This window comes from Glycine soja, chromosome 3, assembly GCF_004193775.1.
Source record: "Glycine soja cultivar W05 chromosome 3, ASM419377v2, whole genome shotgun sequence".
Taxonomy (NCBI): domain Eukaryota; kingdom Viridiplantae; phylum Streptophyta; class Magnoliopsida; order Fabales; family Fabaceae; genus Glycine; species Glycine soja.
The window spans coordinates 35861959-35934047 of record NC_041004.1 but is presented as its reverse complement, the minus strand read 5'-3'; the positions used below and the strand labels follow the sequence as shown (position 1 = coordinate 35934047).

Genomic DNA, 72089 nt, shown 5'->3' with positions numbered 1-72089 from the left:
TATATAATTGTTTTTTTGTACAGGAATTTATATAATTTTAGAGCTTAGACGTTTGTCATGCCAAAATCTTGAAATATTATTAAATATTAAGACTTAAATGAATTTTTTTATGAAAAAATAATGTATGTGTATTTTTTGGTGAATAAAAAATAATATATGTGTAATCATCTTAAAATAAATAAAGCGTCGATCTAGTAGATAAGTATAAAATTTACACATCTTATAGCGTCTTAATCGATATGAATAGTTTGCTTACCCTAAGCGTCTAACGAATATTCTATGACTATTCAAGAATATTAATAAATTATAAAAAAGAAGACAAATTGTATAAGAAATAATTGAAGACTAATTTTAATCCTATGAAAGAAATGTGATTAGTTAGACTTTACCTAAAACGCTACTACCATATAGGAAGAAAAAACCTTTTTCATGAGGTTATGAAAGCAACTTATCTTTGCATTTCAACATTAATTAAGCAACGTATTCTCTGAAGAAGAACAATCTTCATCTCCAATGGTTAGGGAATGTCTTGCGCTAATACCAGAACTTGGAATTTCAAGAAATTCACATACCTCGAACATTAATTCCTTCAAAACTTCGTTTCTTTGCTTTTTGCGCATAAAATACTATTTGTATTTTTCAGCTATCATCTAGTTTTATTCTACGTTTTCCAAATAGCATTGAATTTTACCTTCGGGGTTTTTAGAAGTGAGAAGCCTAAAAATATTGCTTGTACAAGAATACTGAAGTTAAAAGCTTAATTGAAGAGACCCTTTACAAAAATACTTGAGAAATAATGAAAATTTTTTGTCTTTATAAGAAAGAAGTTGTCAATAAAAATCTTAATTTTTTTGCCAAGAATTAAACGTTAGCTTATATTGATAATACGAATCAATATAAATCCTTATAGAGCTTGCATACATCAAATTAAAAAAAAAGTGTATAAAAATTTATTTTACTCTTTATAGTGAGAATATTTTAATTATATGGATGTTTTATTCGATTGCTTGAAGCAGTAAGCAATTCTGATCGAACATGTACACACTACACGCTGTCTGAAGATTAAAAAAAATTGTACTTAATTAAATCCTTTATGCTGATGAACTGGCCATAGATATGAAAATTCATGCTTAAGTACAATAAATCATTAAATTATGTGAAATTATTATTTATTTCTTTATTTTCTTAAAAATTTATAAAAAAAATAGTATCTTTTTTATTAATTTATTAAGATAATTCAACCTATTAGAATCGGTTTAGTAATAGGAGTTTAGATAATATGTATGTGCAAATATGACTAATATATATATATATATATATAAGGGTTAATTCAAATATGAATGAATCATATATCTTCAAGGTTTTTTTCTGAATAAATATTCTTTACAAAATCTTCCTACCAAATTAAGGAATCTTTTTCTAACGATTCAATGACAAAGTTCTTTCATAAGCAGGCTTATGAAACAGTTTCCAAAACAGTAGATTTAAAAACATGAAAGGAATAAGAACAATTTCAAGTCAAACCAGTCACAGTTTTCAAAAAAGAGATGCTTGGGAATTTAATTCTTGACAAGAAGTATGGCACAAATGCTGGTTGAAAGTAATAGAAAGCGCATACACATGGAAACGTGGGTTCCATTTGCATATATTGAGTCAAATAATAGTAGAACAACAATAGACAAATAAATAAATAACTTTTTCTTCCATTACCTTTAAAATTGGTGGTGCTAGGCTGCTAGCCATTTCCAACATGTAGTCCCTTCTCAAAAATTAATATCAACTGGATTCAAGTGTGACATTGAATGTGACTAGAATGTCTTGTCATTTCCAAATCCAATAAAGTTGACCTAATTGATAAGAAACATATTTATATGTGAAAATGATATAAGTTTAGTTTTTATTAAGATATAGTTGATAAATAATATGTAAATATATTTGTAAATATTCAGTGAGTCTTAAAATTTATTTTAACCCTGGTGAGTTTTTAAGATCTAATTTATATCTAAATTTTTAATAATGAAAAAATAATGTCTTCTCATGTGGATATCAGTTGGAAGATTAGAAAAAACTAGTTAAAATAGGGTAAGGAAGCACTAAACAGGTGGCCATTCACAAACTACAAAATGTTACTCATCAAGCAACACATCACATGCACACATTAATTATTCATGTAGTCTTATGAAGGGTAATGGATTTTGATTAGCAAGTGTCAATACAAATCAAAATCTGCCACTTTATGCAGTTGTCGAGATCAATAAGTGCGTAAGTAATGCCCTGAATAGATGATTAGTCCCATTGCTTGATGAAAATTAATTAAGGGAAACATGTTACATGCATATGCAAAAAAAATTCTAATTAAATATACTTATTAGGCAGATAAGGTTGGAAAAAGGTGGTGTGCGCTGACAAGGCGTGACCTCCATGGAACAGTGACACTACACTCCTCTCAACCCTTATCCCCTCATCCTTTCACATCCCTTTATTCTGTTGAATTTATTTTAATTTAAACAAATTTGTAGTGTTCATATAATTTGTTGACCATTTTAATAAAAGTGTGTTTAGTGTTATGATTATTAAGCCTTAAGGAATAATGGAGACCGTGGAGATTTTATTTTAAATCTTGCGTATCTTTTTGCTTCTCTTTAAAACTGTCAATAGGTTTACCATAAAAAAATAAACCAAAAGTGGAAAAGAAAACTTACGTGTTTTTTCACCATTAATGAAAATATAAAAATATCATCCAGTATTAGGATAAAATGATAATTATTACAATTTAACTAGTAATATAGAATTTGAATTTTGAACATGAATAATTAAGTTAAATATTTAAAAGAAGAAATTTATTATCCATTATAATCTTATAATTTAAGTATGATTGTCTCATGTAGAAAATATTTGTAATTCCTATGAAAAAAGTAAAAGCAAAAAAGAGGAAAGAAACATTAAAGAGATCAAAATTTTATCAACATTCTAATAAATAAAAAAACTCATAAACACCAATCCATATGTCTTTAGTAATACTCTTAGTGTGAAAACCATAGAATTCAAAATCCTTAAAGGTTTTAGAATTATGAACTTGTATAAAATTCTATCTTACAATTATTGATGACTTCTCATGGTATTGTTATTTATGTTGCACGAAAAAATTTAATCATAGATATCTTTTTAGGTGATCATTAATTAGGTGTAAACACAATTATTCAAAAGAAAAAGTGCTGAGATTTTAATAAAAGTGATTAATATTATGGTAATTTTGACGAAACATATAAATAACAATACCATATGTACATAAATTGTAACGTACATATATATAACATGATATATTGTACATATTCCTTGAAATTCAGCATTTTTTTCCTGCCTGAAAATCACAACATATGCACACAATATATAATGTTTGGCACACCCAACAAAATGTTTAAATGAGAGGCAAAATTGCAATTTTATACATATAGTTGAGTGTAGGTACAATGTATATTTATCATTATGGATAAAATACATTAGAGACTGCTGCATAGCGAGCTAGCATGATTGTTATTAAAACTGTTCCTAAGACTTAATGAATCATGTGGAGATCAAAGAAATCCAATTCGAGGCAACTTTACGTATGGAGTTGCACAACAAAAGTAAATGGTATATATACATTAAATCTTCATCGTACATGTTTCATTATAGGGTCTAAATTTAATTATTTCATTTTTATATAAGATAATTTCATCTCATGATATAACCAAATATATACGATCAAAATTATATATATACATAGGCGGTTTCAAGGTCCGGCTACCCTGGGCAATTGCCCAGGCTCTGGCCCAAATTCATTTGGTAAAAAAAAAGAAAAATATTAAAGAAAGGGCAAGAAATTGAAAGGGCAAAACAATTGTAAGAGTTAAAAATTAAAAGGGCAAAAATATAGGTAACAGAAACAAAAGAAGTAAAGCTTCGTCACCGCAGCAACACTGTAGAAACCTTAAAGCTTCCGCCATCGACACCTACTGGTTCTTTTCCGACTACCGCCTTCCCCTTTTTTTTCGGTTAGTAATTGTTTAATTTCAACTGATTGTGGTTTTAAATTGAAACAATTAACACAAAGGTAGCAGAGAAGAAGAAGAAGAAAAATTTGGGTTTATTTGCACCGCCTAGTAGTAGCAGACACAGAGAAGAAGAAAAATTTGGGTTTGTCTTTGAAAGGTTAAATATTTTATGTTATATAGAAGTACTAACATTGTGAAAATGGGTCCCATATTTTTCAAGTTTATCTAAAATCTCATATGGTGAAATTATAATATTGGATCATACTGATAACTTCAATAAATTTCATTATAAAAAATATTTACTTTATAATATATTTTGTCATTTTGTGTGCGTGTCAGATTAAGCTACTACACAGCAAGATTCATTGGTTATAAAAGTTTTATTGATAAGTCAAACTAAAGTGTGTATCTAGTAATATTATAAGCATATAGTATTATTTATAATAGCAGTAAAAAGATCTTTTACAGTGGAATCATACCACTTGTAAATTTGTTTATTGATAGATAAATTATCTACAATAAAGGTTTCTTTTGGTTATCTAATTTTATTAGTTTCTATAATGGTGTTTAATTGAATATAATATAATGCTTGTTCCTACTCTTTATAAATCATAAGAGATTACTTTTATTTTGAAAAACTATTCTTATTTAAATTTTGATTCTTATGATTTTAATTGTTAATTGAGTATTAACTTAAGATCATTTAATTTCAGAGATGAGGAGATTTTTGGTTGATAGAGCAAGTATTGAGAATGTGAATATTGTACAACAAGAAGCCGAATTAGAACCGCCACCTAATGTGGTTAATGAGTTTAACCCAAATGAGATTGTGCGTGATCCAGGTCATAGGAAACAAATTAATGAGTATGCTCCGGATATTCAACATCAAGTGAGGAGGGCATATATATTGAAGGGTCCAATGCAACCACATTTGCCAAGCTTTCCTCGTACTCCATTTGGAAGTGTTTCTAGAGCATTTAGTAAATCATGGTATAAGAATTACACATGGTTAGAATACAGTGAGATCAAGGATGCAGCTTATTGTTTTTATTGCTTTCTCTTTAAGCAACCCGGGAGGGCCGAACACTTTGGTTTTGAAGTCTTCACTAAAAGCGGATATAGAGATTGGAAGCATGCATCTCAAGGCTTGAAAGATCATGTTGGTAGTCATAATAGTTTGCACAACTCATGTGTCAAGCACTACGATGATTATAATAATCAAAGACAAAGTGTGACAAGTAAGTTTGCTAAAGCAACCAAGGAATCAGAAGAATTGTATAAGATTCGTTTGACTTGTTCTTTAGATTGTTCAAGATATCTCATAGCACAAGGCATGGCTTTCCGTGGCCATGATGAATCCTCTACTTCGCTAAATAAGGGCAATTTTAGAGAGATGGTAGATTGGGTAAAATCTCAGAATGAACAAGTGAGGGATGCTTTTGACCGTGGTGGAAAAAATTGCACAATGACTTGCGGTGACATTCAAAAGGAGCTTGCAACGTGTTGTGCACATGAAGTTACCAAGGTGATTATGGAAGAGCTTGGTGATAGACAATTCTCCGTGCTTATTGACGAGCCACGTGATATATCCGTCAAAGAGCAAATGGCGGTGATGTTGAGGTTAGTAGTTGTATTTTCCAATTTCCAATTTTCATTACCTATTATTCTCTATGCCGCCAAGTAAACTGGTTGAATTTGTTTTAGGTTTTTGAATGACAAAGGGAATGTTGTGGAACGATTTATTGCTCTACATCATGTCACAGATACTTCATCTAAGTCATTAAAGGATGCTCTTTATGGTATTCTTGATAAGTACACATTATCTATTTCAAGGATACGAGGGCAAGGATATGATGGAGCTTCAAATATGAGAGGTGAATTTAATGGTTTGCAAAGAAAAATTCTAGATGAAAATCCTTATGCTTTCTATGTCCATTGTTATGCTCACCGTTTGCAATTGGTTGTTGTGTCTGTTACTAGTAGTTGCTCATCTATTCATGATTTCTTTGAGTACATCACCTTGATTGTGAATACAACAAGTGCATCTTGTAAGAGGAGGGATGCTTTGACAGAGGCACAACACAAAGATATTTTAAATAAACTTGAGAGTGGTGAGATATCTAGAGGAAGGGGCTTACACCAATCATCTAGTCTCACTAGACCCGGGGATACTAGATGGGGTTCACATCATACTACATTGCTTCGTTTGGATCAAATGTGGTCCTCCGTGTTAAAGGTGCTTAGTATGGTTGATGAAGATGGACGTGGACCATCTCAAGCAGCAGGTTTGATAGAAAAAATGGAGAGCTTTAAATTTGCTTTTATTTTGAGGTTAATGTTAAAGTTGTTTGGTATCACAAACGAGCTTTCAAATATATTGCAAAGAAAAGATCTTAATATTGTGAATGCCATGGAATTAGTTGATGTTGTCAAAGCTCGGTTGGGCACAATGAGAGAGAGTGGCTGGAATAATTTTTTTGCCGATGTCCAAGGATTTTGTGTTGCTAAAAGTATTCTGGTACCAAATATGGATGACGAAATACCAGTTCGGGGTCGTTCAAGAGCAGAAGGGAGGACTATCACTAATCTTCATCATTACCGTGCAGAGATTTTTTATGTTGCTATTGATAAAATATGTGTGGAGATGGATCACCGCTTTAGTGAAGGAAGTAACATTATACTTGATTGCTTCTCATGTCTTGACCCCAAGAACTCTTTCTCCAAGTTTGATGTTGATAAGCTTGCTCGTCTTGCTGATATTTATCATGCAGACTTTTCTGATGATGACCGAGGAACAATTAGGGATCAACTTGAAACTTATGTGCTTCAAGTGAGAAGAAATGCTTCTTTTTCCACTTGTGAAGATGTTCAAAGTTTGGCTATGAAGATGGTTCAAACTGAGAAACATTTGGTATTTCCATTGGTTTATAAACTTATTGAGCTAGCTTTGATATTGCCGGTGTCGACAGCATCCGTTGAAAGAGCTTTTTCAGCAATGAAGATTATCAAGTCTAAATTGCGCAATAAGATCAACGATGTGTGGTTCAATGACTTGATGGTATGTTACACCGAGCGGGAGATATTCAAGTCACTTGATGATATTGATATTATTCGAACATTTACCGCAAAGAAGTCTCGGAAAGGACACTTGCCTCGTAATTTTATTTAACCCGCTATTGTAAGATTATGTTTATCTCTTTTATTTTAAACTATATTTTTGTTGACAAAATGACGAGTCTCTTTTATTTTGATTGATTATTATTTACATATTATATACAATGTGAATTTGCTATCTTTAAATTTTTGCCCAGGCTTTATAATTTTTCTGGCTCCGCCACTATATATATATATATATATATATATATATATATATATATATATATATATATATATATATATAATTATTCACATGAAAAAGAAAGCTTTTGATGAAAGAACAAAAAAGCATGTGATTAATGGTTATTTCATTGAGAATTGATAGTTCAACCCGAGTGAAGAATCACTAAAGGTGAATATTTGTGAGACTTGCACAAAAACTTCTTATACTCAATTTTTTTATTTAGATTGGTTGTTCTTAGGACTCGTTTAGATACTAGCTAGTTAGAAGTGATTTTAAAGGCTTCTTTATTAGAAATATAGAATTTTTTTTTTCAGTAGAGAAGTTCTCAATAATACTTTTAGCCTTATATCCAAACACGCTCTTATTGTTGTATCATAATTACACAACATGTAGAGATAACAATAAAGTGTTAGATATTTGGAATAGAAAATGTTCTTTAGGAATAGTTTTAATTTAAATATGAGTGTAGTGTAATGTCCCAAAAATAATTTGGAACACAAGGTAATGGAATTTATTTCTTGGGCATCTATAGTAGAGAGTTAGATGTATATTGAGATATGCACTTGGCTAGATATTTAGCCAAATATGAATTTTGTTGGAATGTTTGGTAGGTGTCAAGGTAATCTGTGCAAAAATAGTCCTTAAGTATTTTACAAGGCATCAAGGATTACATGCTTGTGTATAAAAAAAAAGAAATTACTTTGAAATGGTTAGTTACTCATGTTTAGCCTATGTTGGATTTAGATTTAAGGAAATTCACATTTGATTACATCTTCCTATTTGAGGAAATAGTTTTAATTTCTCATATATAAATAAAAGTTTTGATGTATTAGAGATCCAATGCAATCTAAAATTTATTAAGGATCTAAAATATAAATTGATCATTTATGAGGGACCTAAAAGTCTAAAACATATTTTAGTATATATATATATATATATATATATATATATATATATATATATATATATATATATATATATATGAGAAATTGATGCTTGAGGCATGACAATAAAAATAGAATCTATAGATACCCATCCGACCTGACTTGAATTTGATGGGGGAAAACCACTTGGATCGAGGTCGAAGTTGAGTTTTCCTTAACTTGGGGAAGCAGGGTCGGGGCGGGTATGTCACACAAATTCCTCCACTTTGATGTTTATATTCTTTTTTTCTTTTTTCTTTTTTCTTTTTGACAAATTGATGCTCATATTCTTTTAATATTTTCTTTTATACTTTTCTTGTTTGTCTTGTTCAACACAAATTAGGACATTTCCTATATCCACTAGGGGTGAACACGATCAGTCTGGGGTCAGAAAATCCCAATCTGAGAAAAACCAACCAATGACAAATCTGGCTTGTCACCGACAGTATAAACCTTCAAATCAGATCGTTTCGGGTTCAGATTTGGGTTTGGATTGAAACAACTTCAAGTAAGGCGGGCAGACTATTTCAGATCTAGCACTCCAACACAGATTATTTCTTCCTTGGTGCTCAGTCATTGGTCATGTTTTTGTGCAAGCATCTCTACCAAGAAATTGGAGGGACTTATTCTATTGCACTAGATGAGGTTGGTTTGGCTTTTGTCCCTAGCAAAAAACCAAATAATAAAACCTAACAATGAGTTTTGCTAGGGTTTTTGAGCATAGTGAGTCCTCGAAGGGAAAACCTTCCTTAGAGGAGGAGGAAAACCTCGTAAGAAGCACAAAAAAGTAAAGAATGGTTTTGGTGGCAGATCAAAGACAAAAGGGAAAGGTTCTTATGCCTTGACCTCATACAAGGATAACCTCCAAAGACATAAGAAGGATGTGGTAACTATTGAAGATGGCTCTGATGGAGAAGTTGATGAAGGTTGGAAGATGGAGAAGAGAATGTTTGACAACTTTCCAATTGCAAACAACACTTACAACACAAACGAGTTGGGTTGGAAAGTATCCTTGTCGGATAAGGAGTGGGAGAAATGGTCGAAGCCATGGAGGAAGACCTTGGTTGTAAAAGTGCTTGGAAGATGTGTCAATTTTTGGGTTCTAGAAGCTAAACTCCAACGAAGTTGGACGAAAGGAGGATCTATCAATGACAAGTCTGATGATTTCTACTTAGTCAAGTTTGCTATAGAAGAGGACTACAACTTAGCACTCTTTGAGGGCCCTCGAATGGTGGCGGATCACTACTTAATCGTTCAAAGGTAGAAATCTTTCTTCCTGAAAATATTGAGATGACATAGAAAGTAGTTGTGTGGGTGAGGATTCCCTATCTACCCATAGAGCTTTACAACTCAAAATTCCTTGGGAGGATAGGTAATACTCTAGGCACGATGCTGAAAGTAGATAATTGTTAACTCCTTGAAAGTTGTACCGATTTGTCAAAGTAATATTAAACGATAAGACTGAATGTCGAGTCCACAGGGACTCTGATTGTACTCAACGTTTGTATATACCAAATTTTAAACGAAAGAATGATTGAAACTAAATATTTTTAGAGTGATAATGCAAAAATGTAATTTCAACAATAGTAAAGTTTATAAAAGCAAAGCAAGATGCAAGAGACAAGAAAAACAAACACTTGGATGTGGAGAATGATACTTGGCGCATATTTTTATAGAAGTGTTTGGTGTTTGGCTTACCAAAAATACTCTTGATGCAATTTTAAGGATTTTTCACTATTTTAAGTTATTTTGACTATTACATTCATCAAGTAAACTACTCTAACCATGATCCCTTGTGTGAAAAAGCCTAAATCACTTTCACTCCTAATCTCTTAGAAAGCTAAATCAAGTAACTTGTTTTAACAGTAAAGATGCATAAATAAGGCTAAAAAACACCATTCCATCCCTAGACATGGGTTACCTAAAAGTTCCTTCAAGTTCTTAGAGTAAAAACATTTCCCAATAATTAAAATCCTATAACATACATGTAAATGGGTGATTGAACCATAAACAAGACAATAAACATAGAACGGAAGTAATAATATTGAAATAACATTAAATGGATAATAAAGATCATTGCATCAAAGAGTTTTTGGTATCCAAGCCTCCAAGAATGGGTAATTTAGCCTCTCATAGTCATGATAATGAGAGGCTAAACCCCCTTTGTTGGGAACTTGGTAGTCAACTACTATTGATGTAATTTCTCTTTCTATCTATTTAATAATATTACTTTTGCATTATCCTTTCCTGTGCTTAATATTATTGTTGGTGGCTTGATCACTCATTTGCATGGTAAGTTTTATGGGTAGCGTTGAAAAACGTTATTTTCTAATAGAAGTGGGAAATAATATATAAATAAAATCATCACTAGAGATAGGTTGATATTTGTTTAGTATGTTATATATCGTTATTCTTAATGCAATTTATTATTTTAGCTCTGCAAAGGAATTTAAGAGAGAAAATAGATAAATTAAGCTCTTTCATGAAAAAGATCAAAGTTAGAGTATGCTAGTAAATGCATGTGTAAATTGCAATAATTATAAATAGAAAAAAAATCATTAACATTGCATCAAAGAGTAACTCTAGTGGGCTAAGTTTCTAACATTTTGATCTTCTGAATCTCCTACTACAAGGATATTGGATTTTCTTATCTCTTTTGTCTTTAATTAATTAATTTAAATCTTTGTTTAAATTCACCTCTTGTTTGATTTAACTTATTTAAATTATTATTTTTCTCATAATCTCTTCAAAATAATTTTCTTTAATTTCTTTTATTAATAAAATATTCATCTACCTAAGTACAAATAAAGTGTATATGAATTTGACACTCGAATTTTTGTTTTAACTTTACTATTTAAGTCAAATTAACGTACTTGTCAATCCATTAACAATAGTGATTCACCCATAAAAAGTTTGGTGATTTTGTAAAGGATAATTGGAGGACTAACAATCAATGGAATCAAACTATATGGAATTTTCAACACTCTATTCAAATGGGGAATAAATATGTTTTTGGAAACATTGAGAGACAAAAAAGAAAGCTTTTGCGGAGGCTGAATGGCATTTCGAGATCTTTGGCGCACAATCCACTTAATTCATTCCTCAAAAACTTGCAAAAGGATTTGTGGAGTGAGCTGGATTCTATTCTCCTTAAGGAAGAAATCATGTGTTATCAGAAATCTAGGTGCAAATGGATGCACTTTGGAGACAAAAATACTCGTTATTTCCATTGCACTACGTTATTTCCAAGCTTATTGCACTAAGAATGAAAGCTGTAATGGAGACTTTGATCAGCCCAGTTCAATGTAGCTTCGTGCCTGGACCGTTTTTGTAACAGTTGGGTCATTTTGTTTTGGGAGGAGAAGGAGAAATGAGTTCATCTTCGCAGACAAATGGATTCTTAATTCTGTTTTACTGTTTAAAGAACAAGCCATTGTGTCTGATATTTTACAATCCAACAAGGTAGTTGGGGATCTTTACGCGCCAAACCAGAACTATGTTGTTCCTTGGAAACCTCCTCCTTTGGGCTGGTTAAAGTGAATTGTGATGGAGCTTTCTCATCAAAAGGAGCTGCCTGTGGAGGGTATATATCTAACCATTCTGGAGACTTAGTTATGGTTTTCTTCTCCAAGCTGCTACAAGCTCATTCGATCCTCCAAGTGGAGCTTTGGGCAATCTTTCATGGTCTTAGAGACTGCCTTTAGCTAGGGGATTCGTAAAGATTGCTGTTGAAACTGATTCGGCCTCAACTATGTCCTTGGTTTTAAATGGTTTCTCTCAACACCCGGAAGAAACTGGCTCAACAAGCTCAAGATGTTGCATGCTTCTCTGTTCTTAGGGAGTCAAATGTTGTAGCTGATCTCTTTGCTCAGTTTGGTCTTTCGCTTCGTCAAGAAAAAAAAAAAAGGAGGTTAGTTTGTTGATTTTGATGTAGTACAAATACAAATAATCCTCTATGAAAGTGATTTGAATTTTTATAGTCAAGCAGTACTTAAAATATTGTTAATCACCTTAGAATTTGTTTGCAATTTTCAAATGTTTGTAAATTCATGAATGTATGCATTGTGCAGTCCCATTTTAAATAGTTGATCCTAGAGCATGCACCTCCACCTCCAGCAATAGCAGAGTATGCTACTGCTAATTTAATTAAGATGGGTTTCCCACAACGGTCAGCTGAGGGTTCTGTATGTCATGAAAGAGGTCAAAACCGGAGGGGGATACACTTGTCCAAGATGCAAAGTTCGTGTCTGTGAGCTTCCCACTGGATGTAGTGAGTGTGTGTGGATTCACCCTTATTTCTTCACCCCATTTGGCAAGGTCATATCATCATCTATTTCCTATAGTGATGTTTGATGAGGTCACTCCATCATCTCAAAATGATTGAAGCCGCAGTTTTCACAATACTTGTTTTGGTTGTCAACAAAGTCTTCTTAGTCAGGGTAAGTTTCTTCCTGCATTTCCAATTTTGGTGTTGTTCAATTTTATCATGTTGGTCAACATATATATATATATATATATATCAAATATAGAAATAATCATAAAGATAAAGAGATCTGTAATTTCACAAGTCATTCACTGCGATTTAATCTTCCATATTTTATATAAGTTAGTATATTGGTAATGGAATTTGTTTTAGATCTCTTTCTGTCCAACCTGGTTTGTTTATGTATTATTATATCTTACATTAAAAGGATCTCACCATATTAAAAGAAAGTAGCAATAGACTTTTTGAGATTTGGAATTGGCTTTCAATTCAATCTATGTTACATATCCAAGCTTGAAAATTCAATAGTACTTCCATTGTGCAGCCTAAGCAGACAAAAAGAAAATATCTTATCTGTGATAAACATCCCTATTAACCATCTAGAGAATTGAAAGTAGTAACATATTATGACCTGTAGAGTTTTGACTATGGTGGCTTCAGTTTTTCAAATGGCTGTCCAACTATTTATTCTGCAATATGCTCCTGATACAATGTGTCTTTTTGCTAGTATAATTCTATCAACTATGGTATCATGTTCACGATAATAGGGAAAAATTTTAACCAAAGACTTCTTCTCATCATGATGATGCATCTATGGTTTCAAGCTAGAGTTGATTAAGTTATGCAATAGATCCCTAATTTTAAAAAAGCACCTATGGCTGCATAAGGAAAGTGTAGACAATGTTGGATTGGATTCTAATAACAATGTGTATGCTTAAAGCATGCTAATTACAACTACCAAAGAATTTGAATTTTTTAAAGATGGTTGAGTGGTTGTGGTCATATTTTTTGAATATGACAGAAATTGTTGACTTCTTTTGGTCAAGGGTATTTATGCTCAGTGTGATATTGATTGGTTTACTTATATAAGCTCACTACTAGAAATCTTCAGTTGTACAGTTAATGCTGTAAAATTGCTTGGCATTTATTTCTCTTTTCTTCCAAAATAGTATTGCATATAGAATATGTTGTTGCTCAATTTTCCTAAGCCCCCTCCATTTACTCATGAGAGCTTACATAACTGGCCAGGTTGTGAGAGTTCCAGGCATTCTAAGTCTGTAACTGCTTCTCAATGATTGCCAATCTTCTGCCTGTGACTTAAAATTTCCATCAAAATGGGGTTCTACATTGTTTCCTTCATATTGCTATAATACGTCCACCCACTGGACCCATGAATAAGTTTCGGTTCCAAGTAACTGACTAACATTATCATCTGCTCATTGATCACAATCGTTTGGTGCTTGATCAGTAAATGCTTTGCAGGACAGACAACAGAAGTGATATTACTTATACAAGGGTGACATTAAACCAACAACTTCTGATCATTTTCCTTCTTTCATTCTTTGCTGGAAATTAAGGCTCCTGTAAAATGTCTCCATTGTGTTTTTTTCAATCAGTGGGCTGACACCATTCTTGCTGGCAGATAAATATTGATCATTAAATTATTTGTATGAGATATTTATGCGTGTTTTGGTTTCAGCAATCACAGTTTTGAACTTCTGACTTCAGCTAACATATTTCATTACTGTGGTAGGATCGTATATAATGTGTGTAAAGATACTTCCATGCATTTGTGGTAGGAACTAGGAATAAGTGTTGAGCAGAATATTTGATTTTCAAAGAAAGTTATACATTCTCATTTGGGGGGCCATTTGAAAAAGTTTATCGGGAATTGATTAGCACTCTAGTTTAAGTTTGTTTTTTTTCCGTTTATTTTAACAAGCATTATAGTATAATTTAGGATATAAACTCAATAAGCTCTTATAACACGTTTTCCAAATGCCACACCAAATGTTAAAGTGGCTTCTAAGATAACACCAAATAAGAGGCTTCTAAAATAATTTCAAATGAGGAATTTTGCATAATGCCTGCACTAGGGGTAAGAGAGCAAGTAAGGCTGTACAAATCCATTTGATTTAGGATTCGTTAGGTAGAGTAGAAAGAAATGGAGAGAAAATAAATTGAAATGAAAGTTTTAAATTAGAGTGTAAAAATGTGAGTTTCATATCATTTTACTGTTTATTTATTTATTTTGTTTTCTTTCCCCTCAAACGAACAGATCCTAAAGGGCATTATTTATCTTCTTTTTCGCTTTCTTTCTTTAAGAATTGATGTATCCTTATTTGCTCACTTTAGAAACTGATTTTAGAGATGTCTGACTGTCCATATTTCATTTTAAAGTTAATTTTATACACAGTATCTTCTGTTTCGGATTCAATTAGAAAGAATTTGTTGAGAAGAGAAAGTTGCATTGATGATTATCTTGTGAAATCAGAAGAATGTGAAGGGAATAGGATCATCGAAAGAGTGACCTTGTTTCCTGTTTTCTCTGGTTGGTTTGGGCATTGGAGATAACAGTAAAAAGGCCCATATAGGCAACAAAAACTGGACTGTAGTTGCTGCTACCACACCCCCTTAAAAAAAGAAGTTGCCAATGTCATAACTAGAAGAAGAAAAAAGCATTCACAAGAGAGTATTACCGATGTTAATTTGACCCTAGTCAAGCTAGCATTTTTTTTATGAAAACGTTTTTTTATTATTATTTACACAATTAAAACAGTTTTTTTGTTAAATACCAACACAGTTCTGGTGAATATCAATTTCCACCTAAATATATGATGAGATAAAACTCCTTTCTGTCATAATTGGGTCATGGATTATATAAATTGTGTTCGAATTGATTTGATTTTTATTTCTCACTGTTCACTGTTTTTAAAGTTTTATAAATAATTGGTGAAAATAAGTTTTTTTTCACTTTTAATTTATAGTTAAATTTGAGTAAAAAGTAATTATTTGAGAATTGTTGATGATTATAGTAGAACTACATGTACTACTATGTTTTTAAAAGTATTATGCCTTCCCGTCTGTTTGGTTCTGCGTCTACCCTCACAAACTTGTTGCCAGTTTTTTACGTGACTTTTGGAAGCTATTAGTAAATTTTGTGATAAAAGTGACTTGACACAGCTCTGCACACATTAAAATAAGATTCACATGATTTAATCTTAACACTAGAATCTAAATATACTTATGCGCATTAAAATTATAGAGTAATTGAGTTTTTTTTTATAACAAAATTGACGTTTAAGAATTAAATTTACATTTTTTATAAAATGAAAATTTAATTTTAAACGTAAAAAAAATATAACTCAATTTACTCTATAATTTTACCTAAAAAATTACATTTTAAACATTAAAAATCAAATTAACAAATGGCACTAAATTTCAGAGACTAATTAAATGTTTTCCTCAAATAGTGATGAGTTGATCAAGGGCATTGTTAGAGAAATATAGAATTATAGAGACGCGAGAGAATTCAAGTAGGATTTCTAAATTATAGCCAAATGAACTAAGGAAACAATGGAAAGGCTTCACATGCTAATTTAGGATGGTGCAACTTTTATCTGCAATTTTGCACATATTGAATTTTATGTAGAAGGGTGGGGAAAAGTTAATATATAGTGGCAGGAATGATTGCATTACCATAGGAGGAGCAAGCATATATGTGTGCCTTTGTGAGTGAGATATATATATATATATATATACATGTAGCTTGTGGTTTATGGAGGAAGAGGAATAAGGCACACCACACAACAAGAATGAGAATAGAGGCAATTTAATTAAAAAGGGATAATCACAGTCTGGAACAAAAGAGAAAGTATATGCTAATTATGGACGTCTCCGACAAATCACCCGATGCTCAATGCATTTTGTCTGGACTTTGGGTGAAACTTGTTCATGTTATTTAAAATTTAAACCTCTGTAATATATTATTATTGGTAATAAAAAAGACACTCCGAACTTGAAAGTTATTTATATATATAATTAGGTGTAATTTGTTTTAAAATAAAATGTAATTTATAGTAGTTAAAGGTAAAAACGTTTAAATAAAAGAATGACATCAAATAAGATTATTTCTTTTATAATAATCATGAATTATTATTATTAATATGAGAAGTGATTATAAAAATTTAATCATGGACCCCACTTTAATACATAAAGTAAACCATTGCTCGATTAATAAGAAAAGTTTTATTAAAAATAATATAAGAACATATTTAAGAAATAAGGAGTTTATTTTTTTGCATCTTAATAAAAAAAGATTAGTTTTTAAGATACTGATTAGTATTTATCGTTAGGACACTAGTAAGGATTTGTTATTAAATTATGTTTCATTACTTCAAACTCCTCATACCTACTGCAACTAGCAAAATATATATTTTTTTGTTTCTCATTATATGATTTTTGCTATGTTCCAGTCCCCACTCGTGCTACCTTTTGTCAGCCTCCTTTATGCACACTTCTACCTCGCGTGTTCTTTCTGTGTTAATATATATATATATATATATATATATATATATATATATATATATATATATATATATATATATATATATATATATATATACATATGAGAGAGAGAGAGAGAGAGAGAGAGAGGGATTCTAGGGTACTATAAGAGCAGGAGAAAGTTAATAATTAGTTTTGTATAATTGAATCAATGTATGCCATATAGGTTATAGTATATTAAATATAAAAGTGAGACACAGCACAATAATGATTTACAAAGCCGATATGACACACGCTTGACCTGAAAAATCTGTATCTCTATGACTCTGCATACACACGTGGACGATGGAGAAGGCTAGCTATTGACCTTTTCTGCTTAGTGATTGCTTGGTTTGCATTCATTTCCCACCAGTCAAAGTTCATTCAATTCACTTCAGAGATTGCTAGTCTTCATTCTTTATAATATGAGACAAACTTTTCTTTCTTTCTTTGTTTTTATCTTGTTCTAGTTACAAACATATAATAGATTTATTAAATTTTATAATAATTAACATAAAGTCATAAAATAGTGACCATCGTAATATAAAACTATTTTATATTATATTGAGTGTTAAGAAATAAGGAGTAACCCATCTTATTTTACTCCTTATTTTTTAATAATAAAATTAAAGAACGAGAAGAAAGTTTGGATAAATGCAGGACATTTTTGCTTAATAGCTAATTATGAGATTTAGCAATTATTTTTTTCCATTTTATGTACTGTATGATATTACTTTCTTTTTTTAATCATTCCCTCTACTTGTCTGTTTATAAACCCATTATATTAGAAAAGGAAAAAACAGATAAGGCAATGATCAAGCTAGCTTTACGTATCTGCAGATTTCTAAGTACATGCCGCGAATTTTACATTGCAGCACTACTTTTCACCGCCACAAGACATGGATTTGATATATTGTTATAGATTTAATGGCCGTGCAAGACAGCAAGACAATGCAAGTTTTCCAAAAGGGAATCATTTTTAAATTACACATTTTCATAAGTTTTCTTCACTTGTTTTCAAAAATACATATTAAAAATTGTATTTCTCTTGTAACTTATATTAATTGTGCATTAATAACACCATTCATTTTAAAAATAGGAATATAATTCATCCAACACCTTTTTTATAATATCTTTTCCTCCTTTTATCATATATTATTTCACACCTCTTCTTATCACTCTTTATTATAAATAAATCATATTATAAATTGGTTGCATAGATATAGTTTTTCTTTTAAAGATATAAAAAAGTGAGTTGTAGAATTGTAAAATCTTTTGAATGAGTCAGACTCATATCTACATCAACTTATATTGTTGTTGTTGCGGTGGTGGGGATCATCTCCAGCTAGCTAAAACCATCTCTTAATTAATAATTTAAATTGTAACATTTGTTATGAATTTGAGAAGCATTATTAATAAAATTATAATATATTTTTTCTAACATACTTTTTTATTGATCAAAATTTATTAAGTAAGGAATGAGACCTGCATTTTTTTCCAAAATTTTTTATTTAATAGTAAAAAATTTATTAGAAAGAATTCGTCATGTGTTGCTACCATTTCAATGTCAATTAAATATATACTACTTTAGATTGACCCCAAGTGGCCAAGCAATTTTTTCTTTAAATAAGGTTTTGAGCCGAAAGTACTTTGCCCTTCGTAAATGGACCCATCCATTTTAGATTTAGATATGTTGGCTGAAATTTCAGATTAATTAATTTCACCCATACATTATTCAAAAAAAAATTGATGAAATTTAGTAACCATGTATGTGTAGGAGTTTGGCAATGAATAAAGTACACCTATGGCATAAGGATATATAGTAGATTAGTAAATAGTAGTATCACAAGTCAAAACTCAAACCTTTTAATTAATTAGTTTCTTATTACATTCTCAACTTCTCAAGCCGCGCGTCTTGACCAAACCAACTATTTTTAGATAAATTATCATATAGATAATAAGCTGCACTTGCAAGCGATAAAATATAACATATCAATTAGATATTTATCCATTTATAGAATCATTTGTATGTGTTACAGTAAACAAATTGGCAACAAAATTCAAAACACAGTACAATCTCTACACTGACATATCTGAAGTCCCGGGCAAGACTACAATTTTTTGTCAGTTTTTTGTTTTCTTTTGCTCTGAACAAATATATTCCGCCCTTTAACTGACCAGAGAAATTATGCACTCAAATTAACTAAAAAGCCTTTTTAACATCTATGTATGAATAACTACCTTCTGAGCTCTGATTCTTTGTAATAAGCTTGCTCTCTTTCTCCGACCGTTTACAACACTTTTTTTTTCCTTTTTCTCCCCCCAAAAAGCATGATTTGGGAACACAACACAGCACATTATTCTTCCGGTTCCGGGGACCGAAACCCCTGTCCATTTATAACCCCCTTGTTATTTCATTGTCACACACATAAACAACTATTGTTGTTACTATCTACACTATATGAAATAGTTCACAGATAATTTTATCTCCTAATAAATTATGCATTTGTATTTATTTGAATATAAGATTAAAAGTACTTTTGAGAACTTAAAAAAACTCTATTTTTAATATAGAAGTTTTCAAAAACATTTTTGTGTTATATCCAAACAGGCCCCAAGACAAGAGTTTGATTCTTATATATCAGTTTATAATCAAAATTAAAATATCTATTAAAAAAAGTTAATCTTTTAAAATGAATCTTATTATCTATTTAAAGAATTAGTCCTTTGACATTGGAGTGAGAAATATCATGTTTCACCCAGAGAGCTAGTACTATAACTAAAACTTCAACAACATCTCAATATTACCGGAACAAACCTGAGCAAGAGTCCAACCCAAAAAGACCCACTTCCCAACAACCATATTCCATCTTTTCCCACCCAGTTCCTTCTTTAGACTAAGAGGAAAAACAAACCACATACAATCACAAATACCACACAAACCTCAGAGAAAGAAAGTGCATGAAAGAGAAAACGAATATGCCATTTTCTACATGCTTGGAAACTCACAGAAGCATTGCTTTTACAGAAAAAACAGACTCCTTTCCCTCGCTGTCACAAGCCACAACTTGCACAGCACGTAATTAAACAAAAACTCCATTCCCTTCCCCATTACCCTGCAGCAAGATTCCCACCCCTCTTGTTTCTCCTACTTACATGCAACTCCAAGTTCACATGCAAAGATTCCAAACACATCACACAAACCCTAGCTACCTAACTAACTCACTACCATGCATATAAAATAACAACCTAAACTAATATAAGTAAAAATAAGTTACGCACTAAAAATTTAAATTAGTTTTACACTTTCATTCAATCATAAATTATTAAAAATAATAAATTTATTAATTTTTAAAATAATTATCTTAAAAATCATATACTAATACTAGTTTTTGATTGGTTAATAAAGTAAAACTGATTTCTGACTAAGAGTGTAAAATTGATTACAGAGTCATTAAACTCCTAATCCATCCAACTTAATTTCGCTTTACATTACCAAAACCTGCAAACACATAAACCTATTCGAATTAACCAACATATTGCATGTGTAGCAATGGAAACAGTATCCGGTTTAAGACATTAGTCTTCGGTCTAAGCCACGGCGTCGTTTCGACCTGTCGCCGGAACTGGACCGGTCTAGAAGGGACTTGAGCGAGTTCTGAAGGAAGTGGATGGATTCAATGCTGTGTTCTTTGTCAGCAGCGACGATGAGAACGTTGCGAGTTCTTCCTCCGAGAGTTGCCATTTCGGCTTTGAGGGTTTTGAGGTGAAGCGAGTTGAGGATTTCTATGAGGTCCGGGATGAGGTCAGAGCGGTCCTCGCAGCACAGCGAGGCCTTGAAGATGAGCCTCCCGTCGTCACCACCGGAGGCGTAATCCCCTCCGGTGGTGGCGAGCACCGTGATCTCGTCAGTCTCCGACGGGACGGTTTCGAGCTCGGTGATCTCGGATGTTTGTTGCTTCAACTCCTTCACCCGCTGAACAACCTTCGCCAAAAGCGAAGCCTTGTCTGTCTGAACCAAAATCAAACAACAACAACAACCATGGAAAAATTTAATACACATATCATATAGTACTGTATAATATGATATTAATAGTATAACTTATCATTGTAAAAGCAAACTCACTTTCCCAAACTCAATTATGTGTCAATGTCTTTACGAATCAAGCTGGGGTTTCTTTTTGGAAACATGAAATGAATACGAATCTCTTTTGAAACTTTGGATTTTATGAGTTCTTCCTAGAAATTAATCTAGCTCATCCTGCTGTATGTACATATTCCATGAAATTAAAGTCTAGTCAACTAGAAGACATAGATTTAACTTTGTTGGTCAAAAAGTATGCAACCTTTGAGATCAAAAGAAGGAACAAACCACTCTCTATCTTTCAAAAACAACTGGCTAGCTAGAAAGAAAAGGTGACAATTACACTCATCAAAACCAAAGGAAGAATTAACAATGAAATAAATAAATAATGCACATATACATATGTGTGAGTGTACAACTCTATGTGTGTCTTTTTATTTTTTAATTTCCTAACTGGAAATTAATTGATTTCCAGTTATATATGTTTAAGGGAGAAATTAAAGTTATATATGTAGCAACTAGGTCACACCCACAGCATATTAGTTAGTTAGTTGTGTGTATCGTTAGAGTATAAGTATAAGGTGAAATCTCAGACGTATATATACCTTGGAATTGCAAGGGAGAAGAGTGCGAAGCTGGTCGAGGTGGGAGTTGATTCTCTCCCTCCTTCTCTTCTCAGCTTCCTTGTGGTTCTTCATGGCAGCGAGGGCTCTATCATGGTGGGAGGGTGTTTCGGTAATTTGGGAGAGGTGGAAGGGGTAGGAACTAGTATTATTGGAGGAATTAGTAGAGAAGGTGGAGTGAGTGTGTGGTGGTGCATGGTGGAAGAAGGGGGTGTTGTTGGTGGAAGTGGTGGTGTTGGGAAGGAATTGGAGGAGGTGAGAGTTGTCCATGGCAAAGGCAAAGTGGTGCATGATGATAGGGTAGGTGTGAGGGGGGCTAATAATAAGAAGGGACTGAGTGAGTGTGGTACAGTTTTTCAGTTTTTGTGGTCGTGAACGTGAAGTGATGCTTATGATTGCTCTTTTTGACTGACCCAAAAACCATTCCAATATCACTGCAAATTCAAATCAAATAATCCCCTTCTACTTCCTATTCCTGCCTTTCGGTGCCCATTTCCTTTTTTTTCATTTTTTATACAATTAAATTATTGTTTTCGAAAATTATAATACAGTTATTTGTATATAATTAGTAGTATGTGATTATTGGTTAGGTTCTCTCCATTTTTTAATGAAAAAATTATGCAGAGGAAATATGGACTTAATCCAATGATTAACTATTAATTTTTTTAGTGGAAATAATATAAAATCTTTGATTTTTTTCATTAATTATTAAATTAATCTTATAACTCCTAAAGAAAAAAAATTATTTAATAGTTTAAAATTATATAGTATCAGTAATCTTAACTCATTTTCACATGACATGTATTTAATTTTTTTTATTTATAAAAAAATTAATAACACTTAATTATATGTCATAAAATGATTAATGTTTAATTAGGAACATGAAATTATCCTAATCCATCTACGGATAAAATGATTAATGTTTAATTAGGAACATGAAATTATCCTAATCCATCTACGGATTAATCATTATATGTCATGTAATCATTAATGACTTCTCATAAAATACTTGCAAAAATATTTGATTTTTTATTATTTATAAGAATTAAATTTAGATATAAAAAAGTTATAACTACTCATATGCATTACTCATGAATTAATTAAATTAGATCCCTTATTAGTTTCATTGTTTGATACTCTTTATAGAAAAATATTTATTAAAAAATAATTTTTAAACAAATTTTAGTAACTCGATAAATTTGTCTTTAATCCTGTGCCGAAAATACCTACTCACCCAAAAAAAAAACTTGAAAAACATTTTAATATAAATTGTCTTGTATATAAATGGTAAAATTTGTCCTTCATTATTGATATGGTAATCAATTTACTTCTCTGACTCCCGTCCCACCTCTTCTCCAGTTTACACGTGTATGTGGAATCCACTTTAAATAATAATCCACATTTTTTATCCACACACGATAATAAATATTCTTGTATTCAAATTTAAAACAACAAAATTGTATTTAAATTTTGCATTTGTTTCACTCTCATTTATATTAAATAAGCAAAATTTATATTTCATATTTATATTCATATGGAAATTGCTTGCTGGTACGAAAAAATATTCAAACGAATTACTATTACTGTGTATTTTAACTCTTGCTTTTTATTTTTATTTTTTAATATATTATTTGTATTCAATAGAATTCAAATATTTGTGTTTTGTGCTGTTCGTGTGAATTGTTTCCTACTATTTAGCATTACTCTAATCATATTTATGCAAAATTTTATCTCTATATATAGACCATTTTTCTACCAAAGAATGGCAATGACATAGAAGCATCAAAGATTTCTCAATATGGTAGGAAGAGTTAATTTTCCACATATATCCACAGCTCCACAACCCTACCTAGCTCCTTCTTTATTATTGGATGCCATTAGTTTAACATTGTTGTCCCTTAATCTCTCTATTTAACCTTCAGGATTAATGATTGGTTTCATTTCCCTAAAAAATTGAAACTTTGGATAAAAAAAAGTTTAAAATCAGTTTTGCTTAAAAAAAACTTATTTCAAAACTGGTCAATTAAAAAAGTTTTAAATTTGATTTTGAACAGCTTTAGAATTAAAATTGGACTTCTAAAATTGCTGGATTTAAATCTGATTCTCGTTTAAAAATTGATTATTAATTAAAACTATTTTTTATAAAATCAATGAATCTAGTTTAAACTTGATTTGATTAAAATCGTCTTACTTTAAAAAATATAATGTGATTTGACTTTAAAGTTCAATTCAAATAATTAGCTCTATACAATAGATTTCATTTGCTTTTTCATAAATTCAAATTAGACTCCCATAGTCCCATCCAGTTCATGGTTAATTGCTAACAGTGGCCAAAATCAGAAGTTTGTCTTCTAGGACAATTCTTCTACATTGACTATTATATTTAAATAGAAAAAAATATTTAATCACCCGAACGTTTTTTATACCTTGAGAGAAAAAATAAAAAAATATAAGTACTATAAGTGATATAATATGATAAAAAAAATAATTAAAAATTAAAGATGTTGATAAAATATTTAAAAACAAAAAAATGTTCAAACATATCGTTATTATTTGTTAATATATATATTGGACATTTAAACTACTATTCAAACACCTCGTGATAGAGAGAGAATTTTGTATATGCATTACATCATTTATATGTCATGCAACAAGGGGATGTATGAAAGAGGGTATTCGTGCATCTCTATTGAATTGATCATTTAGTTTTCCACTTTCTTAGGATCCATTCGGTGTATGGAAAAATATTTTAAAAAATCAAATGAATTAAAATAAAAATTTTGGACTAAAATAAAAATTTAAATATATTTTTTATTTCTGATATCTTAATTTTATATTTGATTTCTAATAAATTTTGTCTTTATGATAGATTTCTAATATTTGAAAAGTTTTGCGTGAGATCTTTGTCATTAAAAGAAATTTGTTAGTGACTGATGTGTCTCTTAACTCTACACATAAGTAAGTTATCTATGATATTGCGTCAAATTAGATATGACACGTAAGTTGACAACATGTCATTTGACTTAACATTATATTTGAATTGAATTAAAATTAAATTAAAACAATTAAAAATAAAGATTTCATATAGGGACCTAATACAAGATTTGGAATTTAATAAAAACATGATCCAAAAACTGTCATTACTAAATGTGTTCATACAAACTTGTGTTTATAATAACTAAATACCAATTCCACAACCTTAAATTTGATCACAACATATTTTGAATCAGTACATCTCAAAAAACAACAATTTGTATTATCTACTTAATTGCAAATGCAATGGTGACAACACATAACAAACTCCAAAGGAAGACCACAATGTCTCGTAGGACCTTTACCCTCTTTCTCTCAATGTTTGTCTTTATCTGTTACTTTGCTATTTCTTTCCATAGTTCTTCAACACCATTGGCATATTCCCGAGATTGAGCCTCTTCTTTTGCAAGGATCTTCTTTAACTCTTGAACTAGTTTATCATACAAATGAATTTTTTCCTTATGTGATGCAAGTTTCTTTCAATTGTTATAACCTTATGCTTCAACTCCTCCACTCGTGAAAGATAAGGATTAACTTCCATAATACTTCTAAAAGTTTGGTTTAAATATTTTGGCAAATCATCATCACAGACTCAAAAATTACACCTCTTATCTTCCTACACATTATACAACAGTCACTAGGAACCCTAAAATAGAACACAATGAAAATCAAAACACGGTAGAAACCAACTATGTCAAAAGTAACATTTTCTTACATTTCACTCATCGCATTGCCAAAATATCTTGTTTGGATGCTTCTTGGTTCGAAATGTTAGTTGAATCGCCGGCTTGTTGCACCAACAATGAATGCATAGGGACCCAAGTGATGAAAAAGAAGCTCACATGGATGTCATTCTCTTTTCTGGACTAGAGGACATTTAACTCGCACAAACACCCCTCAATGAAGCCAACCCAATGTTATACGGAGGTGCACTACTACGAATCTTAGACTGTTAAGCTCCTTTTCTCTATCATGATAACCAATGCTAGGGGAAGAAGACACAACCCTCATTCTATTCTCAAACAAAAATTTTCATTATAAAGAAATCTAATCTTCTATTTTTTTTCATTTTAATTTCATTAAAACATGATGTCATGCCAAACGACACATGATCAGCTCACATGTCACATTTAATCCAACATGACATTAGAGATAGCTTGCTAACATGTAGAGTTAACGATCATATTAGCAGCTAATGGATCCCTTCTAATGACAGAGACCTCGTACGAAGCTTTTCAAGTATAAGAGATCTATTGCAAAGAAAAAATTGATTAGAGACTAGATGTAAAATTTGAATATATATTAGAGATAAAAAAAAACATATTTAAGTCTAAAGTAAAATATAAAAGTATGGATCACATGTTATTTAAGTTTTTATTTTTCTTCATTTTCATCCTCTTTCTTTCCAAACCTCTTAAAGTTTGGGTTGGATTTTTCAAAAATAATGTCACTTTTAAAAGTTTCATTTGTTTATTATATGACATTTAAAAGTATTACATGTTTGGCCTACCCTTTTTTACTGAAAATTAAAGCATCTCGCATATTTTTACCATAGAAAATAAATACAAATATTTTCTAAAGTTAATAACTTCAAATAAGCATAAAACGCCTTTTAATTTTTTACTTCAGAGAAATTTAATCCTTCTACAATTAAAAGAGAATAATAGAAAAATGAAAATATTTTCTAAAGTTAATAACTTCAAATTAACAGCAAATACCTTTTAATTTTTCTCTCATTATTATAGGATATTTTCAAAGCCTATAGTCCTTTTTTTCTAGAGTTAATCGTCATCACTCATCAATTTGCTTGACTCCACTCATAAGTCATGATATGTCACTATACCGGCCGGTTATGTTGAGTAGAGGGAAAAACAATATAACGGTTTTTTTTTATAAAAAAAAACTTTTAATTCAAACCAGATAATAGTGTTTTCATCATTGATGCATTTTGATTGATTAATATGTATATACGCAGGTATATATAATAGTGTATGTTCAAAGAAGAAGAAAAAAAAAACTTAAAAGATAATGCTTTTTTCCTCATAATTAGGGCTATTTATCTATTTTTTTAATTACATGTACAAATTATCTAAAGCAAAATCTATAATGAATCAAGATATTTTTGGAGACCCTCCTCCACGTTTTTTTCTTTTTGGTAGAAAGAGACCCTCCACTGACAATGGATAATTGTAATGCCATATTAGCCTTTTAGGGTCCATATTCCCATATTGGCTAGTGGGCTTGTAATCCATTGATAACCTCATAACGCTGTCCTAGTGCCTCAAATTTGGGAAACAGCCATATGTCAAAGACCTTAAAATACAGAAAGAAAAAAAAAAAAGCATTATCATTAGCATTAGAAGTTTATATTACAAATTTACAACTTGAACCTATAATCTGCTTTGTTGAGTCAATTTTTAAGCTACATTAACTGTTATTTTAGTTCAAGTAAATAACTTCATTTTCCTTACATAGATCAAACAAGAAGAGGGGAGAAATGGAGCTGCATATGTAGTTTAAGCTTTTTAATTTGAGTAATCTATATACCATATGCCTTTAAAAAAAAATACCATATAAATAAGTGATTACAAATGAAAATGAAACACTCATACCCAATTAAGTAAAGTGAAACTTTTTTTTTTTAACCAAAACTTGATATAACCATAAATGGAATAAGCAAATTAGTTAAACAATATGGATTAGAAAATTAGTTTTGTCTTTCTAAATTCGGAGCTCTTTTTTCAAACAAAGATATACTTTGAACATTTTTTTTTGTGGAGAGAGAAGACACGAACAAACAAAAGGGCAGGTGTTCAAACTTGCCATCCCAAAATCCCATTCCATCCATCCCCTTACCCTTTGACCAAATTGAAAAAGGGAAAAGGCCTTAAACACCACACCCTTTATGTCCACATGTGAGAGGGACATTTTGTAAAATTGAACTAAAACGATATTAATAATAAAAAAAAAAAAAGTTTAGCCACAGGTATAGTTTTTCTAAAACAAAATATTCTCTAACTCCATAATTCGCAAAGTGAATTGTCTCTTAAAATACAATCAGATAGATGCTACAATGAACATCTTTTGTGACATTTTTTTCATACACGTGAATCTTGAAATCAAACCCAAAATTCAAAACCTAAACATGCCCATAAATGTAGGGTTAATACTTTAATTACTTTATGTAACTACATAAATTTTAGAAAGAAACCAAAATTAAGAAATATATGTTATCTGAAAAAGTCATATTAATACAACTATAATAATTCAAATAAAAACTCTTAAATTCAGTATTAAGCTAATAAAAATATCATATTATATGAAGTAAAGTGAAGTTTAGATTTATTTTTTTTCGTCCAAAGTTGAGTTAATTCAAAATGGGATTTTTTTTTTATTGAATAAGTGTGTAAGTTATTATAAACTTTATAAATCTTGTCTTTAATTTTTATAAATTTTTATCAACAAATATTAATTTTATTAACAGAAACGATAAGATCCGTAATTTTTGTTTAACCTTCTTCCTTAAATACATGTAATTCACTTTGTATCTCTCAAACAAAAATGAGACTTGGAGGTGCAGATCTAATTAATTTCGTGCCACATAGAATCCTGAGCACCACAGACTTAGGTACATTAGTTGCTCAAATCCACGAGATTCGACGGTGCCTCTGTTTTTTTTTTTTATAACTTTTCCCACTGGTTGAGAGAAATAATTTCACACAGTACTAACCAAATTGTGTTCTTTTATAAACTGTTCGTACGTTCAAATTAAAGTTACTCTTAAATTTACAAGAACCTAAAATTTTTCGGTTCTGACCAATCATCAATGCATTTCATTATTATTCATAAATCATAATCCATCTCTCTTTTGTCAACATTGTGAACTTGAGATCTACTCCACTTAAGCTCTAAACCAATTATTTACACTTCGATAGCAACATTTTCATTAGTGCCTGCCTCATTATCGTTTACTTTCATTCTTAATTAATTATTTTAATACCGAAACATGCATCTTCTTTCCACCAGTATATATATGTACTAGTGTATAATTTATTTTATAGAAAGTTATATTATCTTTTATAATTACCTCAACTTCTTTATAATTCTCTCCATACGCCATTTGTTGTATTTTTTCTTTCTTCTCTTCGTAATTGGGAAATTGTATATGCATATGAATTTTGTACAATAAATAAAGAGATAAGGGTTGAGTTTATTTAAATTTATTTCTTAAAAAATATTTTAATAAAATAAACAGTTTTTTTATTTTTGTAATGTGTTTATCTAAATTATTTTTACTTATTTTGATAAAACAAATCTTATCTACTTATTAAAAAAACATTAAAAACATTTATTTTAAAATTGTTTTTTAATTTAAACAAACCAACACAAGATCAAAGAAGAGATTATATGAATTAAAAAGATTGATATGATGAAAAAATTATTATAAAAAAAAATTTGTATGAATTTATTAACTATATGATTCATAAAATTTCTCTTTGGAACCTTTTTTTCTTATCTGTTTTTTCATGGTCTTTACATTATACAAGTTTTCCCCTTTGACTTTACAGCTCCTTCTAAGCATTTTTCTAATCACTAGAATAGCATTGGCTGGTTGTGCTTCATCTAACATGCCAATCAAATAGTTCCACTTATTATTCAACAAAGTAACTTCATTACAAAACAAAAACATTATGAACAGGAGGGAGAAAAAAAAGTGCCTAAGCCTGATGAGTAGTGATTTTAAGTGGCACACGCATGTGCTGCACATTCTTTGAAACATCACTAAAAATATGAGGGAAATGAAACTGGTTTCATCATTATATTCATAAGCTTGTAATAGTTTATTGAACTTTTTCTCACTTGAGCTAATCAAAAGAGAGGGCAAAAAAAGTTTATGGCCCTTTTATATATACCTGCACGACAGACAATACCTGCTTTGAATTTGATTGAGATTGGTTCATACACACATAAAAAGCACTTTTTAGTTTATCACTTTCAGCTATCATTGACTAAATTTGCGGGCGTGGAGAGGAATTACGCAATTGAATATTGCTGTTCTCACTATATATCGCATTCACATTTATTTGTTTATGATCCTTGTTTGTTGGTTCATGAATTCAGCTTTTCTTTAACAGAAAATGCGGCCTTTCAGAAGGATTGAAATGATTCAACATCATGAAAGTGGCTTTAGTGAGATGTAGGTATTATTGCTGAAGAGCAAAGTAGAGACAGTAGCAGAAAACCATAAAGATTTTGGAATATGTAGGTTCATCAAATTAAACGGCACTGCTGATATTATTATTATTATTATTATTATACAGAAAAAGTTGAGCACAAATTTAAAGACTTTTCAGCATAAAGCTTTTTTAAAATTAAATGGGATATTAAACGGATAAGTATATGTTTAAGCAGGCTATGTTTGATTACAGTTAGAGATATATAAAATATCAGTTTATTTAAATTGATTGATTAAAAAATATTTATTTTAATAAATAAGTATTTTCTATTTTGTTTTAGTATATTTGTCTAAATTATTTTTACTTAAAAATATAATTTTTTTTGTTTATTTTGATAAGTAAATTATATTTTTTTTATTAAATAAACATTTTTTAAGCCTTCAAGTGTGATTTTTAGGTGTCAATCAAGAAGCTATTCATTATTACTTATGATCATTTTGATGTGATTTTTCCATTCATAACATATTTACGAAACACACTATAAGATATTTAATATATAGTTTAACTAACTTAACACATTCAATAATTTGACAATGATTGAACCATAGCTAAAACTAAATTATATTCTATCAAAATGAAAATATAATCAATCACAATTCAATTTGCATCCGGTTCATAAATCAGCTAGTAAGAATAGTTCTATTTTAACTAGCTTGTAATCTTAATTCGGGTGATACTAAAAAAAAGTTTATGACTCTTAAAAATTCAATCTAACTTTTAAATTTGAACGGAATGAGTCAAATCAAATTTTTAGGACTCTTAATGGTCCAATCTAACTCAAGTTTAAATATCAAATATAACTATTTCTTTTTTCTTTTATTCTTACTCTTTCTGACACGAACCATAGCATTGATATTGGGTCTCATCACTTTCATGAGGTTTGTTTAATGTATGTTTATGGATAACAACATTATCAAATATTAAAATATATGTTAGTGACTTCATTTAAAAAAAAAAAAAGTGAGTGTGTATATGGATATAGTAGAAAAAAAATGTCAAATAAGTCCTGAAGATGTAAACCCACAATCACATTAATTCAAAAATAATAATTGTGGCTTAAGTTTAATATAAAGTAAACATTTATTTATGGACCAAAATGATACTATGAACTAGGGATTTATTTGACATTTCAATGACTTATTTGATATTGTTTTAGTTCCCTGGACTAGTGTGATGTTACCTTTCAGTTGTTGAAACTAAAGTATTTACTTAAATATCGTCAATTCTTCACCACTTTCGAATTGTATTTACTTACGAAGTTGGGTTTTATTTTTCCCTTAGAAACTACTGTCCTAAATTGAGGTTAAAAAAAATAACTCATAAAACCGTCAAATATAACAAAATCATTCATGATGTTGTCCGACTTATGGAAAATCATTTGGTTAAAAATATTTTCTGCTGACTTTTTTTTTTGGCTGACGTTGTAATATGGGTTGGTACCCCTTGTACATTCATCTATGAAAACCTTTTTTTGCTTGATAAAAAAATATACTTATTGCATTGATTTAATTTTAAACAAGTTGCGTTAAAAAGTAAAACTGAAATTTACCTTCTAAATGAAGGCCTACATAAAATTTATTTACTAATAAAATACGCTAAATTAATTTGTAAGTTTCTACATTATTTGAGAATTCTTTTAAAAAAATTATAATTAAATTCCTAAACTTTGAAATCATTTATAATTCAATCCTCGAACACATTTTTCATTGAGATTTCATAAATCTAACTAATTTTTTTAAAATAGTTTAAAGATTAGATTGCTAGTCTTTTTTTAATTAAAACATTACTTGATTATTTGTTTAATCATTCAGTTAGTTTTTAAATCGTTTTAACTTTTTTAATTAGGTTTTTTTATGAAGCTAATTTATACTTTATATATATATATATATATATATATATATATATATATATATATATATATATATATATTATTAAAATAACACTAAAATATTTTTTATTTTGAAAACTAAGAAATACTAATTTCTAAAATATTTTTTTAAAAGCACGAAATAGTTTTAAAAAATAAACCAAATATGTCGCAAGTCCTTGTATTTAACAGAACTTTAATAGAAATGTGATTAGAGACCCGATAATAAAAATAACTTATAAATCAAGGGGCTTAATTACAAACTTTTAGAGTATAGATTAGGAACCTTTTAAAAAATCTCTAAAATGCTAAAAATCTGTTGAACATATATTACTAAATTTTAGTATTATAAAACGTACAGCTGTTTACAGGTTAGAATAGTTTTAATTGTTTATTTATTATTTTAATTTAATAAACATTAAATCAACCCTAGCAAATAATGTACAATTCAGTCTAGCTCTAACTATTATATCAGGATTTATCCATTTGTAGTAAAAAAAATATTAAAGACGCGCTTAAAATAGTAAAATCCGTAAAGAAAGGAAAGGCCTATCTCGCATTAATCATTGGACACAGCTTTGGACCCTTTTGGAAATAATTCCCTAACGTTTCAAAAAAGGCAAAAACAATCCATCTTTCAGTGCTTACTCCCTATGCTCTTGTTATAAATGTCCTTTCTATAACTTATGATCCTTACTTAACACATGATTTTGCAAAGTTTAAGAAACATTTCCCATACCACCCACCCAAAATTATTAAACCTTTTCTAATAATTTCCTTATAACAAGTCTTTAAAAAAAATTAAATTACTCATTTGATCCTTATAACTTTATGATTTTTATATTTTTTATCCCTATAATTTGAAAGTAGTTTTTTTAATACATATAATTTACATTTTAATTCTCTTTTAATTCCTATAATTTTAAAAGTGATTTTTTTAGTCCTCATAATTTATATTTTAATTCTCATATAGTCTCTATAATTTAAAAGTGATCTTTTTAATTTTTATATTTTATATTTTAATTTCATTTTAATCTTTACCATTAAAATATAAATAATATTATTAATTACAATTAATTACAAAAATATTAACAAATAATTTGTAATTAATTTATCATAAGATAATTTATAATAAAAAATAATTGATAATTTATAATTAATTTATAGTTAATTATTTTTATATTTTTTATAATAAAAACTAAAAATATCTCTTTTAACTTATAAGAACTAAAAGAGAATTAAAATACAAATTATAAGAATTGAAAAAAATACTTTCAAAACTATAAATATCACATATGAATAATTTAACTTAAAAGTAAATAAATACATCAAGCGTGAAGTATGATTAGATCATAAAAGGAGACAGAGAGAGTATTTATGAAGGATCACTAAACCATAGTGCAATAAGTGCTATTGTTCTCTCAAGGGATCCAACAACGTGATGTGCAATAACTATAAAAGATTATTTAGGTAAGTAAAGAAGACCCTATCCAGGGTGCAGAAGCATGTGCAATCTTTACTTTAGCAAGCTGTGATTAGCGGCTAGGCTATGTAGTAGTAGTGGTATAGTAGTAATTGCAAACAGCAGGGACCATAATAGCAACCTTAGCCATAGCCCTGCAATAGCTTCAATTTCCAACATTGCTCAATAAATTAAAATTTGTGGATGACAACCTGTGCCATTCAAAAAGGATGTTAAATGCTTCAAATAAAAAACAGCACCAAAGAGACAAGCAAGCAAAAGTTTCTGTTCGGTGCCACTTTTTTTGCCCTAGAAAAATCACTTGTGTTGGTTGATAGATATATATTCTTATACACTTTGCATGGCATAGGATAGAGATTGAGATTCCCAATCGGCTTCATGCTCCTTTTGGCCTTAGAAAAAGTAGAAGTAGTATAGTACTTGTGAAAAGAAAGAGAAAGGTGTCGACAACTACAAACAAGCTTCACTTTCTCTTTTTTCCATTAAAACGAAGCAAAATATATAATAAAAGAGTTGAGTGGGGTTCACAGTAAAAAAGGCTAAAACCGCCAAAACAAAAGTTTCCTAGTAGTAGCCATTAGCCCTAAAATATACCATCTCCTTGCCTTCCCAACTCTCACCATTGTTTGTGTTTTGGAGATTGATTAATTACAACGTCACTCCCCCCTCTCTCACTAACTTCATTCCGAAATTCTACCATTGTTAGAGGATGCCAAAAAAATTAACCTATAAATATAACAAAAGGGTAGTGTAATATCCACTGCAATTAGTCTCTTTTTTTTCGTGACTTGGTGGTTCCTTTTTTCACGTCCTCAACATGCTTCAAAGTCCAAGCAAAATGTAGTAAACTAGAGTAATAGGAAGAGCAATTAGCATCCCAAATATAACCCTGCAACAAAATAAACAACCAAAAACAAACGTTAGTAGGAGCATGATAATTAATTCACTATTAACCAGTTCAAGTTCTATGATAAAATAGCAAAAGCAAATGAAGAAGAATACAGGAATACAAACCCCGTGCTTAGTATGTCAGGATGAACGTTATATTCCTTAGCAAACACAAAAGGAACAATCCCTTGAGGCAGAGCAGCCTAAAAATACACACAATAAATATACATTAGAAGAACTATCAAGTCTTAAAACCACAAAAAACTAAAGACCAAAAATTACATTAAAGAAAAAAATGTTGGGACCCCTTTTACCTGTACGATAGCAATGTGCAACAGAACTCCCCTGAGCCCTACTACGATTGAAGCAACAGCCATGACTGCAGGACCAGTAAGAAAACGAACTGCCATAGCAAAGGAAGCAACCGAGTTTCCACACGCAATAATCTTTGGCTGCAATGCCATGAATAACCCTACAAATACCGGCCAAGGAATTCAAACCTCAATACAACAACACTATAACCAAACAAGACAACAAAGCCAAACTATTTTATCTTATTGAATATACCAAGGCTAAACATTGCCATCCCTAGACCAGCATCAGATAAAATTGATATCGATTTAGCAACAATTGCTGGCATAACAACATTCCATCTGCAACACATACACAACACAAAAACATTAAAACTTGTATAACTAAAACCATTGAAACTAATAAATTAATAAAACAAGGAAACATTGATTGCATACTTGAATGAGATCAAAGACCAAGTGAGACCAAAGAGGCTGGAATATGTGTTGGGGTTCCTAATCAGCTTCCTCCAAACCATAATCAAAATGAGCCTTGTCATAACACTTGTTGGTGGCATGGAAGTAGGTTTGGCTTCACCTTGAGCTTTAGGGCGAAGCTCAGCTGTGGAACTCGAGCCAAGCTTTGAAAGCACTGGCCCTTCCTTGTCAACCCCATTAGCAACGGTTCTGTTCCCGAAGCTAAACTCATCGTGACCAAACTCATCATAATCTGACCAACAACGTGAAAAAAACACACCTCCAATCAAAACAAAAGAAAATCACAAGTTCCAAACAAAACATTACCATTATTGGATCCAGAAAAGACCAAATAGTAGATGATACACAACATGATTAACAGACCAAAACTATTGTATTAGACAAAAGGCAACACAAGGAAAGTCCAAGGCAGTCCAGGTGTTCAACAAACCCCACTCCAACTTTAACACCAACAACAATTAAAAAGAGACAAAAAAACACCCGCAACAAAACTAGGAAAGTCACATTTGAACAAGATTACAGGCCTGTTTAGTAAGGTCAAAAGAAAACAAATATCGCGTTCATTAAAATTAATAATTATAACTCTCACATCCCAAACGTGATTTCTTGTTTATTTAACAAGTTTTTGAACACCCAAATAGAAAAAAAATGAAACATGAAAAAAATAAGGAAAATTGTAATATTTTGAGCTTTTAGAAGTCAAATTTTCTCCTCTCTTTCTATTTATTCCATTTTAACTAAAACACATACTACTATCAAACAAGTCCACAAACTTTGAATGAACACCAAACAAAACATAGTAACAAACAAACAACCTGTGTTTGAAAACAGAAAAAAAGTCAAAGGACGTAAAAAGCAAAACCTTTCTGGTGAGCCACCCCACCAACAGGAAGCTGGTCACTCCCATAATCCCCACCACCACCTCTGAAGACATGGATTCCACCTTCCGACACCGGCGAAGCACTCGAACTCCACACAAACATGTGGAGATCCTTCCCTCCACCACCACTCTCACCACCCTTCTTCTTCGCCGCCACCGGAGAAAAAATCCCCGCATTCGCAGGCCCAGGGTACCCACCTACACCAGCACCACCATTCACCCTCACACCCCCACCACTTTCTTCATCAAAGCCTCCAAAATTACTCTGCCTCGGACTCATACTCACGTTGTTGTTGTTGTTGTTCTTACCATTCACCATGGAGTAAAAATCCGTGTGGTTAAAACTCGAGCCTCTCGGAGTCGGGTTCCTCGAGCTCTGCAGCGAGTAAATCTCCGCATTGGTCAAATTCGAAGGCCTCGGAGTCAACGACACCGAGTTGGGGCCATGAGAGCGCCTAGAGAAAATCTCCGACCGCGAACTCGCCGACTTCCTCACCGTCACATGAAGCTTCCCGTCATCACCAACCTCCGCCTCCGTCTGAAGCGGCTCCTTCCCATCCAACGAAATAATATCCGAATCAACCTTGAATGAAATAATCGAAGCCGCAGTATCAGGAAACTGCTCCACTATAAGAAGCCTCGCGCCCCTGTACTCAAACAAAAACAGCATAAGGGTGTACCAAATAATACACTGAAGCACCACAATCTGAACCATGAGTGTTCCCGAGGCATCACCGTACATCCCCTTCAGCAATGGGATACCCATTACCAACGTGTTGGGGAGTGTTGAGAGAGAGAAGAGTGTTATGGACCATTCAAGTGAGCCTCTTGAGCTAGTTCTTGACCACACCAAGAGCACTGCGAGGACTATGGCTTTCTGGAGCGAGTCTGCGGCGATGAACTTGTAGTTCATGGCATAAGGGTTGTTGGTGGAGATGAAGTGGAAGGAGAGGAGTGGGACTGCGAAGAGTGCCACGAAGCGGTTTATGCCGGAGCATTGGTCAGGGGTGAAGATCTTCCACCACTTCACGGACCCGTAGGCCAGGATCATCGCCACGTAGAGCGGCACCACCGCGGTCAGAACGTGGTACAAGTCCCACAAAGTTATCATCGTTATAATAAGGTTTAAGAGATGAAGATAGCGGTGGCCGGAGAAAAGACAAGTTGGAAAAGGGCTGAGTTAAGTTTAAGGCATTATCAAGGAGTAAAAGCTGGGGCTTTTCTCAAGCTTTTATAACTCTTTTCTGCTGCTGCAAAGACACAATGAACCTCCTCCTCCTGCTTTCTATTTTCTTAAACACCATATTATTTTAAACATTTTATATCTTTCCATGCTATGCCATTATAAACTTTATTAACCTTATATTTTTTCTATTTTTTTCTCGTGTATAGATTAATTTATTAAGTGTTTATATAACATTTTTCTTCTTTTAATTACAATACTATTTTCTATTTTCTTTGGATAAATATTCATACATTTTTAACCTTTAAATGTGATATGATAATAAATTAATCTTTTAAAAAATAAAATATATAAATTTAATTTATGAACGTATAAAATATAACAAATTATATAAAATTATTTTATTATTAAATTGTAACATTTAAAAATAAATTTAATGATAAATTTTATTTTTTGAAGATTATTTAAAATTAAATTATAAAATTTATGGATTAATTTATTATTAAAGTATACGTGAAACTAATTTTTTAGGAGTTGAATTTAATTTTTTTTTTACCAGATCAGTTTGTCAGCGCTTTATATTTTTAGGATAAATTTCACTTTTTATTATACTGCTTTTCATTTTCTTTTATGATTTTGGGTTTTTTGTTTTTTAGAGGTTTGTGTTGGGCGAATGAAAAGGGAGTTCAATGAGAGGGAGAGGACCAGGGGGGCATCGCAGAAAAAGGAGAGAAAAAGGGAAGAACCAGAAGGGCTTCTAAAGATTCTCTTAGCTTTTTGCAGTTTATATGCTGTCTTCTTATGGCACATGAGATGCAAAATAGAGAAAAGAAAACCAGCCATGGGAGAGAAAAAGAAAAGAAAATTCTTCTGTCTTTTCGTGGATTCATTTTTATTTTTCTGTCGGGAGAGGGAAACAAAAGGCTTCACTGGGAAATGGGATTGGAGCTTCGACACCTTTTTTTTCTTCTTCTGAAAAGATAAATTTTAGGTACAGTATTTAAAATATTTTTCTATTAATACGATTTTTCATCTTGATAACTGATGTTAATTAAAAAAATATTTAAGATATGATGCCTTTATTTTATCTTTTTAATCCATCAATTACAAAATTTGATGTTAGATATATCAACGAAACATCATGTGGTTTCATTTATCTCAGACACTTCTATATATATATATATATATATAAGTTAATAAGGTTGTATTGATTCAGTAAAAAAGAAAAGAAAAAAGGATAAATTGATCACAAATTTTAAGCTTTTAAACCCACTTCTAGACTGCAAGAGAAAGCTCTATCTATCACTTTACTGATGTTATAAGCCCAAATAAAATTAGTCAAACTTCAAAAAAAAAAACTTAATTTCAAAAAACTCTAGCTCAAGGGTTTACATGACTACACCAGGCACTGCCTGAGCCACGACGCAATGATACACTCTCACTCAATGATGCAATGCATGTTCTTTGTTCACTTTGACTTAACCTTCGCCGCTCAAGGTTCACACTCACTCGCATCTCGCACTCTGGCTCAAGTTTCGGTTCTCACTCTCACGGAGATAAGACTTTAAATCCCAAATTCATTTATGGGTTATTTGATTTTGATTGAATCATTGTGCTTTACAAACATCCACTCAATTTATGGGTTAATAATTTGATTCATTTTTATGAATGTTGTAAGAAGATTATGGAAGTGAGGAAGGTGTTTGATGAAATGTCTCAGAGAATTAATTGTCATTTCTTGGAACTTGATTATGACTACTTGTGTTGAGAGTCTTTCGTTGGGTGATGAGATTAGGTATTTTTTTTAGGATATGGGGTTATGGGTTTAAGCCTCATGAGACTTTCATGGTTGTGTTGTTGCTCTATGATTGTGTTCTTCAAGCTTCATCCATTTATATTTCTTTTTTATTATTTACTAATACTATATATGTTATTACTATTATATTTAATAATGAGTAGTTACTAATACTATATATCATAATGTTTTAGATATTGTTGTGTGTGGTGGGTGAATTTTTTTATATCTCTGCGTATACCATTTGCCTAATTATTGCTTTTAGCTTTCTTTCTTCTTTTTCCCAATATAGTGGTTTTTCCTTGACCCTTTTTGGTCTCTGGGTAGAAGGCTCTTTTGTTGTTCAATATTACTAGGATTAGTCTTTGAGTTTGATTTAAACAATGACATGCAAGCTTACTACGTTGTCAAGTATGAACTTCACTTTTACTAAGTGATAGAAGTTGTGGAATTTAGAAAAGCATAGTTTGTTGTTGTTGGTTTGTCTCTATCCTTATTCTTGTTTTTCTTATAGCTGAAATCAAATGGGTTCTTCATTATCGGAGACACCAGGACATTCAATTGCTAATACCTCAAATGCCTCTACCATTAAAGATCAATTGCCACGTCATTCAAAAGCATCATGAGAGTGTAGTGTAAAACTTGATTAATAGCTTAGGACCATTTAAAAGAAGATTCCAATGAAGACTATAAGGCGGCAGGCAATTATTGTGGTATTCTAATTAAGTTTAAGGGTGGACCAACTGCTATGAAGAATCATTTATTGAGATGCCCTGATAATCCAGATAAAGGACAAAAAGTGCAAAGATCAAATGCTTCCTCATCGCAAATTGTAGAGGGACAAGTGGGTGGTTGTGTTTGCTCTTCACCAAGTTGTGATTGTTGAGCTGCCATTTTGGTTTGTGGAGAATGAAGCATTCATCAAGTTTCTATTTGTCTTGCAGCCATGATTTAGTGCCCCATCAAGTGCTACATTAACACGTGGCATTTTTATACTCTTTGGTGAGGAGAAAGAAAAGTTGAAGAAATTTCTTTCCAGGCACTTTGGGAGGGTTTGTCTTACCATAATACATGGAGATCAATCCAAAATTTCACTTACATGAGTTTGATTGCACTTCATTAATAATAATTGGAAGTTATAAAAGAAAATTTTGAGTTTTCGTCAAGTCACAGGACATTTTAGAGAGAATGAATGGGAGTTGAATCAGGACTTTAGTGTAACTGTGGACAATTCTTCATCTAATGACCTCGGGATTCAACACTTAAAAAAGAGGTCCATGTTTTGGTACAATGTACTTTTGAAGAGGGATTATATCCATATGTGGTGTTGTGCACATGTTTTGTGCTTGATTGTGAAGCATAGCCTAAAACATGTAAAATAATTTGTTTTAAGAATTTGTCTTGCAGTCAAGTATATCAAATCCTCACCATCTAGATTGGCTAAATTCAAGGGTTATGTTGAATAGGAGAAAATTCTCAACACAGGCCTTGTCTGCCTAGACATGGAAACTAGGTGGAATTCAACTTACTTCATTTTGGAGACAACTATCAAGTAACAAAAAGCATTTTACAGGCTTGAAATGGAGGAAATAAATTATGTTGATGATCTACAAAGGGGGCATGGTGTACCTTCAAAATTTGATTCGAATGAGGCTTATTCACTCCTACCTTGTTTGAAGATGTTTTATGATGCAACGATGCGAAAATCTGGTTCTTACTATGTCACTATATATATGTGTGTGTGTGTGTGTGTGCGAGAGAGAAAGAGAGAGAGAGAGAGAAAGGTATTTGCAATTGGTAGGAAGATCCGCAACTGTAAAAATCATAATGATGTTTGCATAAGTTCAATGACTACCCAAATGAGAGTTAAATATGACAAATATTAGAGAACATCTAACATAATCAACATTTCGATATTGATTGATGTTGTCCTTGATCCTAGGTGTAAGGTGAAATATGTTAACCACCTTGTCAACTACTTATTTGATGAAGACCAGAGAGATGAATTGAAGTTGAAGTTGTCTTCTAGTTTTAAATCACTTTATGAGCAGTACCAAGGTGTTGAAGAGGGCTCTCAAATTAACTAAGAAGTAGTATAGTTGGATGAAAAAGATGATGATGATATCCATGGTATGAGTTTCTATCTACGAACAAGCGGACATAAAATTGATGCAAAAACTAAGTTGGATAAATATCTAAATGAAGATTGTGAGCCTTTCATCAAATTAGTTAATTTTGATATTTTAAATTGGTGGAAGGTAAACTCAACCAGATTTCCTATGTTAGGAAGTATGGCCTCAGAGGTGTTAGCGATTTTGGTTTCTACTATAGCATCAAAATCTTCATTCAATGCTGGAGGAAGAATTCTTGATCCTTATCAAAGTTCCCTTACTCCTAGAATGGTGAAAGTATTGGTTTGCACACAAGATTGGTTGAAAGAAACATCTTTTCAATGTTTACTGATAAAGACTTTTAAGAGCTCAAGAAATTTGAGCAAGGTTAGTTAATATCAATGTTTTGCATATTTTTGTTATGATTTTATAATAAATTTTAGAATGTAATGAATTTTTTTTCTATTTGCAAATATGTTGTCTCCACATGAAGAAACTTTATTGATCGTTGCTATTAATCTTGATGGTTGAAGGAACATTAATTGAGTCTAATTACTATTTGTATTTACCTTGTTTGTTAGATTGGTTAATGTTGACCGTTGGAATTTCAGGAAGCTAGAGATTGCAATTCCAAGAGCATTGCCTTATCACCAATAGTTTTAAGACCAAATTTATTAATCAATAGGACTAAATTTGTTTTAGACTCTTTTTTGTCTTGTTATTTTTTTTTAGTTCTGCTTCTGTCCAAGTATATTAATTAGTGAGACTATGGAATTTTATTTGCATTTCTGCTAAAACTATGAAATTTTATAACTTGCATTTCTGTTGTTTTTTTTACACGAAATTGTTTATAGTTCAGTTTAGTTTTTAATTTAAAAATTATATCTGAACTATTTTTAAAAACTAAATTATTTTTTCCCAATGAATAGTTTAGTTCAGTTATTAAAAATTGATTGTACAATTTAGTTCAGTTTGGGACAAAATTTGAAATAAACTTTGGTCATCCCTACTCTACACATATTATACAATGGATAAGAATAATGTATATAACTAATTTTTTCTTGATTACATGAGTATTTTTAAATTTAAATAATTATATATATAAGAAAAATATTATTATTTAAATTAGATCGATAAAAAAATTAGAATTAACAAAAAAATATGATAATAAATTATTTGAATTAAAACGTTATCAATATTGTAGTCATGCATACATTAGTAATGACCAAAAGAAAGATTTCATGAACATTTTTTTATAATGATTTTAAATAACAATAAGTTCATTTTTAGGGATCAATTTGACTAATTTTGGTACTAATGTTCCATTAATTTAATTGATCAATATAACTTGATCCATATCTTTCTGATGTCACCCTTCTGTCTTCACACTCCTCTCTAATTCTTCTTCTTTTTCTATTTCTATTTATTTATCTTTCTCTCCCTTTTTCTCTCCCATATGGAACCCTCAGAGTTACCATTATATAAAAGAGCAAGAAATCCCCTTACATTCAACATCATCACATATGATCTTTTTAGTTGTTATAGACACATTTCCCTCTCCCACCGCCTTTACTTGAGAGACCATTGCCAAGTACATGGTCACCAATTGTTGTTGCTCTTAGATCCTTGCCAAGTATAGTGCCAACTTTGTGCTCTCCTATTTACACCTTTAGTAACAAACTTAGTAGTGAGATTGTTAATTACACCAAGATGAAATAATTAAAGTGTGTTTGATTTTCAATTGAAATCACGTTCAACCGATTTTTTTTCACTTTTCAAGAAGAAGCGATTCTCTTGTTACTTTAAAATGAAAGTTAATTACATTCAACTTAATTGTTTTTCCCGAACGTTATTAATTGTCATATATGAGTGATCTTTAAAATGAAAGTTAAATACATTCAACTTAATTGTTTTTCCCGAACGTTATTAATTGTCATATATGAGTGATCTTATATGAGTCTCATGCAAACTATGCATTGGGTGCATGTCAATCCAAGGTTCAAGTTGGGGCAAAATAGCTCAAGCTAAGACTATGTTTTGCCAAGATAGACTCAATGGACAAAATTATTGTCACAACTCACAAGTAAAATTAAACTTATGTAGAGATTAACAAGTTTTTCACATTTAATTTAAATAAAATTTAATTAAAATATGATGATAATTCAAATATTTTTGTAATATCATCTATTAATAGATTGTCATGTTTGATAAACTATTGATTTTTATAATAACTACTTTAAAACTCATATTAAAATATTTTCTAATTGATTATAGTATAAAATTATAAAAATATTAACACTAATAATGTATGAAAATTAATCTCAATAAAAATCCAAGTGCATTTCTAAATATAAATTCAACTTATTAGTATTTTAGTCCCTTTTCCATAAACTTGACAATTTTTAGTTAAATAAACTTATAAAAAACTATTTAAGAAACAGATAAGTACGAATCATGTTTAATGTTTGTATACGATGACATTAGTATATATAAAAAAAAAAACTCTTTTTACATCAGAAATTTACATTAATTAGTTCCTGAAAAATTGATTTGGCAGATGTTGGCTAGTCACATATGTTAAGGAATTAAATAGATTATATAAAAATATATACTAATTAAAAAACATAAATTTAACTCAAAAAAATTCTCAATTGTTTGTTTTCCTTAACATTTTTAAAATTTTTTTTTATGTTGTAAGAAATTATTTTATTTCTTCAAAATAAAACAAAAATTAAAAGTAGGAGCACTTTCCCCCAGTTTTACTCTTACTAGGGAGGGGGTAGATTGAATTTATTTTTTGGATCCTACATAAAAAAAAAAATCTGTATTTCTCCTCCGAAATAAATCCTAAAAAAATTAGAGTGTGTTTAATTGTGTTTTGTTTTTTAGTTTATAAAAAGAATTTCATAAAAAAATTTAAAAAATTAAATTTTCAGGAAATAGAAGTGAGAAAAGAATATGTAAAATTGTGGTACATGAGTAATAGAAATTGAAAATACAAAACCAAACCAACTTAGAAATATTTATTTTTCATTTTAACAACTAAAAAATATATTAATTTGGAATCAAACATTCTATAACTACATTTATCAAACAAGTTGCTCAACGCAATTCACTATATGCTCAAAATAACAACAGTTGGAGAATTTAATTATTGATAAGGATTTAATTAATAGTTTCAATGTCACGTAATTCACTTTTGTTAAATGGTAAAAATGAAACCAGCAGAGGAAAAAAAAGTCGAAATTAAAAGAGTCAATTGAAAAAAAAAACAACTAAACTAAAAAATTTAAAACAAATACTACTACAATAGACTTAAATTACAAGTTTTAATTCCAACCATACTCTTTCTTCAAAAAGAAAAAAAAAATTCCAACTACACTTGGATTTTAATTAAAAATTCTCATACACAGATATTGATGAAGAGTATCAAATGAGAAGAGAGGGAGGAATATATTGATGAAGAGTATCAAATGAGAAGAGAGGGAGGAATGACTGAGTTTTTCTTTTGGGATGCCGCATGCATTTCATAATTCATTCCACAATTTGAGGGCTTGGTGCTACCATACACATGCTGTTGTTTTTCTTTGTACTATGTTGTTTGCAAGAGATTTGTGCTTTGTAATGGTCCTTCCTGGTTCCTTTTCCACTTGCTGTGAAGTGAATAATTAATGAAATATTGTTAATTACCTAGCTATCTATATATATGTATATATATAGCTAGCGCAGAGACACATAGACATAGAATAGAATTGTCTTTATCATTGGATTCTTCTTCCACTCACTTGTTCCATTGTCTCCTGTGCTACTAATATTCTTCTTCTTTGTTTCTTTCCATATCCCTCTCTTCTCATATTCCTATAACACATTCTAATATTTTCTTTATTATTTTCATGCACTTGTCTCCATATGTTACCAACCTCAACCTTGCTCCTCCGGTTATCTATTACTACTATATATATTTTGGACACTGTATGATTATGGATGCATGACGCAACAAACATTTATATATACAATCCACAATTTCAGCTACGTACTAAGTACTCTTTTATTTTATTTTTCAATAAATAATCTAAACATTGGATGTTACTGCACGGGATTTTAATCCTCTTGTCTTTTTTTTTCATAGAAATTCCCAACTGAACAGAGCCAGACATAGAGAGTTCGTTTTCTACCACTTCATGCCCCACATTTGTCTTGCTTGAAAAATAGATTGTCTTGCGTTTATGTCTTCTACTTTTGATTTGGTGTTTTTTTCACTTTTGTATCACGTTTCGCTAAATGACAACATAGTGAAAAAGTAATCCTACATCAATATTTGTTGGGATATATTGATTAATAACAAAAAATTATTTTAATTAGTTAATCATCATTGTCAATAATCTAAGGAAAATGCTTCATCCTAGTTAGCTAGGAAAGTTGCTGCACAAATGTCACTGAAGAAAACTGTATTAAAGGCACGTCTAATTTCTGCCAAATCCATTAGTATATCCTAACATTTTTTAATTAACTTTTATCCACTAAAGTATGAACATCTGCCTCTTCATAAAAATAAAAAAATAAAGCATGAACATCTGCCTCTCCAAAAAAAAAGCATGAATTTACTATTTCTTACACTTATTTAAATAAATGAATCGGGAAGAAATTGATAAAAGGAATAATATTTATCCTTATAAATATTATTCATTTCTCTCCATTTTTTATTGAAAAACTCGTCCTCTTATTTTTTACCTCCAAAAGTTTCACTCTAACATTATTATTATGTATTGAATCACGTACGTGTAGCCAAAAACTAATATTATTTGATACACATACATATATACCCACTAGGACAATGAGTATAATGTTTTCTTTGGTTCAGTGAGGAAATAAGAAATCGTAGATAAAAATAGAATAAAATTTAAGTGAAAATGTATGTTTAAACTTTAAATGGGTAAAAATGAAAGGAAACTAAATGAAAAAACTTTCCACTTGTAGATTGAAATGGGAAAACAATAAAGATATTCTTTTCATCAATTGCAAATCAATGTTAAAAAGAAAATTGATTACCAATAATTTGTTGGATCGCAATGATAAATTGTCTTAATTATGACCTGAATACTGAAACAAATTAATCATGATCAATTAAATTTAATCATAATTAATCGATTAACTTGAGCTACAATAGATATTAAATTATGTAATTTGCATGTTACAACCAAAGCATAATGGATTAAGTTTTCATCATAATCGATCTAATCACATGAAGCTATCCTTGCATACAGCCTATGCGCCATCTCATGAAAAGGGATATTGGACCACTCCCACACAGCACTCACACATACAAAGAGAGTTACATAAAAATGAGAGAAAAAGAAAAAAAAAAAAAAGGAAAGAAAGAGAAAACTCTTCAATTAATTCACTGATTGAGAATGATTTAAAATACATATTGTATTTGTATGGTTTATTGTTAACCATTAGTACTCTTCATATGACATACTAACAAATAAGTGTGATGCGAATCAAAAGCGGGTTGGAATGTCCTCACCCTCCAAAAGGTGGGGCGGTTCAAGTTGAGTTTATAAAAGAAGGAAAATATTATAGGCAGATAATTTGTTATTATTTTTTATCAAATATTTTTTAAAAGAATGAATACACAATGAATAAATATTATAAGGACTAAAATAAAAAAAAATGATATGTTTGAAAGACTAAAACAATATAACAGTGATCAAAAATATTTTTTTATTTTATTAAAGACTCAACACAAAGAACAATTTATTAAAAATTCAAAACAAAATTAATTCAAATTATTTTAGTGAATGAAAGTAGAAAAACAAAACTAAAAAGTCATCACTAAAAAAAACTAGTACAAACTAGTATAAGTAGTATCAACCCTTAAGGCGTTGAATATATAATCAAATGCTACATCAAAAAGACATCTTTAATTTTGAAGAGTAAGACCAAATCTGGCAAAGCCATCAACAACTTGACTTGCTTCACCATAAACACCAGTCCAAACAACTTATCCCCTTTTCTATGATGTTGTGTATAGATTTCACCAAATTCTAACAAGGATCCTTTGGTCAAAAAATTAATAGTGGTCATCATCATAGAATCACAATAGATCGTGATCTTGCAAAAATCCTCTACTCCAAGCCAATTGCAATCCATGCATAATGCCCCATAATTCAATTGCTAGGATGGAACACGAGCCTAATTTCATAGCAAAACCAAATAAGAATGCACCCCTCTCTCATCCTTAAGCACCCCCACACGATGAACTTATTCTGGCATTTATAAAAGAACCGTCACAATTCAAGGTCACCTCCCGAACTAGCCAAAGGAAAATAGCAGGCGTTATCAAAAGATTAAAACCTTAAAAACCACATTCGATGTTGTCCAAATAATTGTACTTAAATATAATTCATAACAACGTCACCAGATAACGTACATGAGAGAACCAAATAGCATTCTCCATTTCACACCATGAATCACTCACTGCTTATGCAGATAATTAAACAATCATTTCGTAAAATGTTGTGAAGAGAACAACAAAAATCCAGTAACATCAAGTAAACACAGAAGCCCAAACAATTCTGACTTCCCTACAATCCAAAAAAGAATGAAAAAGATCTTCCATTTGATTTGTACAACATCTGCAACAATTTGATCATTGCACTAAACCCAAACTAAACCTATAGTTATTTAAGCATTTTTAATATTATTATTCAATCAGAATTAAAATTTTACATATCCCCACTCTCCATAATCCACATTGGTATTTATTTTCTAAAGCAAATCTTTGTTACACCAATTATTAAGTAGTTAAACTCCAATTTTAAGGAAAAAAAAACAATATTAAAAATACGCAAAAATATCATTTAAAATTTTTCGTTTTTAGAAAATGATCCATGGTGCCATGGACAATTTTGTTAGTAAAAAAGAAAAGCAAAATTGTAAATTTGATCTCCCAATTTATTTTCAGTTTCAGATTTGGTCTCCTAATAATTTAAGTAATAAATTTGGTTTCTATTTTGTAAAATGGTGTAATGTTGGTCCCCCAAATTACAATTGGAGGTTGACATTAACGAGTGATTGACTGACTGTGTCATATTCTTATTGGATGATGATGACAATCACGCGTCATGTTCTGATTGGATGTCAATTTCATGAAAGATAAAATGAATTGTTGTTTTCATTGATCAATTAAAACATGACACGTGACAATCATCATGTAATAAAAAAGGTAATACATGATCGTTAACATCATGATCAACGTCTAATTGTGATATGAAAAATTTAATTTGTAAATTAAATTAGTAGGAGATGAAAATTGGCCGGAAAACCAAAAATATAGTTTTGAGAAAAAGAAAGTAATGAAGGAGGAGAATGGTTAAGCAGTGCAATAGTGAGAAACTATTTATAATGATTAATGACAGGCGGCGCCGCTGGCTAACAAGTCTAACATATTTGTCGTTTCAGTCTGCATTTTTTTTGGGGTGGTCCAAAACGACTGCGTTGCTGTCTGGTTTTGGTTCCATTCCTTTCCAACACACGCAAAAGCAAAATGGCCTTAACTGGCAGCCCTGTCCTTTTCATTGTCTCCCACACTCCAGACACTCTCTCGCTCCTGCCAATTCTGCTCCTCACACGTTACAGCCTTTTCTGCCCTTTCTTTTTTAGACTCCACTGCCAAATATTTCTAAGGGAATCGTAGAAAAATTTGCAAAGATAAGAGAGGATTCAAATATTTACACGACCCAAAATTATGCTTAGGAGGATTAACACTAATTAAATGACAATAGGAAAAGGCTAAGGAAATGATTGGTTGCTTTTTGAAATGGAATAAATGTGGATTACGGCCCCAAGGACTTGGAGTAGTAGCGTTTAATGGGGGAATGTGAATGTCAATTTGAATAATAAAAGGATAAATGTTGATTTTGATCCGGTGATAAATTATTTGATTTCAGAGTAAATTATGAAAATCTTTCATGAAATATGCATTATTTTCATATGTTTTTCCTCTTTTTTATTTTATACAAATTTTTAATTTTTATAATCTTTTTATACTTGTACTCCATTTGTTGTTAACCATATTAAATGATATAGTAGGCACTTGATTTTTATTAAAATTTTAATCTTAAAATTATTTTCATCTTTTTTTTTATTTAAAATTTCTATTTTTGATACACCATTGTTGAATCTTTGTAAGCCTATATTATTGTTTAGTGTGATGAAGTTAGTGTTATTTTATTTCCATGAGTTAATATTTATGGCGTTGATTTTTTTTTCTTTTTTGATGATGTTCAATTGTTATGTTCCATTTCTTTTACATTTTGACAAGGGAGTGCAAAAAGGGGTATTGGATGTATTTTTTGTAAAACATATAAGAGACACATGTATTATTTGTAAAAAAAAAAGGAAATACAAGTGTAATATTTTTACAACCTCAATAAATAAGCGAAAGAGAAACGTGTTTAGCACCACCCGGAGGAGACACGCAAGGCAACAACAATGAATGCAACTCCCTTTGGTTACATGGAGAAGTAGGAAGAAGACTTGTCACATTCTATTTCTCTTTATTTCAGCCACTTAAAAGTCAAAGACAATTATGGGCTTTCCTAAAATCAAATTAAAAATTAATGTAAAAATTATTTAATTTTCAAATAAAAACTTAACATCGTTATAACAAAGTGTGCTAATGTAATGATTTTAAAAGAAACAAAAAACATATATAAATAGAGCAAACCTCATGGAAAGTTTATGTAATTTGTTCTATTTTAAAAAATAAAAATTTTAAATTTAATCTTTAAATTTATAAAAAGTATGTATTATCATCTTATACTTTTAAGAACCAATATTTATCCCTATTAAAAATAGTAATATTATGAGTATAATGAGGCATTAGTGTTATGGAGAGAAGCAATGAAGCATTGATTGATACTAGTAATGGATAATGAATAGATTTGTATATTGAGATTAAAGCCGGGATTGAAGGAATAGGGTTACCCCACTACACTAGCTCATTGTTTCTGAGTTCTGAAAAGTTGGTCCATTGCGGAATGTAAACGCAAGATGGTCTTTCTATGTTTACCCAATCAACGAAGCCCCCAGGACTTTCTTTTTGCTGTTGGGTCTTTATCAAGCCCAATTCTATCATGCTATGGGTAACATACATGGAGCCCCATTCTTTATTGCCTGTTTCTATCTCTGCAAGATTTTGTCTCCTCTATAAATATAGCGTGAGAGAGTCACACAAAATTTACTGTTACTTTCTCCTTTTTATTTTAGAAAGATAATGTTACATTGTTAATATTTCATTTTTTTTATGTTTGTCTATTAATAATTTTTTTATTTTACATTTAATTTCTAATAAAATAAAAATTTTATTTTAGACTATTGATTCTTCTCTTAATCCATGATAAATTAACACATTTTATATTTGTTTTTTGATATTTTTTATTTTTAATTAGTCTGAATTAAAATAAAATTTGTTAATTTATGAGAGAGAATATACAAAATTCGTTAATATATGAGAGACTAAAAGAAAAATATCAAAGACCAAAAACAAAATTAATACTATTTTATTAGATACTCAACACAAAATAAATTTATTAGGAAACAAAAGTAAATATTATTTATTTATTAGAGATAAAAATAAATTTAAGCCTTTATTAAAATATGTATTGGTTTTCTTAATATACACTTACTTTTTGTTAGAAGAATTATAGTAACAAATTACAACATAAATTTGCTAAAATACTCTAAATTTCATATGAGCACAGGTATACATGAATACAACCATGAATGAATTAAAGTGTTCCTTTTTGCAATACGATATTTCACTTGCATGTTAGCTCTGTTTCTTTTTCTTCTTAAATAGAAATCTTAATATAATATTTGATCTCTTCTAGGAAGAGCTTAATTTGTTGTGGCAAGAAACTTACTTTGATAGTGGTAGAGGTGGTGATCCTTCTTAGAACCCCTCCTATCACTATTTCATCCATCCAAATGAAGGACCTTTCACAGTGTCCATTACTCCAACTCTAAATGGAACAAATTATCATGCATGGCGCAAGGTTAATGCGAAGAGTGTTGATTGCTAGGAACAAGTTTAGATTCATCGATGGAAGTCTTCAATTTCCATTGAAAGATGGAAAAGGTGCAACATGCCGAGTTATTCTTGGTTCATGAATTTATTTTTTTAACATGATATTTGATATAAAGTAATTCACGCTAAAAGTACTCATTAATTTATGTCAAGGATTGTAAACACACACAAAATATATAAATATGTCTTCAAAACGTGATTAATGTATAAAGAGACCTGAAAGAAAGATTTTCTCAAAGAATTTTGATACGAATTCTAGAGCTTAAACAAGAAATATATAATTTGAGGCATGAAACACTCTACGTGACAAAATATTTTCCTATTTTGAAAAACTAAACGTATTTAACCAATAAAAAAATATAATCAACAATATTTTATCTTTTTTAAAATCTAGCCAAATAATAATCGTACTAAAATAAATCGTCTTTCTAAATTCTTACCAAAGTAAATTAACTTTTCTAAAATCTTCTGTATATCTTTTACCCAAATTTTACTAAAATAATTTTTTATTTCAAAATTATAATTTCATCGCTTTTCAAAATCTAAAAAAAATGAATTCCATTAATTTTAATTAAAGTGGTCAAAATAAACACTTTTAAATTTTTTGCATAACTCATGCGTTTGAGACAACTACGTTAGATTATTTTTTAATAATTAATTATAATCGGAATCAATTTTTATTTTAGTAAGTTTTTTTTTAAATGGTTTAGAACAAATGTAAGAGGAGTTGCACCATTTCCTATGTATAAATTGACTTGTGAGCTGATCTTATTTTTGCACTTCGATATTTTTTACATGTAAAAGTATTTTTAATATCTTACTTAATTAAACAAATATTGATAACTACTTTACTTTTAAAACAATATATTTTTAAATATAGTTTGTAATTTAACGACACCTCCCATATTTTTTACATATTACAATTAGAATTGAAACTGCCTCATGACTAGAGGTGTAAATTGATAAGACAAATTATTCATTTAAAATTTAGACTTAATTTATATTAAAAAAATATGTTGTTTAATTTTGACTCGTTTATCTAAATGAATGTCACTGAAATATTGAAATTGATTTGTCAGAAAAAAAATAATGGTTGAGATTAACTCATTTAACTTAATTATTTTTGCTTTTTAAAATTATTTTTAATTTTATCAATTTAGTATTTAATAAGAATTTTAATGCTAGATGATAATCTATTAATAGAAATTTGTACTCAATAATTTATTTATTTATTAGATTATGAAAATGTAATAATATTGTAGAATATTTTAATAGATTATCTTAATTGAAATTAAATTCATCTACCGATTCATGATTCTTTTAAAGAGGTACGTTCATGATTTACATTAGTAGTATTTTTTTTTATAAAAATATTAGATAATTTCAATGGTTAAGAAAGATACAAAAGGAAAGAAGGAAAAAATATAAACAAAATATTGTAAAAAATACCACTACTTTTTAACAACAGTTATAAATACAACTTAAAATTCACTTGTTATAAAATATTATAGTCTACTTAATCATACAAAAAAATTTTAAGAATAAAAAATGATGAAATGAAAGTTTAGACAAATTAGGTGATTATTATCACGGTTAATTATATATTTGATCTTTTAGTTATATTTTAAGGTTCAATTTGGTCTCTTAATGATTAAAAATATTTAATTTGATCTCTCAATTGTTTAAAGTGTAAAAATCATGTCCTTTTCGTCGATTGTGCTATGTTGACTAACAATTGACCATTATCTCTCTCTTTCTCTAATCCTTCATCAGTCAAAAGTCATGCCACCACAACCATGACCCCACCAACCTTCGTCCTACCACCATTGCACCACCATCGTGCCACAACGGACCCAAATTTCTACCCACCATGCGAGTGGAAAGAAAACAAAGAGTGCTAGGATGGTCGTCAAGGACAAACTTACCTCTACAATCCTATCGTGCCAAGGACAATTGCCACCCCTCTCTCCATGGTTAGTCACTCAACTTTTGAAATTGATTTCTTCCTAATTTGATGTGCTAGAACTTTAGGAATTGTTAATTAATTTTTTTTTGAAATTAAACGTTTGATGATTTACAAAATTGGTCGAGGGCCTTTTGTAGATGGTTTAGTTTCGAAGAAAATCCATACAAGAACATTGTTTTTTTTTTTTTTTACAAAGTTGAAGGTATTTTCAAAAACAAATTGATTTTGGGGCGTGCTTGGTGCAAAGCTGGAAGTGACTGTAAACAAAGCCTTTACATTAGTTGCTAAAATACAAACGTTTTACATAAGTTTCATGGTTATCAAAATTACGATTTAACTCATAAAATTGCATGAGTTTATGATTCCACAGTGCCTCCACGAGTTAAATTGTGAGTAGAATTGCAAATCGAGTAGAATTACTAGTAAACTTGATAGAATCAGAGTAAACTCGGTAGAATTAGAACAAACTTGGAGTTAAGTTATGAATTTCAGTTTTTATGTTATTTATAGGTTCATACAAAGAGGAGAAACCACTTGCATCAAAAGAAGATAAATGACTTAGTTTATGTGATGTATAACTTGAAACTGAAAAGTAGACAAAATAGAAAAATTGTTGTTCAATCTTCTATTTCAAGATATGAAATCTGATGATAAGTGGATAACAGAAGAGGGAGATGATATTTTTGATGAAGACAATGTCCAAGTTGAGCAACCTCTAGGTGAAAGTGGTAGTGGAAGCAATATTGACTTGGTTGGAGAAAGTTTATGTGATCCAACTTTGGATTCATTTGATATTGACAATTTGGTTTTGAATGACAATGTTAAAGATCACTTCTCAACTGAGGAAAAGCTTGCAATCTAATAGGATACTCTGATTCTGATTTTGTCGGTTGCAAAACTGATAGAAAGAGCACTAGTGGAACCTGCCATTTCATTGGATCTGCTCTAGTTTCATGGCATAGTAAGAAACAAAATAGTGTTGCTTTATCCATTGTTGAGGCGGAATACATTTCTGCTAGCAGTTGTTGTGCACAAATACTTTGGATGAAACAACAACCTTCTAACTATGAAATAATTCTTGATCATATTCTCATTCGATGTGATAATACGAATGCAATAAACCTATCTAAAAATCTTGTTCTGCATTCAAGAACCAAGCATATTGAGATTAGGCATCATTTCTTGAGAGATCATGTTAAAAAAGGGGATTGTGTACTAGAATTCGTTGACACAAAGAATTAGCTAACTGATATCTTTACAAAACCTCTCCCCAAAGAAACCTTTTTAGCTATTAGAAGAGAATTAGGACTTTTAGATATCAATGACTTAGATAAATAGCTAATTTGGTTGATTATTATTTACTATCCTTCTGATTGTTAATTTTTTATTGTTCTTGATAATTAAGGTTGCTTTTGATGATTATTGTTGCTTGTGGATTAATGATTGTCTTTGTTTGTGTTGTGATAGTCATGATGATTGTTGAGTGTGGATTAATGATTGTCTTTGTTTGTGTTTTGATGATTATTGGTGTTGATAATTGTTTTTGCATTTTTGATTATGCTTGTGTTTGAGAAGTTTGTGGTGCTTGTTTTTTTGTCTACTTTGATCTTTGATTGTTGTTAATGATGGTTACGCTGAGTGTGTAGGATATATGAGTGAACTATAGTTAGTTTTTATGCAAAAGCTATGTTTTAGGGTCTGGTAATCAATTACCACTCCCTGTAATCGATTACCATAGAACACCACCCTGTAATCGATTACACTGTAATTGATTACCAGAAGGCTTGGTCAGTTACAGGACAAGCCTTTAATTGATTACCAGAGGCTGTAATCGATTACGGATTGTTCCTGTCTATAAATACCTCATTTTCTCTCTCCTTGCACAGAACCTTCACTCTCCTATTTTCCTTGATGACACCCAAACTTCTCTAAACTTCAAATTCTCATAACTTTCTCGTTTCTTGGCCAAATCACTTCAAACAAAGCTCAAACTTCTTCTTTTTCAATTCTTTACAAAGCCCACCAATCTAAATTTGCTGAAACAAGCTCCAATGATAGAATCCTCGAAGAAACAAAATGGATCCTCCTCCACCACAATCATTGCCACAGAACATCCGGTAACCCACCAGCACTAAATCCTCCTTCCTTTTCATCTTCCAGGTCATTAACTCTGTTCTCTTCCGATGACCAGCGTCAGAGGTATTATTCCCAATTCTCCAATCGTGTCATTCTTGACCTTAAGTACTTAGATGTTGAATTCTTTGATGGTGAAACATTTGATTGCTATCAAGTGTTTCAAAATTCTGAAATGGTTGAATTTATGTATCTGAAATTGCCTTATTATCCTGAATTAGTTAGAGTCTTTTACAATAATATAAAAATTCAGGATGAAGTTATTTTTTCTGAGGTGCATCAAATTCCTATTATTGTTGATCAATCCTTATTTTATTCATTGACTAAACTGAGCAGTCAAGGTGTTCCTTTTGAGAGCACTCTAGTTAATGATTGGAAATGTGTTTATTCAAGTCATGATACTCGTAAAATGGTCTGCATTGACCATGCTGATATGATCGACAGATTGCTTGCTAGGTCATTTACCTTTGAGTGTTGCATCATACACTATGTTCTTTGTCGAATTTTGCTTCCTAGGTGCACTAATCTTGCCGAGGCCTCTAAGGAAGATTTACTCTTGTTATGGGCTCTTCAAACCGATCGTCAGATTGACTGGGCCCATCTTGTTTGGTTCCAAATGCATAAGGCATTACGGGCCAATGCACTTCTTCCATATCCTCATCTAATTACTCTATTTCTCAAGCATTTCAATGTCCCTTTTGAAGATGAACCTTTTGTTAAGGTTAAACGATCTTTCGCTATTGGTGCTGGTGCTGTTACTTCTTTCGGATATCGAAAAGATATGGATGGCCAATGGGTACGTAAGTAAGACCTGTCACCTCCCATTCCCGATGAACGTACATCGTCTCCACCACCGCAATGGGATACCTCTTCCTCCCTATTGACTGAAGTCCTCATTGAGCTACAGGATCTTAGAGCTTTTGTCAGCGCTCGCTTTGATGTAATGGACTCCTGTATCACATGTCTTGAAGACGATATGAGTTTCATTCGGCGTTGCTTTGATCCACCTGCCGATTCTTAGATGTTTATAGTATTCTACGTCATTCATTCTCTAGACATTTTTACTATTTTGCCTTGTATTTTGGCTTTCGTTATTTAGTACTTTAGTTAACTTTTGGATATTTTGTTTTTGATTGCTTTTTGCTTTGGATATTTAGTTTGTGATTTGCTTTGGTTTGGATATTTAGCCTTTGCTTGGCTTATGCTTTGGTTTGGATATTTAGACTTTGCTTTGGATATTTAGTTTGTGGTTGATTAAGTTTTTGGATGAGTTAAGCTACTTGCTCTGGCTATTTTCTGGATTTGATATTTTCTTCGGACTTTTTGGCCTTTTGATGTTGCCAAAGGGGGAGAGAAACTAAGGGTAGATCTTATCTAAAAACTAGGCAATAAACTGTAATTTTAAGGGGGAGTAAGGAGGAGTGCACACATTGCAAATCGCATATCATTTATCTTGTTTTCAGATTGTTGTCATCATAAAAAAGGGGAAGATTGTAGATGCATATGTTGTATGAAGCTTTTGATGATGCCAAAAAGATGAAAGCTATTCAACATTGATCCAAGTCAAGATTAAGAAATCAAGAGAAACGATTAACAATTAGTCCTTTATATGTTAAAAGAATCTCTTAAAAGAGATTGCAAAAGTTTGACCTTAAGTTAATCTTTCAAAACACCTTACAATGTTTTTAAGTAAAATTCAGTTTTGAAAAATATGTTTTTCTGTTTGGTAATCGATTACCAGAAGCAAAAATAGTTTTAAACAGTTTTTAGAAAAGATTTGAATTTGAATTTTAAACGTGTAATCGATTATCAAGAGATTGTAATCGATTACCAGAGGCAAAACTGTTTTAAAATAACTTTCAGAAAGTTTAGAATTTAAATTTTAAATCAGTAATCGATTACAACAATTGTGTAATTGATTATTAGTCACGAAAATTTGAAATTCAAAACTGAAGAGTTATAAATCCTCAAAATTAATTGTGTAATCGATTACTACATATCTGTAATCGATTACCAGTGAGAAAATTTTGAAAATAACTCTTAAAAGTCACAACTATTCACAAGTTTTTGAAAGGCCACAAAAAACCTATAAATATGTGACTTGTGTTCGAAATTCTTCAGAATTTTTCAGAACATTCATTGTCTTTCAGAACATTCATTATCCTATCCTCTCATAAGAAAACCTTTGGCCAAACACTTGCAAAATCATTAAGGATTCTTATAAGTTTTTCAACTTGTATCCTTCTTCTCTAAAAGAGACAAACTTTCTTTTGTACTTCAAAGCGATCAATTGTTAATCAAGAGACAATGAGTCTCTTGATTTGTAAAGTTCTCTGAACACAAGGGAAGGGTATCCCTGGGTGGTTCAGAATTTGTAAAAGGATTTACAAGTTAGTGGAAATCTCAAGTGGATTACTTGAAAACTGGATGTAAGCACAAGACGTGATCGAACAAGTATGAAACTGAGTTTGCAATTCTCTCTTCCCTAAACTCCTTTAATTTATTGTATTTTAATTTTACTTTGCATATTTCAAATAAGTATCAATTGAATTGTTCTTTACTTCTTTTTTATTAAGTCTGCGTATTCCATTTAAAGAGAATTAAAATTTATTAGGAGAAATTTTTTATACTTAATTCATTCCCCTCTTAAGTTATTGATGCTACATGTTTAACAGAATTTAATCTATGTTGTTTCATTAAAACCTCCTTTAAATGCACTGAGGAGTTTGTCTCCTTGGTATGTTTCACTTGGTTAAATATCACCCTCTCAAACATACAATATAGTCAAAATTTATCTTGTGAAAGACATAATACTTAATCCAATTAGGAATTAGAAAAAAGAAAGGGAAATTTAAGGGCTTTGGTACAATTATTTTTTGGGTAATAGTTGAATGAGTTTTAAGTTTAAACACACCAAGAAAAAGAAATAGAGGAAAAGAGAGTTATTATAAACACTCATGTTTGGTAGAGTTAAAAGAAAAGACATGAAAGTGAAATAGTATGAAAGTTTTGAATTAAATAGATAGTAAAAGTATGGGCCTCACAGAAATTTTACAGTTTATTTCACTTATTTTTCATCATCTTTTGCCTCTGTCAAACAAAATGTAAATGTCTCTTCCATAGAATTAGAGTGTCTCTTTGGTTTAGCGACAAAGCCAAAAAAACATGGATCCATAATGTGAAAACTTGGAGCTAAATAGAGTAGCTTTTACATTGACATGAGACTTTAATGTGGATTTTGTCAAACTTTAAGTCAAACCAACCATGCTGAGAAAAGTTGACTTAACAAAGGGTAAAATTTAATATTACTTTATGACATTTTGAGTTGTCAAATTGATTCGATCTAATGAATTAAGCTGGGTTAGACTATCAAATTTGATGTCCAATTAGAACAAAGCTAATTTTACACTATCCAATGAGATAACCTAAACTTATAAAATGCGGGCCTAAAAATTACTAGGACTATTTGGTCTCTATTTTTTTTTTTTAAAAAAAAGTCATTACATTTAGATAAAAAAATGGATCAATTTGATCCAATCTTACTATCAAACGAGTCAGGTTGGATCAACAAAATGTAATTAATAAAAAATTTGAGTCAGATCTTACCGTCCTGTTGTTAATACTTTGATTCATTAAGTCAAGGTAGACTAATCCATTTCACAACTTTATTTATATTACATCTCTAAATTGTAGTTTGATTAAATAAACTCTAATAGCATGTCACGAATCAACAATCTGAAGTGTTTAAACTGTTCTAAAGACACATGAATTATTTGATGTTACATCTCTCTAAGGTAAAACTTGAATCACCGTTTTCTAGTGTGATCAGTGGCTTTATCCGGAAACGACTTTTCAAACTGCTGATGCTGGGCCTTTAAGTCTTTCTGGGTTTTGCTTTAGATTAATATTCAATCACAAACTATTAATCTTTTCACCAAAACACAAAAGACACTCATACATTACAATTCCAATGCACAAGTAATTTTTTCTTTAAAAAAACTTATCCCAAACTCATATACAACACTCACATAAATAAAATTATTGTATTATTTTGGTCCAAATAATATTATTTTAGTGTAACAATACATAGTATGTCCGTATCAAACTGTTTGTACTACTACTTCAGGCAGTTACCTAAATGAAATTCATGTTAACTTCACCATCATTATCATTATACTATATTGGATTCCATTCAATTCACTAAACCTTGATATCACAAATTAAGTAGCTGTACCTAATTCTCCCCCGTTTTCCATATTTTATTAAATGAAGCTTGTAAGGAATAAATTTCTTCTGGATATTATATATGTGTCGAAGTATATTCTTGTCTCCAGCAGCAAATCCAGCATGCATATGCCATATGGAGAAATTAAAGATATAATTACTATATTTGTGATATATATAGACAATGGACCCTCCTTTCCCTTCCTCTCTCTGTGCCAATGCATTGGGTAAAATATATGGCTAGTAAAAATTTTCTCCGTATCCTAGTTAATTCAACTACTACTACTAGCATGCAAATCTTTGCACTAGTGTGTCCCAGATGTCCTAAAATATGAGTCTTTTTACCCAACTTGCCCTACAAAAATGAGAGTGAAATTCAACTTTTTTTTTTTCTCAAGTGTTAGAGTCTAATTTGCTTGCGGTACATAATTACTACTGATTTAAGAAAATTTTATACTGGATAAGAATCAAATAAAGTTAGAAATTCAGCTCTAGATTCAAATGAAATGGAAAGAAAGAAAAAAAAAATCTCTTGTCCTCCATATGTGCCATTAATGCTTGCTGCTTCCATTTCATTAAAGATACTCATATGAGTCTCTCTGAACGTGGAACCTTACTTTAAATGCCAGCCTTGTCGTGTGCATTCATGTTTACTGTGACATTCTGTTGCCCGGAAAATGACTTGACATGCTCGTGAGGTGATCTTATAATATATTGCCTTGCTGCGAGATTTGTGTTTTTCTCTCTTTCTTTTTCTTTTTTTCTTTCTTTTTCATGCACACTACTCATTAGCAACGGTTAACAAAATTGTCATTTTTATGAACATTTCAAATCTTACTCTTGTCCCATGCATTCATTTTAGGATATGATCCAGGTCCTATGTGGCTATATGTGCCAATATTATGTAACGTATATAATTCTAGATTTTTTCGAACGAGGGTATGCTTAAAAGGATGATGTGTCAATTTAACGTCACAATTATTGGTTGTAAATTCTATAACATCAATTTTATTATTTAAACGACTAGAAGCACATATAGATTTTATTGTCATAATTTAAGGCTCTAGATTTTAAAATATGTGTGCATGTATTTAATTTATCATAATTTCAATAATTAATTTTTTATGAACAATATGCTATATCTTTATATATTTTTATAAAAATAAATTAATAAAGATAAATATATTTAACATTTTGAAAATATTAAAACGTGTTCAATATTTTTTTATTGAACTACTAGGAAGATTAGGAAAGGACTAATGTGAGGTGGCGATGGCGTATATATAGTCGATTAAAATAATTGCCGATCTCAACAAATTACTGCTCGAAATTGACAGGGGATTTATTTTAAGTGTGCATTAAATGCCAAAATTTTCTGTTTGTGGAGTATCCATAATTCTGATGCAATTGGAGCCAAAGAGAAATTGTTCACACTGCACAAAAACAGTTTGAATGATGAAGGACAAAATACCTGCTCATAAAATAATTGTATGCTCTGTATAAAAAAAAATTATATCTTCTGCAATATGACAAGAAGCCAAGAAGGATGAAAATCAAATAAGTACATGATTTGAATTCTGATTAACTTTAATATATGAAATAAATTATATTAAAAAAATATAATTTTGGGTGTGTTTATGATTCTCGACAACAAATTAATTATTATTTTTGGTGGAAATTACTTTTACTAATAGTATCATAAAAAAAGAAAAATGTTTTTAAGTACGAAAATAAGTTTCATAAAAACTACACCAAGGTTATTTTTCATAAAATCTTTAATTTATATATTTTAATCTTTTTAGTTAAGATTTAGTTTAAAACAAAGATATTTTCCACGTCATTATTTCGTGCAATTCGTACTGTTTTTTATTCGTAACAAATAGCACTGCTCTTAAAAAATGTTTTAAACATTACAAAGGCAATATGTTAGATTATGGATAGCTAATGAAATTAATGATGAAACTTAATTAAATTGAACATGATTAATGTATATATATAACCAAATAAAAATTAAGGACTAGTTGAGCCGTAAATATTCACATATGTATGCATTGATTAATTGTATAATTAAACGTGATTTTCTTTTTTCTGTTCAGTAAGTGGATATATGGCTGGCATAGGCAGAATAAAATAAAATAAAATGAAACTTACGTGGGGCCAGGCTCATAATCACGAGAGAGAAATTAAGATGACTGGACGGCTATGGACATTTGATTCTTGCTCAGCTTCATGATTAAAAGTGTTATTGTAGGTTGAAAAATTTTATGCAGATCCATGGCTCAGAATTCATCTCATCACACTGTCGATTTTACAACAATCACTGTATACAGGACACTAGCTTTAATTTTTTTTAACTTTATCGATGAAATTATATGTTGACTAATTTTCGGGCCCCAATAATACACATATATATCTACATATTGCCACAAACCTGAGTACTTTGTGAAATTAAGGTTTAATTTTTAGCTGCAGGCAAACTTTATGGTGGTACGTACCAAACCAGTTAGTGGAATCATACATATATTCTGGTCATGTAGATCATTGTGGAATTAAGATAAACATAGTCGTTCAAACAGTAAATTTTTCTTAGTGAATTTATAAAATAAAATAAAAGTTTTCTTAGTGAAGACAAAAAAATAGGATCATATTTTGCTGTCACCAAGGAAATGGACATTTTGGCAAAGAGGACCAAATTTAAAACAAACTTGTTAAAATAAGTAGCATTATTCCACATAGAAGAAGAAAAGTAAAACCAAGCTAAGACAAACACATAATAAACTTATGAATAATTGTAAAAATGATTTTTTTTTTATCTTTAAGAATCTAAAGACAGATATCATATTTTTACAACAATTCAAAGACTCTCACTCTCCTCAACTAAATAACCCTTTTAGAAAGAAATTATTTTCGTTTCAGAAAATTGAATCAAATTAAACAAGGGTTTTGATTACAATGCAATAAATGTACGTACATAAAGTTTATATGACAATATTCACTACAAAATAATGTATTATTATTGTCATTTACATGCGGGCTAGCCAGTCATACACACTTTCTTCTTAAGCCAGCAAGACCTTAGCTAAATATAGAAAAACTTGATGATGTCTGTGATGAGAATCCTGAGGCATGCAAACAAATTAACACATTCATCATCATGGCATTGCCTTACCTTACCTTTACCTAACCAAAAGCACTTCAATATTCTCTCCAACAACAACAAAGCAAAAAAAAAGAAAAATAGTTTTCATATATCTGAAAACTCATCATCATCATCATCATCCTATATATGATATCTTCAAAAATATATAGTTTAAACTATATTCTCTCATCATCACCAATATATAATCTCAAACCTAAGAATTTTTCATATACATCTGTGAACTTAATTACCGGAGGAAAAGACTTATATAAAGCACCAAAAATGCTTTCAAAATGGTAATACTAATATAAAGAAAAAGAAAAGGAGAAAATAAAGAAAACTAGGATTTGATTTGAGGACACGAAATATTGTGGATATGTCTCTTCAGGTAACTTATCTGTTGTGTAGAGGATTAGGTCCTGTGTACACTTTCCTTTTGTCTGCACCAAAAACTTGGTCTCCATCTTTTTGTGCATTGGTGTTTCCTTGAAGGCCAGTACCATGGAAGTTATTAGAGGGTTTGAATTTGAATTCATCATCAGAAGAAGAACCACCTTTGAGTGTGTCAAATCTGGCTTTTCTTGCTGCTGCGTGACATGGGGTGGTGCTCAATAGTAAGAGCAGAAGAAGGAGCAGAAGAAAGAGGATGACACAACTCATTTTTTGTTGGTTGTTGTTTCTCTTTACACAAATCATCGCATAGGGGGGAAATATGGCGGTACTAAACTACAACACACACTCTTGTGCTTTTGGTTTTGCTATTTTATGTGTGAAAAGAGAGATGAAAATGAAACAAGTTAACCAACCACCTTTTGGTTGTGGTTATGTTATCAAGAAAAGAAAAGAAAAGAAGCCTTTTGGTTTTGTGTAGGAGAGCCTAGGAGTTTGAAGAGTAGGAAAGTCAATGCAAGGAGAGAGCCAACATAACATGCATAGAACTTGCTGCCAGTCTCTCTTAGTATATAGAAAAATGTTTGGTACAGATTTCAGAGCCAAGGTTTTTTTTTTCTGAGAAAGAAAGTAAGAAACACTAAAACTCTAGTCTCTAGGCATAGACAAACAAAACACCACACCACACTCAGTGAGAGAGAGAGAGAGAGAAAGAGAGAGTTGGCTTGGTATTGAGTACTGTGACTAGAAGTGGGAATGAGTAAGAGAAGAATGAAAGACGGTGAGAGATATGAGGTTTTGAGTTTCTTGGACTGAGACTCATGTGAGATGAATCATTTTGTTAATCTACTTTTTGAAAGAGATCAGCTACATTTTTTTTTACCGTAGGAACCTGACTTAACATTTTTATATAAGATTTTCCTTTTTTAATTAATTTTTTTTTCATAAGACTTAAATTTAAGATTTTTTACTTAAGAAGTTCAAATTTGATATTATTCAAACTAACCACTTATTAATAAAATTAAATATTATTATTATAAAATTATGAGACAAATTTATTAAATAAAAAAGTGAGCCAGTAAAAAACTATAATTTCTAATAAATCTTACTATGCCATTCTCATATTTTTTTATGTTTAATGTTACTGTACATAAATTAAGAAATATTTAATGAAACTAAATATCATTATATTTAGATTAAAATAACCTTATTTAATAGCTTTATTTTTTATAGTTACATCACTAACAATGAGCATTAAATAATATTTTGAGAAAAATACATTAATTAAACTTTCAAATTCTAAAACATCAAATATTTTGAAAAGAAAAGAAAACTAAAACACCAAAAGATATGAGAATGAGATAGTAATAAATAATAAAAAAATGTATTAAAAAATTAAAAAATATGATTTATAATAAAATATATATTTATCAATATGGTATGACGATTAATATATAAATAATATTGTGACTTAAATATTTTAATATGAATATCTACCGTACTTATGAAAACAACTTCCATCTATATATTAAAAGAAGTTAATTCTTCATATGAATCTCAATGGTTCAATGAATTAGTCTTCGACTTTTTGGCAAAAGAATACCCTCCATTGACCAAAAACAGTAGAGTGTATTCGTAACATTTTTCCTACTTTTTTTCAATTGATATATACTCATGCTGGTGCTCTCTCTATTGAGAATGTCTTTTGGCCTCTATTCTCACACTCCTGAAAGAAGATATGCCCCAGAAGGAAAAGATACGAGCCTTTACTCAGTAGCGTGCGATATCTTGATTGAAAATTGATGTTGTGCTCACGCACTGTTATATATGTTGTTTACTTTTTTTTTTTTCTTTCAAAAAGTGATAAATCTCTACTTATTTTGAAGTATTTAATTAATCACGGTATTTGATCTTCTCCTTTTTGTTACAAAACACGTCATGTGTCACAAAATATAAAGAGAATATATACATAAAACTGCAAATCCAATTCAAAACATTTTATACCAAATGAAACATTAGCTAATCTACTAGCTGTCACTGATGATGGAGAGCTTACAGATTCAATGATTTAATTCGTTTAACCAATATGGAGCCTATGATTATAGAAACATGCTAATCACTAGCATTTAACTAATTTTCCAAGACTACTTTCCTCTTTAATTTTTCTTATAAAATAATATTGTAAAGCATGATGTTAAACATAGAAATCTTTTTTTTACAGCATCTAAACATAGAAATCTTATGTTATACTAATTTCCCAAGTCTATGTTAATTGTAGTTTGCGGTTATTTGACTATTTTGTGTCTATGTGCCTACTCTTAATTTGGACAGTTAATTACATTTTCTGCTTTAGATATGATTGAAGGATTAATTATATAGCAAATCTGTGTGTGTACTGTGTAGCAAAGTTAGTGTAACGACAATATTGTTTTTTTTAGGAAATCCTGTTTGAACAAACTAATTCTTTGAGGTTATCGTTAGCAAAATACTAAGAAAAAATAATTCAATATATGCGCTAAACCACAAATTCAATATGCATTTAAATTAACTTATTTGATTTTTACAATTTTTTTATCAAAAAATATTTTTATGCTGTAGCTAATAGATTTTTCTTTTTAGATAAAACTTAGATCATGTTCTCAATAGAGGTAATATTTAATGATGAAAAAATGTTTACATTTTATAATATAATTTAAAAACTTAATGACATTAAGTCCTTTTTGGTTAGTTCCACATGTGTTTCAAGACGTTTGTCCTTTCTTGTGAATGCATGTCAAGAACACGATCTTCAGGGAGGAGTGTACATTTGATGGATAGTCACACGTGGTGACATAATTTGCTCGCTTTCTGTAATTGTTTTACTTAGTATAAAATCTCAAATGCTCGAGCTAGTACTGATTTAGGTTTGATTGATTGAATAGTATAAAAATCTCAAGTATATAATTTAAAGGAGCAAGGAACAGAAAAGTTTATAATTATGTAGTACTTTGATTTAATTTAGATATGACAAATGTATTTTTTTAAGGAAATTATGGGAAAAGGATAAAGTTATGATCTAATTCAGGAAAAACCTTCAACTTCAAATTAAGAGCACTTATAAAAGACTTAAATTTATCATGTTTTAACGAGATAATTGAAGATTCAAACCTATAAATATATATTTTTTATCAAAAAATATTAATTATTAATTTTTATTAGTAGTAAAATTTGATCTTATGATTTTTATTTTTCTTCCTCCCCTTCACCACTAAACCATTGTAACCCCTCAAACCTACAAATATGATGAAGGATACTTCACAATCATTATCATAAGTGTTGTCACAACATTATCGTTGATAATAATGATAATAACAGAAATAACAATAACGATTAATGTAAATTTGTTTGTAATGATGACTATAGTGACAATGATGATAGAGGTCATAACATCACACATAATGATTATCATGATTTAAAAAGAATGATATTATAATTGAGATGTTTTAGGACATGATAATTTTGATCTTTTAAATATTTGGTTTTGGTGATCTTTTTGAAGACCGGTTAGTTATAGGAGATTTTAATTTTAAGTTTTAAATTTTAAATTTAAGTTTTTCATATTTTAATTTATTAGTTGCAATTAATTATTAAAAAATATTCTCATAATAGTTGTCATTTTTTTATATTTTTTTTAAAAGCCATCTCTTTCTATATAAACAAAAAGTTTCTTACGAGAATAAAAAGAAATAAATAGTTGCAAAGATTCAAAAGTAACTTTCCTTAGCAATGTTATTGATGACCATTTACCCATATTAGAATTACACGTAAATCTTACGATGACATGATTTAAGCTTCTTAATTTGGTTCCTTCCAAATGTTAATTTTGCTTTGTTTTGGGGTTTTCCAATTTTGGCGTGTTGTTAAAAGGTGGAAAACATGTACTTCATCCACCGGAAAAATAGAATTAGAGTTACGTCTTTGATTATATCTGAGAAAAGCCTTTTCATATTCAATTCAATCTCATCTTGGTAGAAATTTCAGCAGACAAACGTGTGTCAGCAACAGCAAAATGGTAGGAAAGTTAATTTCTTTGACTTCCTTGACACTGGATTCACCATGATTATACCTTTAGCAGGCAACTAATGCCTTTAATTCATGTATATATAAGTAATATAATATTTTATTTTTACAAAATTTAAGACTAGTCATCTCTACCAAAAGGAAAAGATAAAGCTATATATAAGTATCATTGAGTTATCACTTTTTCCCTAAAATTTCTGAATAATTTTATTTTAGCATTTTTTTTTCTGGAAGATTTTAAAATTATTTTCTTAATCATTGCAATTAATGAAGATATATATTTTACTCTCTAATAAGATTTTAAAATATTATACAAATTTTGATCTTTTAAGCTAATTATAAGTCTAGTATTCAGTCTAAGGTTCAAACACACCTTTTTTTAACAGCGGTTCAAACACTTCAAAATTTTCATTTATAAGTCTAGAAATTGATCAGTTCGATTCTCCCTTCACAAATTCAGCATATGTGAGCAAGGGCAACTAAGTCTCAACAATTAATGCTATTATTTATTTCCTATGCTTAAGAATGGATGTTTTTAGAGGTAGAAGGTGTAGGGGTCCACAACAGCCTCTGGGTGAGAGAAAGTAGTAAAACGGCATTGGACATATTTATTCATGCCCTATGGATAAATCAAGTTACTGAACAACAATCCAACAAAGTCAAACACTTGATTAAGGTTTAATATTAATTCTTATATACTCCATATAACAATGTGTACTATTCACAGAAAAAAATAAGATAACAATGTGTACTTATGTTACTAAAATAATTGACTACTACTGCATATTCAATATCGGAGACATTCTTTTTCTTTATTTTAAGGAAGAAGAAAATGAAGAAAAAAAAAAAGAAAAATAATTGAGAACATATATGATTAAGTCAAAAAGGAGGAATAAAGTTGTGTATTGGGTACATTAGTCAATGACATAATCACTCCTACTATACGTAAAGAAAAGTTTATAAACAGTGACACAATTAATTAATTGATGTCTCTATTACATAAGTTGTGACGTGGTATGAACATGATCAAGTACCCCCAAACCTAATTATATATCGGATACAGATCTGATACAAAAAAATGTTTATAGGTTTGAGATTAAATTGTAATTACTCCAATTATAAATTCATTATACGGGAGGTTCTCCATTTTATTAGTTTCACTAGTGAGAGGGAAGAAGAACAATATTCAAAAAATAAAAAGAAGTTGTTTATTTAACCTTGTATAGTAGATGTATAGTGGCCCATATAATTTGTTGATAGTGAATTGAGTTGAAACGGTGGAAGAGACGAAAAAGGGAAGAGGAAGAGGATGCCAAAGCTGATAATTGAAAAGAAGAAGAACAAAATAAGAGGAGCTTGATGTGGGGCACGTATAAAAGAGGTGGGGTGAATTTCAGAATGCATGTAGTGGCTACTTTCTTACCGGATATGATTATGTTCTTGCTCACTTTTATTTTAGAAGAAAATCAGAACATGGAAGTCGATCATTTTTGCACCTCAACCAAAATATAAGAAAAAAAGTCACCAATTAAACTACACAGTCGACATGAGGCACCTAAAAGCATGTGTTTAGAGAGAGAAACTTTCCAAGACACATATACGTATAAATAAACAAAGAATAACACTCAACCCTAATTGACCTCTTTAATAAAGAATAATTTTATAATTTGTTGCATCTTTTTTTTATAAATTTTCTCACTCACTAAACAAAAAGATTAAACATATTATTATTTTTAAAATATTAATGCATGCATTCATTTTTATATAATACTTATTTTAAAAATATTGAAAGAATTAGTTAAAAGATATATTCTTAATTAATACTTATAATTTTTTTTATAATTAGTTGCTTCAGTTAAGTTGAGATCAAATTGCTAACAAACAGATTATAGATTTCAGCCATTTATTTACTTTAAATCTCAACATTTGTAAGTTATTATTATTAGGTTTAAATATGTTTGTGTCCTTTTAATATACTTCTTTTTTCAGTTTTTCTGGTCCTTCTAAAATTTCTTCTTTTAGATTTAGTCTTTGTTATTTTGTTATAGTTCTTATAAAAGATTCATTTTTGTCATTGTAATATGTAGATCATTTGATTTTAGTTTCTATCAAATGCATTTCAAAGAGATTATTTTAAAATGAACAAAATATTATAAGATCTAAAATAAATAAATAAAATATAAGGACCGTTTAAAAAGAAAATAAGGACCAAAACAAAAACACGTTTGATTTCTCTCTCTTTTTTCCTGGATTGAGGTTTTTTTAATATGTTTTAATGTTTATTAAATTAAATTAAGAAAATCTAATAAATAATTGGAATTCAAATTAAATAAACAGTTGAAATACCTCATTTTTTTAAAAAAAAGAGTTGATTATAAACGTTATCATAAAATTTAAAACTAATTCAAATAAAATTAAAATTATAAATATCAATTTATTTATAAAAAATAAAGTTAGGAGGAATTGATACTCCATTCCTTGAATAAAATAAACGAAGCATACATGCTTTCTTCTGTTTCTTTCCAGAGGAAAGGACATATGTCTAATTAGTCTAATTGGGCCAATTTACTTGTCATATGATTTCCAATATGTAGATCATATAATTGCAAATCCAACCTATAATTAGGTTTTTGGATTTTATTTGGCCTATGAACTTGGGTCATCTACAGTTCCTTGGATTGTAGGATTGTCTAGCATTATTTTGATGATAACATATTTTAATTAGTTTTTAATTTTTTTATTAGTTAAAAAATTCATTTGTCTTTTTTGATAAATAAGTTTTTTAGTAGTTTTTCAGTAATTTTTAATTTCTTTTTAAACATTATTTGAATTAATGTTTTTCAAAATACTAGTTTTTAGCTTCTAACTTTTATATTCTTTTTATTCTTAATATATTTATCAAATTTTCTATTTATTTTTATTAAATAAATCATAATTTATTATTTTTAAACATTTTATATTGTTTAGCTACTTTAGTAACTAATTTTACTAAATACTTATTATTTAATAAATTAATTTTTCAGCTTCTATTTTTTAATTTTCAGTTAGCTTTTCAACTAATTTTAAGGAATATAACCTAAAAGAGTCTTTTCTCCCCTAAGATCTGGTATACGGTTTTTATGAGATAATTATATTTGAGTTAAATATATTCACAATGTAGGATACTAATTAACCATCGATCGATTTCTATGTGGGCAGAGTGAAGAGGTGACCATGCACGAGGAAGAGAGTGGGACCATAGTCATTCTCAATGTTTTTTAAGCCTACTTAAATTACTAGAAAAATAAATTTGTGACCTCCAAAAATGTATAAAATATTATTTTATCCTTTTATTCTATTTTCCATATATTATTTTCGTATTTAGTACAATTATTTATTTATAAAAATATTAGTTTTACTATATGATACCTTTTTATTTTATTCCTGGCCTAGTTCAAGCTGAAGTGTTTTGGTGCTGAAAAAATAATTAAAAGCTGAAATTTTGGCTTTATCTGTGCATGAAAGTGTAGTGTGCACGTTAGTTTCCAACTCTGGAGCATTATGGTCGCATTGCAGGGAGAAAGGAAAATATGATGCAATAATCGGACTACAGCCTATAGATGATTTAATATATAATTTTTTTGTTATCCTTAACTTGTTAATACAAAAAGTGAGTATATAGTAATGTATTTACTGATAAAAAATAATAATAATAGTGTGTTTTAATGGGTCTACCCAGGAAAAATTGGAGTTGGAAGGGTTTTACCTTTTGAATTAGTTTCATTCAACTTGACCAATAGGCCATTGAATAAGAAGGAAATATGTATGTTGAATAACATAGCTTTTCCTTTTTGAAGGGATATTAAATAGCTTACTTTAATTTTAACTAATAAGAATGTATATGATTAGCAAGGTTTAGTTTACTACTAATAATGAAAATTAAATTTAAGATAAATCAGGAAGATAAAAAGATAATGAAAATTAGATGTGACAGATAAGCTAATTTCCTTTTGTGACAAAAAAGATACAACAATGAAATGGATGAGTCAACAATGCTGTAACTTGCATTTTAAAATATAATATTTTATTTAATAAATTTTCTAAAATAATTTTAAAATATTATCTTATGAAATGATATTTTCCAAAAAAGTAACTCGTACATAATTTTTGTGGTGAAAAAGTTGTACCATTCACCCGTGCAAGAGTTGTTTTGATTCTTACGCAGAGGGTCCATCATACATACTGGGACACTAGTACTGTGCATTGAAGGAGGTATATATATAAGATAATGTAAATTAATAGATAATATGAAAGATGAATTTCTGACAAAATTGACACGAAATAAAAAAACCATTTGACTTCTAAAACCTTCATTTTCCAATGCAATGAGGCCAGACTTTTCCATTTTTTTTGTAACATCTGTCAATTGAATTTCGATATAATTTAATTGTATTCTGATAAATATTTTTACTTTTTTCAATAAAAAAATCAAGCAGTGCCATTCCCTAAAATATCATCGACTGCATGTTTCTTTCTTCCCTTTCATCATCACCTTACCCAAGCTTCCATTAGAAGTTGATATGAAATCCCATCATGTTAATTATGCGTGTGCGCGTGTACGTGGAAGAGATCAGATAAAGAGAGACACAAAAATATATCAGTGAATTCGTGTGTAGGAAGTGGAGAGGAGAGGAGCTAGAAAAAGGTAAATATAGAATGAGGTTTTGAGACTTCGTGTGTGAAAAAAAAAGATCAAAGTTAGAATGTCATGATATGATATGCTACCTACATTCTATAGAAGAGTGGAATCATAATACATGCTAACGAAAAAAATAAAAATAAAAAAGTGAAGCTTTTCATGTTGCTAGTTTTTATTTGTCAAATTCTAATTAATTGTGTTCCTGACTTCGATCAATTCTATGCTCTAGTGTGTATGCTTTGCATTATATTGTTGCTCTCTCTAAAATATTCAAACCAAGCATTATATTTCATAGACAACTAATTTTGTGCGTATAGAAAAGTTTGAAG

At 30.1% G+C, this 72089-nt stretch overlaps 3 protein-coding genes across 3 annotated transcripts; 1 reads left to right on the top strand and 2 right to left on the bottom strand.

Annotated features, from left to right (window-relative positions):
- Positions 1–4749: 4749 nt before the first annotated feature.
- On the top strand, positions 4750–7265 carry LOC114406623 (zinc finger MYM-type protein 1-like). Its single transcript, XM_028369381.1, has 2 exons — positions 4750–5654; positions 5739–7265. Exons 1-2 carry the CDS (start codon positions 4750–4752, stop codon positions 7201–7203), a joined length of 2370 nt encoding a protein of 789 aa, XP_028225182.1. The 3' UTR covers positions 7204–7265.
- A 13241-nt stretch (positions 7266–20506) lies between these two features.
- LOC114406622 (transcription factor bHLH106-like) lies at positions 20507–22216 on the bottom strand. The gene is made up of 2 exons (XM_028369380.1): positions 21796–22216; positions 20507–21118 (listed from the first exon to the last, which is right to left on the bottom strand). Exons 1-2 carry the CDS (start codon positions 22102–22104, stop codon positions 20678–20680), a joined length of 750 nt encoding a protein of 249 aa, XP_028225181.1. The 5' UTR covers positions 22105–22216; the 3' UTR covers positions 20507–20677.
- Positions 22217–33853: 11637 nt separating this feature from the next.
- Positions 33854–37269, bottom strand: LOC114406621 (probable auxin efflux carrier component 1b). Its single transcript, XM_028369379.1, has 6 exons — positions 35972–37269; positions 35071–35341; positions 34889–34974; positions 34636–34793; positions 34448–34524; positions 33854–34322 (listed from the first exon to the last, which is right to left on the bottom strand). Exons 1-6 carry the CDS (start codon positions 37098–37100, stop codon positions 34256–34258), a joined length of 1788 nt encoding a protein of 595 aa, XP_028225180.1. The 5' UTR covers positions 37101–37269; the 3' UTR covers positions 33854–34255.
- Between the last annotated feature and the right edge of the window lie 34820 nt (positions 37270–72089).

Excerpts from the sequence above, each read along its gene's own strand:
- LOC114406623 (XM_028369381.1), top strand. The coding sequence starts at position 4,750 with ATGAGGAGATTTTTGGTTGATAGAGCAAGTATTGAGAATGTGAATATT. Across the intron at positions 5,655-5,738 it reads CAAATGGCGGTGATGTTGAG|GTTTTTGAATGACAAAGGGA; the intron begins GTTAGTAGTTGT and ends AATTTGTTTTAG.
- LOC114406622 (XM_028369380.1), bottom strand. The coding sequence starts at position 22,104 with ATGCACCACTTTGCCTTTGCCATGGACAACTCTCACCTCCTCCAATTC. Across the intron at positions 21,119-21,795 it reads TTCTCCCTTGCAATTCCAAG|ACAGACAAGGCTTCGCTTTT; the intron begins GTATATATACGT and ends ATTTTGGTTCAG.
- LOC114406621 (XM_028369379.1), bottom strand. The coding sequence starts at position 37,100 with ATGATAACTTTGTGGGACTTGTACCACGTTCTGACCGCGGTGGTGCCG. Across the intron at positions 34,794-34,888 it reads GATGGCAATGTTTAGCCTTG|GGTTATTCATGGCATTGCAG; the intron begins GTATATTCAATA and ends CGGTATTTGTAG. Across the intron at positions 34,525-34,635 it reads TGCACATTGCTATCGTACAG|GCTGCTCTGCCTCAAGGGAT; the intron begins GTAAAAGGGGTC and ends GTGTATTTTTAG.